This window comes from Arachis ipaensis, chromosome B4 (genome assembly GCF_059453495.1).
Source record: "Arachis ipaensis isolate K30076 ecotype BB chromosome B4, ASM5945349v1, whole genome shotgun sequence".
Lineage (NCBI taxonomy): Eukaryota > Viridiplantae > Streptophyta > Magnoliopsida > Fabales > Fabaceae > Arachis > Arachis ipaensis.
The window spans coordinates 75,058,220-75,130,308 of NC_142439.1; the positions used below are offsets into that span (position 1 = coordinate 75,058,220).

At 37.5% G+C, this 72,089-nt stretch overlaps 3 non-coding genes across 3 annotated transcripts; 1 reads left to right on the forward strand and 2 right to left on the reverse strand.

The window, feature by feature from the left end:
- Positions 1-14,867: 14,867 nt before the first annotated feature.
- Positions 14,868-14,975, reverse strand: LOC148567961 (small nucleolar RNA R71). Its single transcript, XR_015881558.1, has one exon. It is a non-coding gene; the product is annotated as a small nucleolar RNA R71 (small nucleolar RNA).
- Positions 14,976-19,256: 4,281 nt separating this feature from the next.
- Positions 19,257-19,364, reverse strand: LOC148567962 (small nucleolar RNA R71). The gene has a single exon (XR_015882625.1). It is a non-coding gene; the product is annotated as a small nucleolar RNA R71 (small nucleolar RNA).
- Positions 19,365-31,215: 11,851 nt separating this feature from the next.
- On the forward strand, positions 31,216-31,323 carry LOC148567963 (small nucleolar RNA R71). Its single transcript, XR_015881899.1, has one exon. It is a non-coding gene; the product is annotated as a small nucleolar RNA R71 (small nucleolar RNA).
- Positions 31,324-72,089: the final 40,766 nt, after the last annotated feature.

Below are 72,089 nucleotides of genomic sequence, written 5' to 3' on the forward strand. Positions count from 1 at the left end.
TATGTCTTTTCGAGCACTCACGAGTCCTCCTTCACTGCAGACATGGCTGTTTTACTCTGGTGTATCCTTACTGACCAGCACCTAAACTTACCAAGACACATCCGGAATGTAATGGGACACGTACAGATAGCGGGCAACTTACCTTTTTCTGCCTTGGTTTCAGATCTCGTCTCGACAGCCGGAGTCTCCTACAAAGCCGGGGACACCAAAGCCATACTCCCCTGGGATGATCAGTCCGTCCCTAACAGGAAATATATCAGACCACCAGCAGCCACTATAAGCCAACCTACAGAATCGGCTGAAGACATTCCTCCTTCAACACCACAAGCACCTACAACAAACTAACTGCTCCATCAAATACTTGAAAGGTTGGATCGGCAGGAACACAAAGCAAAGCTAAGAGAGCGCCGTAACAAGCGCCAATTCACATACCTCAAGGAGCTACTTTTGGGAAACTACAAAGACCCAGATACCTCGGAGTCCACTTCATTTACAAGCACAGGGAGCCATGACGATCCTGATGGTGGAGATGCTGCTACCAGCCCCCCTCTGTTCCTGACAGATGGCACCGAGGACGATGCAAAGCCTTAAGTGTGGGGAGGTCGGTCAGTACCTGACTTCCAGAGGTAATTTCTTTTCCTTAAACACCAGTAAAATAGGATATTTAGTTAATTTTTCTTTTGTAAAATAAGATAGATTGCATAGAAATAGGTTATTCACATGCATGTTCTACTTGATTGAAAATAATAAATTTCTTCTAAGACCCTACTTTTTGAAAAATTTCACTAATTTAAACCAAAACCTTTGTGTAAACTTGTTTGAAGTTATATTTGGAACATAGTTTAAAAAGCTAAGAACACACAACCTGTGAGATTTGAGCTTAATTACATGGTTACATTTTTTAACCATAAATATTTTATTCTTGTGTGTTTGCTTCTCTATGATTGTAATCTTATTTTGTTTCATCCTATATGTCCAATATTTAATATGTTATATGCATGCGTATGATTGAGGCCATTATTTGTTCAGCTCACTTATTCCAAATAAGCCTACCTTTTAAATTACCTTTGTCAGCCACTTTGAGCCTTTTTATCCCATTTGTTCTATATTTTACCACATTACTAGCCTTAAGCATAAAAACAAAATATAAACCCAAGTTGAATCTTTGGTTAGCTTAAAATAGGAATGGTGTGTTAATTGAGTATGGGAAAATTGTGGGAACAAGGGTTAATAAGGGGATGTGTCACGATAAAATAATGAGAATTTGGGTACCTACTCATGTGAGACTAGAAAAATTGAAATTCCATGTGCATTGATAATGTTATGTTTACTTTTACTTTTACAAAAAAAAATTATTTATATATATATATATATATATATTGAATAAATATTTAAATAAATAAGGGGAGAAAATCACCCCAATGCTAAGTTAAGTTTAATAAAGATCAATGCATATGTGATACCAATTAAAGAAAAATTGATACATGAGTATGTAATGCAAAAGTGAAGACTATGGGTAGCTAGGCATGATTCTAGAGTTATATAGAGTGTATGTATATTAGGTGGAAGCTTAGGTTAATTAAAAGATTCAATTTATAAAGCTCACTTAGCCATATACATATACCCTTACCCTTACCTTAGCCCCATTACAACCTTGAAAAGACCTCATGATGTTTGCATTGGTATGTTAAATATTGTTGATTGGTTAGGTGAAGAACAAATTTTAGAAAGCATGACTAGAGAAGAGTAGAGTGATTACCCTATACGCTTGAGAAAATAGAGTGCACATACACCATCAGTGAGAGTTCAGTGCTTAATTCTATGTTCCCTGCTTTCATGAGCTGTCTTCTTACAATGTTACCTGTATTTACTATATGAATTGAGTTAATGAAATCTAATTTATATTTGTCTTGAAGAGCTTACTTACTTTTAACTAAGTAGACAAGAAGCATATAGTTGCATATATATATATATATATATATATATATATATATATATATATATATATAGGTTGCATTGCATTTCATGAGTTTTACATGTCCCCACTCATTTACTTTATCTCCTTCAACTAAGCACGAGGACATGCTAATGCTTAAGTGTGGGGAGGTTGATAAACCGTTATTTTATGATTTATATTGTGTTTAATTGTGTGGTTTTATCAAATCTTTACCCACTTATTCATATGATTGGCATGTATTTACAATTCCTTCCCAAAATTGTTTATGGTTGAAAAATTGCTTCCTAGAGACTTTTAATTATGTATTTTAATTCTCATTTATCCCATTCGATGCCGTGATCCGTGTGTTAAGTGTTTCAGGCTTCATAGGGCATGAATGGCTTGGAAATTGGAGAGGAAGCTTGCAAAAATGGAAGGAACACAAGAAACTAAGGAGATGACCAGCGAGCAATGACGTGAGCGCATGGCCCATGCGAACGCGCGAAATAAAGAATTTGCAATAACGCGGACGCGTGCCTGACGTAAACGCGTGGCAAGGAAAAACGCTGAATGATGCGAACGCGTGGATGACGCATACGCGTGACCTGCGCGATCTGCAAAAAAATAGCAGAATACGCTGGGGGCAATTTTGGGCCGCTTTTTAACCCAGTTCTCGGCCCAGAAACACAGACTAAACCTAGGGAACATGCAGAAACTCAGGAGGCATCCACACACATTGAGATTCACACATTAGGATTGCTCTTTGTTTTAGATCTGAGTTTTTAGAGTTGCATTACATTGATAGTTTATGCTTTTGCTTGGATTTTTGGATGCTGAAAGTCATTACCTCCGTTGAAGACATCACTTTAGTTTGTTTCCTTATTCCTTTATTTTTAATTAGTTACTCATTGACTTTATTCAATTAAGTATGTTACATTTTGAATTTATTAATATATGAAGTTATTTTTATTTAATTAATTTAATTCTCTATTTTATTTTAATTAGTTATGTATTCTCATATTTTTATGATTATTAATTTCATGTCAATGGATTAGAATTTCTACTTGACATGGGGGTTGATTAAGAGGTGATACTTGAGTTGGAATGCTCAAGTGCTTGGTTAAACTGGACGTTGTTGGCTAATTCCATACCTACTAACACTAGACCTCCCCAAGGGAGAGGGCTAGGACCTGAGGGGGAGAGTTAGTTCAATCACCATACCTTTCCTTATTTAGTAAGGGAAAATCGAGTGAGAACAACAACCTTTTTACACCACACTTGAGAAGATCCCAATAAGGATAGAAGTTCTACTTAATTATTCCCCCAGTCAAGGCCTTTTATTCAGAATATCAATAATTATTTTCAGTTTATTTTTATTGCCTTAGTTCGCAATTATTTTAATTACTTATTATTAAACTCAACTTTCTGGAAATTTTATAATTAATAAATTAGCACTCTTTCCTACAACTCGTTGGGAGACGACCTGGGACTCATACTCCCAGTATTTTATTTCTAAAATTTGTGACAACCCTTTTTAAATTGGTGAGGTAGATCTTAGCTGGTTAAGAGCTATATGTGCAACGCTATTTCTTAATTGAATTCTCTAAATTGGTTAACTTCTGCCACGCACCATGGCTCCCTTCTTAGGGACAACTTGGACAGGGCTCACCCAGGGGCTGTCAGAAATGGGATAAATAATCCCAGCCTTCAGTAACTTAGTGACCTCTTTTTGCACTACCTCCTTCATGGCTGGATTTAGCCGCCTCTGTGGTTGAACCACTGGCTTAGCATCATCCTCCAATAGGATCTTGTGCATGCATCTTGCTGGGTTAATACCCTTAAGATCACTTATGGACCACCCAAGAGATGTCTTGTGTGTCCTTAGCACTTGAATTAGTGCTTTCTCTTCCTGTGGATTTAAAGCAGAGCTTATGATCACCGGAAAAGTGTCACATTCTCCCAGAAATTCATATTTCAGGGATGGTGGTAGTGGTTTGAGCTCGGGTTTAGGAGGCGTATCCTCTTCCTGAGGAGTTTTCAGAGGTTCTTCCGTTCTCTCTGGTTCCTCCAAATCAGGCTGAACATCCTTAAAAATGTCCTCTAGCTCTAAATCGAGACTCTCAGTCATGTTGACCTTTTCCACCAAGGAGTCAATAACATCTGCGCTCAGGCAGTCTTTTGGTGTGTCTGGATGCTGTATAGCTTTGACAGCATTCAACCTAAACTCATACTCATTGACTCTCAGGGTTATCTCTCCTCTTTGGACGTCAATGAGGGTTCGTCCTGTTGCTAGGAAGGGTCTTCCTAGAATGAGAATTGCACTCTTGTGCTCCTCTATTTCCAGTACTACAAAGTCAGTAGGAAAGGCAAATGGCCCAACCTTGACAATCATGTCCTCAATTATGCTTGATGGGATTTTAATGGAGCCATCAACAAGTTGGAGGCATATCCGGGTTGGTTTAACTTCATCAATCAAGCCAAGCTTTTTTATAGTGGATGCAGGTATTAGGTTGATACTTGCCCTAAGGTCACACAGAGCTGTCTTGGTATAAGCATCCTCTAATGTGCATGGTATCATAAAGCTTCCGGGATCTTTGATGAGCGGATATTTTATACGCTTTTTGGGGGTATTTTCATATAGTTTTTAGTATGATTTAGCTACTTTTTAGTATATTTTTATTAGTTTTATGCAAAAATCACATTTTTGGACTTTACTATGAGTTGGTGTGCTTTTTTGTGATTTCATGTACTTTCTGGCTGAAATTGAGGGACCTGAGCAAAAATCTGATTCAGAGGCTGAAAAAGGACTGCAGATGTTCTTGGATTCTGACCTCCCTGCACTCGAAATGGACTTTCTAGAGCTATAGAAACCCAATTGGCACGCTCTTAATTGCATTGGAAAGTAGACATCCATGGATTTCCAGAAATATATAATAGTCCATACTTTGCCCGAATTTCAATGACGCAAACTGGCGTTTAAATGCCAACTTCCTGCCCTATTCTGAAGTTAAACTCAAGAGAGGAGATCTCAAACCAATCGCTAGGGGCTAGCTGGACTTCATTGGGCATTCTATACTGCCCACTAGTAACCACTTTGAGATTACTCTCAAAAGAGCAATAATGATCCACTGTATTTTGCAGGGAAACGAAGTGGAGGTTCAAGATCTGATTTCGTGTGAGCTCTACACAATTGCAAACAAGAACTCCAAGGAGGCCAAATTGGCTTACCCAAGCTTAATATATCTGCTATGCAAGGATGCTGGGGTTAAGATGGGAGTGGATGAGTATATCTCAGTCGAGCACCCAATCACCAAAAAATCAATGGAAGGACAACAAGTGCAAGATAACTCCATCAAAAGGAGGGCACAGGAGTTCCTCCCAGAAATCCCTCAGATTGACTACTGGACCCGCCTAGAGGGTTCTGTCACCAAGCTACAAGAAGCTATGGATCAACTAAAGAAGAACAGCAAGTTCAAAATAGCATGCTCTGCAAACTGTTGAAGGAACATAAGAAGCAAGGGCATGAGCTACAGGTGCTGAAGCGCCAGAAGCTGTTTCTTGAAGGGCCAGACACCCCACAGATTAAAAGAGCATCCATCTCCCAAAATAAAGGTTGTTGAGTCCTAATATTAACTCTGTGATAACTTTTGCTATTAGAGATCTACATTAGGAGTCACATGAATAATAGTAATTAATATCTTTATCTTTATTTTTAGTTTTCATTTTATTATCTCCAAGTAAGCTATAATTTATTTTTCTCATCATCATTAAACATGAATAAAATAGCAGATTTTTAGAATAAGGAGGCAGTTTTATTTTCGAGTTCTTAATAAGAAAAATTCGCATTATTTATATGTGGTGCCAATACTTTTGGTCTTCTAAATGAATGCTTGAACAGTGCATATGTCTTTTGAATTTGTTGTTTTTGAATATTAAAATTGTTGGCTCTTGAAAGAATGATGAAAAAGGAGAAATGTTATTGATAATCTGAAAAATCATAAAATTGATTCTTGAAGCAAGAAAAAGCAGTGAAGAACAAGGCTTGCGAAAAAAAAAGAGAGAGAAGAGAAAGCAAGCAGAAAAAGCCAAAAGCTCTTTAAACCAAAAGGCAAGAGCTAAAAGCCAATGACCCTTTAAACCAAAAGGCAAGGGGTAAAAGGATCCAAGGCTTTGAGCATTAATGGATAGGAGGGCCTAAAGGAATAAAATCCGGGCCTAAGCGGCTAAACCAAGCTGTCCCTAACCATGTGCTTGTGGCGTGAAGGTGTCAAGTGAAAAACATGAGACTGAGCGGTTAAAGTCATGGTCCAAAGAAAAAAGAGTGTGCTTAAGAACTCTGAACACCTCTAACTGGGGACTTTAGCAAAGCTAAGTCACAATCTGAAAAGGTTCACCCAGTTATGTGTCTGTAGCATTTATGTATTCGGTGGTAATACTGGAAAACAAAGTGCTTAGGGCCACGGCCAAGACTCATAAAGTAGCTGTGTTCAAGAATCAAGATACTAAACTAGGAGAATCAATAACACTATCTGAATTCTGAGTTCCTATAGATGCCAATCATTCTGAACTTCAAAGGATGAAGTGAGATGCCAAAACTGTTCAGAGGCAAAAAGCTACTAGTCCCGCTCATCTAATGAGAATTTGAGTTTCATATAAAACTTTGAGATGTTATTGCCTCTTGATTTTCTTTCTATTCTGTTTTATTTGTCTAGTTTCTTGAGGACAAGCAACAGTTTAAGTTTGGTGTTGTGATGAGCGGATATTTTATACGCTTTTTGGGGGTATTTTCATATAGTTTTTATTAGGATTTAGCTACTTTTTAGTATATTTTTATTAGTTTTTATGCAAAAATCACATTTCTGGACTTTACTACGAGTTGGTGTGCTTTTCTGTGATTTTAGGTACTTTCTGGCTGAAATTGAGGGACCTGAGCAAAAATCTGATTCAGAGGCCGAAAAAGGACTGCAGATGCTGTTGGATTCTGACCTCCCTGCACTTGAAATGGACTTTCTGGAGCTACAGAAACCCAATTGGTGCACTCATTCTGGAGCTTTCCAGCAATATATAATAGTCCATACTTTTCTCAAGTTTCGACGATGCAAACTGGCGTTTAAACACCAACTTCCTGCCCTATTCTGAAGTTAAACGCCAGAAATAGGTTACAAACCAGAGTTAAACGCCACAAACAAGCTGCGACTTGGCGTTTAACTCCAAGAGAAGCCTCTACACGTGTAAAGCTCAATGCTCAGCCCAAGCACACACCAAGTGGGCCCCGAAAGTGGATTTCTGCACTATCTGCACTTAGTTACTTATTTTCTGTAACCCTAGCTACTAGTTTAGTATAAAAGCTACTTTTAGAGACTTACTATGTACCTCATGACATTTTTACACTTCACATTGTATTTCTGACGGCATGAGTCTCTAAACCCCATGATTGGGGGTGAGGAGCTCTGCTGTGTTTTGATGAATTAATGCAATTACTACTGTTTTTCATTCAATCACGCTTGTTTCTATTCTAAGATATTCACTCACACTTCACCCTGATGAATGTGATGATGCGTGACATTTATCATCATTTTCACCTATGAACGCGTGCCTGACAACCACTTCTGTTCTATCTGCACTAGCTTGAGTGTGTATCTCTTAGCCTCCTGGTTCATGATCAGAGTCTTCGTGGTATAGGCTAGAATTATTGGCGGTCATTCCTGAGATTTGGAAAGTCTAAACCTTGTCTGTGGTATTCCGAGTAGGATCTGAGAAGGGATGACTGTGACAAGCTTCAAACTCGCGTGTGTTGGGCGTAGTGACAGACGCAAAAGAATCAACGGATTCTATTCCAACATGAGTGAGAACCGATAGATGATTAGCCGTGCGATGACAGCGCATTTGGACCATTTTCACTGAGAGGATGGATGGTAGCCATAGACAACGGTGATCCACCAACATACAGCTTGCCATGGAAGGAAACCTGCGTGCGTAAAGAAGAAGACAGTAGGAAAGCAGAAATTCAGAAGACAGAGCATCTCCAAAACCTCAATCTGTTCTCCATTACTGTACAACAAGTATTATTTATTTTATGTTAATTACTCTTCATAAACCTAACCATTTTTATTATTAATTTCCTGACTAAGAATTTCAAAATAACCATAGCTTGCTTCAAGCCGACAATCTCCGTGGGATCGACCCTTACTCACGTAAGGTATTACTTGGACGACCCAGTGCACTTGCTGGTTAGTGGTATGAGTTATGAAAAGTGTGATTCACAATTCGTGCACCAATCTTTAAGCTTCTCTAGTAAGCTTTTCAGAATGACTGCACTGCATTCTTCAGTGAGAAAAACTTTTTCAGTTTCTCTCCAATCCTTCTTATGGCTCAAGATCTCTTTCATGAACTTAGCATAAGAGGGTATTTGCTCAAGTGCCTCTGCAAATGGAATCTTTATTTCAAGAGTCCTGAGATAGTTTGCAAAGCGGGAAAATTGTTTATCCTGTTCCGCTTGGCAGAGTTTCTGAGGATAAGGCATCTTGGCTTTGTATTCTTCAACTTTAGTTGCTACAGGCTTATTTCCTACAGAAGTGGTTGGAGAAGCCTGCTTAAGGGGGTTGTTATCAGCACTTGCAAGTGTCTGACCCCTTTGTGGCGTTTGAACGCCAGAATTGGGGACTGCATGGGCATTTAACGCCAGATTGCCACCCTTTTCTGGCATATGGACGCCAGAATTGGTTGTCCCTTGGGTGTTTAACGCCACTTTTTCACCCTTTTCTGGTGTTTGAATGCCAGAATCATTTCTCTCTGGGCTCTTACTGTCCTCAGAGGGTTTTGGGCAGTGGTTTGGTTATCCTTTTTCAGTTGTTCCTTTCTTGGCTTCCTGCTACCTTGGATTGATACGTTTAGTGTTTTCCCACTCCTTAATTGAACAGCTTGGCATTCTTCTGTTATCTGTTTAGATAGCTGCTGTCTTGTCTGATTCAATTGTGCTTCCATATTTTAGTTAGCATTTTTAGTGTCTTGGAGCATCTCTTTGAATTCTGCGAACTGTTTTGTTATAGTAAGCAATTGCTGATTGAGTTCAGCAACTTGTTCTTGAGGACTAAGTTCAGTAGATACTACTTTAGCCTCTTCTTTCAAGGAGAACTCACTACTCAAGTATAGATGCTGATTTCTAGCAACTGTATCAATGAGCTCTTGAGCCTCTTCAATTGTCTTTCTCATATGTATAGATCCACCAGTTGAGTGATCTAGAGATATTTGAGCATTTTCTGTAAGCCCATAGTAAAAGATGTCTAACTGCACCCACTCTGAAAACATTTCAGAGGGGCATTTCCTTAGCATCCCTCTGTACCTCTCCCAGGAATTATAAAGGGATTCATCATCCTCTTGTTTAAAGCCTTGGATGTCCAGCCTTAGCCGTGTCATCCTTTTTGGAAGGTAATATTGATTCAGGAATTTGTCTGATAACTGTTTCCATGTTCTTATGCTTGTTGTGGGTTGGTTATTTAACCACATCTTAGCTTGATCTTTTATAGCAAATGGAAACAGTAATAATCTGTAGACATCCTGATCCACTTCTTTATCACGTACTGTGTCAACAATTTGTAAAAACTGTGCCAGAAACTCAGTAGGTTCTTTCTGTGGAAGACCGGAATACTGGCAATTTTGCTGCATGATGATAATGAGCTGAGAATTTAGCTCAAAATTGCTTGCTCTGATGGGGGGTATACAGATACTACTCCCGTATGCAGCAGTAATGGGGTTAGAATATGACCCGGAGTCCTTCTGGACTGTTCATTTCCACTTAGGTCCATGATGGAGAAAAGGAAATTGATGTGAATTGCAAATAAAGTATATTTTTATTTTTTTATTTTATTTAATTAAAAACAATCTGAATGAATAAATAAAAAATAAGATAAAATAAAATAATTGGAAAATAAAACATAAATTTCGAAAATTAAAACAATTAATTAATTAAGAAGATTTGAAAAACTTTGGATATGATTTTTGAAAAAGATTTTGAATTTTGAAATTTTAAAACTAAGATAAGATAAAAAAAATTAAAATTAAAATCTGAATTTTTTAAAGTAAAAATAAGAAATTCAATTAAAATAAAGAGAAAAGATATTTTCAATTTAATGAGGAAAGAGAAAAATAATAAAATGACACCAAACTTAGAATTTTTATATCAAAATAGAGAAAACAAACAAGAAAACTTTGAATGTTAAGATGAACACCAAGAACACTTTGCAGATCAAGATGAACACCAAGAACAAATTTTAAAAAAAATTTAAGAAAATAGAAACACAAAGGACACCAAACTTAAAAATTTTTATATTTTGGACACTAATAATTCGAAAATGTATAAGATAAATAGCAACAGACACCAAACAAGAAATTTTAAAGATCAAATAAGGAAAATAAACAAGAACAACTTGAAGATCAATACAGAACTAAGAACATGTAATTCGAAAAATTGAAAGAAAAATAAAAACATGCAATTGACACCAAACTTAAAACATGAAACTAAACTCAAACAGAAGACTGAATTATGAAGTTATTGGTTTTAAAAATTTTTCGAAAATAATTTAGGAAAAAGAAAATAAGGATTCTAAAATTTTAATAAAAAATAATATAGAAGACTCAATTTTAGTGACTCTAAACCAAAAAGATAAACTTTTCCTAATTTAAGCAACAAAATAAACCGTCAGTTCTCCAAACTCGAACAATCCCCGACAACGGCGCCAAAAACTTTGTGCACGAAATTGTGATTACACTTTTCACAACTCCGCACAACTAACCAGCAAGTGCACTGGGTCGTCCAAGTAATACCTTACGTGAGTAAGGGTCGATCCCACCGAGATTGTCGGCTTGAAGCAAGCTATGGTTATTTTGTAAATCTTAGTCAGGAGATTAATGATAATAGTGGTTATATTTATGAAAATAAATAACATGAACTAAACAGTACTTGTGATTCAGTAATGGGGAACAGGCTGAGGTTCCGGAGATACTCTGTCATCTGAATCTCTGCTTTCCTATTGTCTTCTTCTCCAAACACGCATGGCCTCTTTCCATAGCAGGCTGTATGATCCTCTCGGATGAAAAATACCAAGCGATGTCACCGCACAGCTAATCATCTGTCGGTTCTCACTAACGTCGGAATAGGACCATTATCCTTTTGCACACTGTCACTGCGCCCAACATTCGTGAGTTTGAAGCTCGTCACAGTCATCCCCTTCCAGATCCTACTCGGAATACCACAGACAAGGTTTAGACTTTTTGGATCCCAAGAATGCTGCCATTGATTCTAGCCTATACCACGAAGGTTCTAACCTCCAGACTCGGTCCGTGGATTAGAAACCCAAGAAATACGCACTCAAGCTGTCGCTCAATGACTACCTTGAGCTCAGATAGAACGGAGTGGTTGTCAAGCACCCGTTCATAGGGTTGAGGATAATGATGAATGTAACGGATCATCATATTCTCCATATTGAAGTACGAGTGAGTATCTTAGAATAGAATCAAGCGTAATTGACTAGAAAACAGTAGTAATTGCATTAATCCATTGAAACACAGGAGAGCTCCTCACCCCCACCTATGGGGTCTAGAGACTCATGCCATCAAAGGTACAATATGAAATGTAAAAATGTCATAAGTTACAAAATAAATCTCTAAAAGTAGTTTTTATACTAAACTAGTAACTTAGGTTTACAGAAAATGAGTAACTAAGTGCAGATAGTGCAGAATTCCACTTCTGGGACCCACTTGGTGTGTGCCTGGGCTGAGCTTTTAAGCTTTCACGTTCATATGCCCAAAGTTGGCGTTAAACGCCACCCTAGGTGCCAGAATGGGCGTTTAACGCCAAAAAAGGTGTCAATTCTGGCGTTTTACGCCAGAAAGTTTTAGGCTAACTTTGGACGCTGGTTTTGGCCATCAAATCTCGGGAAAAATATGAACTATTATATATTGTTGGAAAGCCCAGGATGTCTACTTTCCAGCGTAATTGAGAGCGCGCCAATTGGGCTTCTGTAGCTCTAGAAAATCTATTTCGAGTGTAGGAGGGTCAGAATCCAACAGCATCTGCAGTCCTTTTTCAGCTTCTGAATCAGATTTTTGCTCAGATCCCTCAATTTCAGTCAGAAATTACCTGAAATTACAGAAAAACACACAAACTCATAGTAAAGCCTAGAAATGTGATTTTTGAATAAAAACTAATAAAAATATAATAAAAAGTAACTAAAATATACTAAGAACTACCTAAAAACAATGCCAAAAAGGGTATAAATTATCCGCTCATCAGTAGGCATTCATCATATGCATCTATGTGACATTGTTTGGGTATGCATATTATACTTGGTGTGCATATTCATCATATGCATCTATGTGATTGCTAATTGCTCTACTTGATGGAACTGCTTGATTGTCCCTACTTGTGTTTGTGACTGAAATTGGTTGGGTTACAGTGAATTGGATGTTGATTGAGCTGTTTAGGCCTGAAGCCATGTTTGGTTTGTGTTGTGGTTTAGTAAAGTATGAAATATCAAGCTGGTTCAGCATAGACTTAATGAACCCATCCTTGGAACAGGTTGGTCATTCATACTGTTAGAAAACTTTTAAGATCTTTTTATCTGAAAAGTGAGTTTCTAATTTTTGGATAATTAACTGATTTTATTTAAAATTATTTTGAATTTTTGGTGGTTAAACTATCGGTTTTCAAAGGATTCATAAGACAATGATAATCACTGAGTTCCAAAACAATTTTCTTATTAAATATCTTCTTATGACAATTCTGAAAACTCTGTGGTGAGACCGTGTTGTTAGGTTTTCACCCCCTACAGCTTTATCTTTTCAGGAGATGGATGACGAGGCTTATGAAGAGTTTTATTGCGTTTTGTTTATTCGATGTTATTATTTTAGTTATTAGTTACTTTTCCCTCGCCTTTATCTTTACGAGTTTTTATAAGAAGGATAGGGATTTGATTATGTAATGCTTGTAAAATTATTAATATGTTTATATATATGTTTCCTTTGTAAGTATTGATATTTGTATGGATGTATGTTATCTTTTAAAAAGTCTTTTGGGTGGTAATATGATTTAAGTTTTAAACAGGCTCATATTTTAGTATTAAATATTATAAGAGTGGTCGTAATACCCAAGCTATCAGAGTGGCACAGCCGGAAGCGTGACATTTTGATAGTTAGTGTGTTACATTATGGTATCAAAGAGGTTCTTCTTATAAAGCCTGAGGAATGGACCGACTATTCTTCAATTGCATACTCTAAGCGTCTGTCATGTAATAGGTCTCGTTCAGATAACGAGAATTAGAGCTTTATGCACATGACGGTCTATTGATTAATGCCATTAGTCTTGCATTGCATAATTCCTGGTATTATGTTTGGCAGGCTTAACACTAGTGAATTATGTACATGGAAGTACCAATGGGTTATCATAGACGATATGCGAGTCATAGATAATGCGAGTCGCAGGTTTTGGGAACGTTAGAAATTATTTCTCGAAGTTACTCGGTTAGGTATCTTGAACTCTGCGAATATCATGTATCTTGTTCCTGCTTGGTATGCTCTAAGGTTCTTGTTTGCGGTTCTTTTCTTGGAATGTGATTGGATTATCTTCCAATCCTGCCCTCTTGTTCACGTGTGCTCTTGTTTGATCCTAACTACGTATGTCTGCTTAAAACCCTTGGTGTATTTACCTTCTTTATTTAGGCACTTCCTCTTGAGTCATGTATTCTTTGATATACATTTGAACATGTTTTGATGCAGTATACCTTTTTAAGTTCTTATTCCGATTCCTTTGTAAACAAATTGTGATTTAGTTCTCCTCTTATTTGACGATAATTACAGCCATTCTTCGAATCTTAACAAAACCGCTTTTGATTTGATATACACTTCTCTATATAAACTTTGAAAGTTCCTGATACAGTTTAAAACTAATTGTTTTCAATACCTCGCCTGTTCCTTCACTGATTTATGGAAATATATTCACTTTAAATATAACTTGATTTTCTAATAATTTTATTACAATTTTTACGAATATCTTTATTTGATTATGTATTTAGGTATTCTTCAAAAGAAAGATTTTTGCATCTTTTCTGTTGATTTTCATTTGACAAACTTCACTTAATTTATTTTTCATTTGAATTTGGTTTAGCATACTACATTGTTTATGCAATTGTTGTTCTTTTAAAAAAAATGTTGGATTCATGTCTTTCTTCTTATGAATGGACTAATTTCTTTCTTAAGCTTTTCATTTCTGTGGAAAATTCGAACCCTCTCCCGCTTTCTGTGTTCGAATTCTTTTTCTTCTCTTCTACTCACATAAAGGAACCTCTCTACTGTGGCAAAGAGGATCCGTATTATTTTCTGTTTCCTTCTTTTTCATATGAGCAGGAGCAAGGACAAGAATATTCTTGTTGAAGCTGATCCGGAACCTGAAAGGACTCTAAAGAGGAAGCTAAGAGAAGCTAAAACACAACACTCTGAAGAGGACTTTACTGAAATTTTTGAAAAAGAAGTTGAGATGGCCGAAACATTTAACAATGGTGGAGGTGCAAGGAAGATGCTTGGTGACTTTACTGCACCAAATTCCAACTTACATGGAAGAAGCATCTCAATCCCTACAATTGAAGGAAACAATTTTGAGCTAAAGCCTCAATTAGTTTCTCTGATGCAATAGAACTGCAAGTTTCATGGACTTCCATCAGAAGATCCTTTTCAGTTCTTAACTGAATTCTTGCAGATCTGTGATACTGTTAAGACCAATGGGGTTGATCCCGAGGTCTACAGGCTTATGCTTTTTACGTTTGCTATAAGAGACAGAGCTAGAATATGGTTGGACTCTCAACCTAAAGATAGCCTGAACTCTTGGGATAAGCTGGTCACGGCTTTCTTAGCCAAGTTTTTTCCTCCTCAAAAGCTTAGCAAGCTTAGAGTAGATGTTCAAACCTTCATACAAAAAGAAGGTGAATCCCTCTATGAAGCTTGGGAGAGATACAAGCAACTGACCAAAAAGTGTCCTTCTGACATGCTTTCAGAATGGACCATCCTGGATATATTCTATGATGGTCTGTCTGAATTATCAAAGATGTCATTGGACCATTCTGCAGGTGGATCCATTCACCTAAAGAAAACGCCTGCAGAAGCTCAGGGACTCATTGACATGGTTGCAAATAACCAGTTCATGTACACTTCTGAACGGAATCCTGTGAGTTATGGGACGCTGATGAGCGGATAATTTATACGCTTTTTGACATTATTTTTAGTATGTTTTTAGTATGATCTAGTTACTTTTAGGGATGTTTTCATTAGTTTTTATGTTAAATTCACATTTCTGGACTTTACTATGAGTTTGTGTATTTTTCTGTGATTTCAGGTATTTTCTGACTGAAATTGAGGGACTTGAGCAAAAATCAAATTCAGAGGTTGAAGAAGGACTGTTGATGCTGTTGGATTCTGACCTCCCTGCACTCAAAGTGGATTTTCTGGAGCTACAGAACTCGAAATGGCGCGCTTCCAATTGCGTTGGAAAGTAGACATCCTGGGCTTTCCAGCATTGTATAATAGTCGATACTTTGGCCAAGTTTAGATGACGCAAACTGGCGTTCAACGCCAGATCTCTGCCCAAATCTGGCGTCCAGCGCCAGAAAAGGATCCAAAACCAGAGTTGAACGCCCAAACTGGCACAAAAACTGGCGTTCAACTCCAAGAAGGACCTCTACACGTGCAACACTCAAGCTCAGCCCAAGCACACACCAAGTGGTACCCGGAAGTGGATTTATGCATCAATTACTTACTTCTGTAAACCCTAGTAGCTAGTTTATTATAAATAGGACCTTTTACTATTGTATTAGGCGTCTTTTTGACCATCTTTGATCAGTTGTATGCTATCTTAGATCACGTTTTAGGGGGCTGGCCATTTGGCCATGCCTGGACCTTTCACTTATGTAATTTTAACGGTAGAGTTTCTACACTCCATAGATTAAGGTGTGGAGCTCTGCTGTTCCTCAAGAATTAATGCAAAGTACTACTGTTTTCTATTCAATACATCTTATTTCGCTTCTAAGATATTCATTCGCTCTTCAAACTGAATGTGATGAACGTGACAATCATCATCATTCCCTATAAACGCGTGCCTGACAACCACTTCTGTTCTACCTTCGACTGAATGAGTATCTCTTAGATCTCTTAATCGGAATCTTCGTGGTGTAAGCTAGAATGATGGCGGCATTCAAGAGAATCCGGAAGGTCTAAACCTTGTCTGTGGTATTCCGAGTAGGATTCAATGAATGAATGACTGTGACGAGCTCCAAACTCGCGATTGCTGGGCGTAGTGACAGACGCAAAAGGATAGTAAATCCTATTCCAGCATGATCGAGAACCGACAGATGAATAGCCGTGCCGTGACAGGGTGCGTTGACCATTTTCACTGAGAGGATAAGATGAAGCCATTGACAAGGGTGATGCCTCCAGACGATTAGCCGTGCCGTGACAGGGCATTGGATCATTTTCCCGAGAGATGACCGAAAGTAGCCATTGACAGTGGTGATGTATCACATAAAGCCAACCATGGAAAGGAGTAAGACTGATTGGGTGAAGATAGCAGGAAAGCAGAGGTTCAGAGGAACAAACGCATCTCTATACGCTTATCTGAAATTCTCACCAATGATTTACATAAGTATCTCTATCCCTCTTTTATTAATTATTTTCGAAAACCACATTACTGTTTGATATCCGCCTAACTGAGATTTACAAGGTGACCATAGCTTGCTTCATACCAACAATCTCCGTGGGATTCGACCCTTACTCACGTAAGGTATTACTTGGACGACCCAGTGCACTTGCTGGTTAGTTAGACGGAGTTGTGAACCATGGTCTTGGCATCATGTTTTTGGCGCCATTTCCAGGGAAAGAAAGAGCAATGAATTTTACATAATTAAAGTGTAATCACGATTCCGCGTACCAAGTTTTTGGCGCCGTTGCCGGGGATTGTTCGAGTTTGGACAACTAACGGTTCATCCTGTTGCTCAGATTAGGTAATTTTCTTCTTATTTTGTTTTCAAAAATCTTTCAAAAATTTTTCTTGTGTTTTCAAAAAAATTTTAAAAATAAAAATGTTTTCAAAAATATATTTTTCTTCAGAATTTTTAAGAATGAATTCTAGTGTTTCATGAAGCATGTGAAGCCTGGCTGGCTGTAAAGCCATGTCTAAATTCTTTTGGACTGAGGCTTCCACTCATAAGTATATGAAGTTGGATGAAATATCAGCTGTTGTATACATGAGAGGTATCTATGTTTGCTGAAGCTTGGCTGGCCGTTGGCCATGTCTATTGTTTTAGACCGGAGCTTTCATTGAAAGCTTGGCTGGCTAGTGAGCCATGTCTAATTCCTGGACTGAAGCTTTAGACTAAGAATGCAAGATTCCTGGAATTCATATTAAAAATTTTGGAATCCTTATTTTTATTTTTCACAAAAATTTTTGAAAAAAAAAATCCAAAAAAAATTAGAAAATCATAAAAATCAAAAATATTTTTTGTGTTTCTTGTTTGAGTCTTGAGTCATATCATAAGTTTGGTGTCACTTGCATATGCATCTTGCATTTTTCGAAAATTCATGCATTCATAGTGTTCATCATGATCTTCAAGTTGTTCTTGGTAAGTCTTCTTGTTTGATCTTGATGATTTCATGTTTTGTGTCTTTTCTTGTTTTTCAGCATTAAAAAATTCTAAGTTTGGTGTCTTGCATGTTTTCCTGCATTAAAAATTTTTCAAAATTATGTTCTTGATGTTCAACATGATCTTCATAGTGTTCTTGGTGTTCATCTTGACATTCATGTCATTCATGCATGCATTCATTGTTTTGATTCAAAATTTTCATGTATTGAGTCTTTTTGTTGTTTTTCTCTCTCATCATAAAAAAATTCAAAAATCAAAAAAAATATCTTTCCCTTTTTCTCTCATCAAATTCGAAAATTTGAGTTGACTTTTTCAAAAATTTTTAAAATCAAATTGTCTCTCATGAGTCAAATCAAATTTGAAAATTTGAAAATTTTATCTTTTTCAAAATCTTTTTCAAAAATCAAATCTTTTTCAAAATTCTTAAGTATTTTTGAAAATTCCAAAAATATTTTTCAAAAACTTTTTCTTATTTTTATATCAAATTTTCGAAAATAACAATAACAATTAATGTTTTGATTCAAAAATTTCAAGTTTGTTACTTACTTGTTAAGAAAGATTCAAACTTTAAGTTCTAGAATCATATCTTGTGATTTCTTGTGAATCAAGTCATTAATTGTGATTTTAAAAATCAAATCTTTTTCAAAACTAATTCCTATCATATCTTTTCAAAAATATCTTCTTATCTTACCTTTTTCAAAAATTTGATTTCAAAATATCTTCTCTAACTTCCTAACTTCTTATCTTTTCAAATTTGTTTCAACTAACTAACTAACTTTTTGTTTGTTTCTTATCCTTTTTAAAACTACCTAACTAACTCTCTCTCTCTCTAATTTTCGAAAATATCTCCCTCTTTTTCAAAATTTCTTTTTAATTAACTAATTATTTTAATTTTTAAATCTTAATTTTCGAAAATTACTAATTTTTTTTTTCAAAAACTATTTTCGAAAATCACTAACTCTTTTTTCAAAAATAATTTTCGAAAATTCTCTTCTCTCTCATCTCCTTCTATTTGTTTATTCATCTACTAACATCTCTCCCTCACTCACAAAAAAAAAAAGAGGATCTCTATTATTATTATTTTTCTGTGCCCTCTTCTTTGTCATATGAGCAGGAGCAAGGACAAGAATATTCTTGTTGAAGCAGATCCAGAACCTGAAAGGACTCTGACGAGGAAACTAAGAGAAGCTGAATTACAACAAACCAGCAAGCACCTGTCAGGAATTATCAAACAGGAAAAGAAGATAGCAGCTGAAAATAATAATAATGCAAGGAGAATGCTTGGTGACTTTACTGCACCTCATTCCAATTTACATGGAAGAAGCATCTCCATTCCTGCCATTGGAGCAAACAACTTTGAGCTAAAACCTCAGCTAGTTTCTCTGATGCAGCAGAACTGCAAGTTTCATGGACTTCCATCTGAAGATCCTTTTCAGTTCTTAACTGAATTCTTGTAGATATGTGATACTATTAAGACTAATGGAGTAGATCCTGAAGTCTACAGGCTTATGCTTTTCCCATTTGCTATAAGAGACAGAGCTAGAATATGGTTGGACTCTTAACCTAAAGATAGCCTGAACTCTTGGGATAAGCTGGTCACGGCATTCTTAGCCAAGTTCTTTCCTCCTCAAAAGCTGATCAAGCTTAGAGTGGATGTTCAAACCTTCAAATAGAAAGAAGGTGAATCCCTCTATGAAGCTTGGGAAAGATACAAACAGTTGACCAAAAAGTGTCCTTCTGACATGCTTTCAGAATGGACCATCCTGGATATATTCTATGATGGTCTGTCTGAGTTATCAAAGATGTCATTGGATACTTCTGCAGGTGGATCCATTCACCTAAAGAAAACGCCTGCAGAAGCTCAAGAACTCATTGACATGGTTGCTAATAACCAGTTCATGTACACTTCTGAGAGGAATGCTGTGAATAATGGGACGCCTATGAAGAAGGGAGTTCTTGAAATTGATACTCTGAATGCCATATTGGCTCAGAATAAAATATTGACTTAGCAAGTCAATATGATCTCTCAGAGTCTGAATGGAATGCAAGCTGCATCTAACAGTACTCAAGAGGCTTCTTATGAAGAAGAAGCTTATGATCCTGAGAAGCCTGAAATAGCAGAGGTGAATTACTTAGGTGAAGCTTATGGAAACACCTATAACTCATCATGGAGAAATCATCCAAATTTCTCATGGAAGGATCAAAAGCCTCAACAAGGCTTTAATAATGGTGGAAGAAATAGGTTTAACAATAATAAACCTTTTCCATCATCCACTCAGCAACAGACAGAGAACTCTGAACAAAGTACTTCTAATTTAGCAAACTTAGTCTCTGATCTATCCAAGGCCACTGTAAGTTTCATGAATGAAACAAGGTCTTCCATTAGAAATCTGGAAGCACAAGTAGGCCAGCTGAGTAAAAGGATCACTGAAATCCCTCCTAGTACTCTCCCAAGCAATACAGAAGAGAATCCAAAAGGAGAGTGCAAGGCCATTGACATAAGCACCATGGCCAAACCTGTAAGGGAAGGAGAGGACGTGAATCCCAAGGAGGAAGACCTCCTGGGACGTCCAGTGGTCAATAAGGAGCTTCCCTCTGAGGAACCAAAGGACTCTGAGGCTCATCTAGAGACCATAGAGATTCCATTGAACCTCCTTATGCCCTTCATGAGCTCTGATGAGTATTCCTCTTCTGAAGAGAATGAGGATGTTACTGAAGAGTAAACTGCCAAGTTTCTTGGTGCAATCATGAAGCTGAATGCCAAATTATTTGGCGTTGATACTTGGGAAGTTGAGCCTCCCTTGTTCATCAATGAACTAAGTGATATGGATCAACTGACATTGCCTCAGAAGAAACAGGATCCTGGAAAGTTCATAATACCTTGTACCATAGGCACCATGATCTTTAAGGCTCTGTGTGACCTTGGTTCAGGAATAAACCTCATGCCCCTCTCTGTAATAGAGAAACTGGGAATCTATGGGGTGCAAGCTGCTAAAATCTCATTAGAGATGGCAGACAGTTCAAGAAAACAGGCTTATGGACAAGTAGAGGACGTGTTAGTAAAGGTTGAAGGCCTTTACATCCCTGCTGATTTCATAGTCCTGGATACTGGAAAGGAAGAGGATGAATCCATCATCCTCGGAAGACCTTTCCTGGCCACAGCAAGAGCTGTGATTGATGTTGATAGAGGTGAACTAGTCCTTCAATGGAATGAGGACTCCCTTGTGTTTAAAACTCAAGGATCTCCCTCTGCAACCATGAAGAGGAAGCATGAAATGCTTCTCTCAAAGCAGAGTCAACCCAAGCCCCCACAGTCAAACTCTAAGTTTGGTGTTGGGAGGCCACAACCAAAGTCTAAGTTTGGTGTTGAACTCCCATATCCAAACTCTAAGTTTGGTGTTGGAGAGTCTCAACAATGCTCTGAACATCTGTGAGGCTCCATGAGAGCCCACTGTCAAGCTATTGACATTAAAGAAGCGCTTGTTGGGAGGCAACCCAATTTCTATTTATCTAACAATATTTTTCTTAGCTATATGTCTTTATAGGTTCATGATCATGTGGAGTCACAAAATAAACAAAAAAAATTAAAAACGGAATCAAAAACAGCAGAAGAAAAATCACACCCTGGAGGAGCATCTGCCTGGCGTTCAACGCTAGAACAGAGCATGGTTCTGGCGTTGAACGCCCAGAACAAGCATGGTTCTGGCGTTCAACGGCAGAAATGGCAACAAATGGGCGTTGAACGCCCAAAATGGGCACCAACCTAGCGCTGAACGCCCAGAGTTGTGTACAAGGGCATTTTACATGCCTAATGGGTGCAGGGATGTAAATCCTTGACACCTCAGGATCTGTGGACCCCACAGGATCCCTACCTACCTCCACTCACTTTCTTCTCTCTTCTCAATCATCCTCTATTCCCAATAAACACCCTTCCCTATTAACCCTTTACCACTCACATCCATACACCCACTTACCTTCAAAATTCAACATCTCTTTCCCACCCAATCCCACCCATATGGCCGAATACACACCTCCCTCCACCTCCTCCATATCTTCTTCTTCTTCTTCTATTCCTTCTTCTTTTGCTCGAGGGCGGGCAACATTCTAAGTTTGGTGTGGTAAAAGCATAGCTTTTTTTGTTTTTTCCATAACCATTGATGGCACCTAAGGCCAGAGAAACCTCTAGAAAGAGGAAAGGGAAGACAAAAGCTTCTATCAAGGGTCTATAGCTCAGTGGTAGAACATTTAACTGCAAATCAAGAGATCCCTGAGATACCTCAGGGGATACATTTTCTTCCACACAATTATTGGAAGCAACTAAGGGTGGAACATCAAGAGCACTCCATCATCCTTCATGAAATCAGAGAAGATCTAAAAGCAATGAAGGAGGAGCAACAAAGGCAAGGAAGAGACATAGAAGAGCTCAAGGACATCATTTGTTCCTCAAAAAGGAAACGCCACCATCACTAAGGTGGATTCATTCCTTGTTCTTATTTCTTCTGTTTTTCGTTTTCTATGTTAAGTGCTTATCTATGTTTGTGTCTTCATTACATGATCATTAGTAGTTAGTAACTCTGTCTTAAAGTTATGAATGTCCTATGAATCCATCACCTCTCTTAAATGAAAAATGTTTTAATTCAAAAGAACAAGAAGTACATGAGTTTCAAATTTATCCTTGAACTTAGCTTAATTATATTGATGTGGTGACAATGCTTCTTGTTTTCTGAATGTATGCTTGAACAGTGCATATGTCTTTTGAAGTTTTTGTTTAAGAATATTAAATATGTTGGCTCTTGAAAGAATGATGACTAGGAGACATGTTATTTGATAATCTAAAAAATCATAAAAATGATTCTTGAAGCAAGAAAAAGCAGCAAAGAACAAAGCTTGCAGAAAAAAAATATAGGCGAAAAAAAAAATAGAAGAAAAAGCAAGTAGAAAAAGCCAAAAGCTCTTAAAACCAAGAGGCAAGAGCAAAAAGCCAATAACCCTTAAAACCAAAAGGCAAGGGCAAATAAAAAGGATCCCAAGGCTTTGAGTATCAGTGGATAGGAGGGCCTAAAGGAATAAAATCCTGGCCTAAGCAGCTAAACCAAGCTGTCCCTAACCATGTGCTTGTGGCGTGTAGGTGTCAAGTGAAAACTTGAGACTGAGCGGTTAAAGTCAAGGTCCAAAGCAAAAAAAGAGTGTGCTTAAGAACCCTGGACACCTCTAATTGGGGACTTTAGCAAAGCTGAGTTACAATCTGAAAAGGTTCACCCAATTATGCGTCTGTGGCATTTATGTACCCGGTGGTAATACTGGAAAACAAAGTTCTTAGGGCCACGGCCAAGACTCATAAAATAGCTGTGTTCAAGAATCATCATACTGAACTAGGAGAATCAATAACACTATCTGAACTCTGAGTTCCTATAGATGCCAATCATTCTAAACTTCAATGGATAAAGTGAGATGCCAAAACTATTCAAGAGGCAAAAAGCTATAAGTCCCGCTCATATGATTGAAGCTATGTTTCATTGATAGTTTGGAATTTATATTATATTCTCTTCTTTTTATCCTATTTGATTTTCAGTTGCTTGGGGACAAGCAACAATTTAAGTTTGGTGTTGTGATGAGCGGATAATTTATACGCTTTTTGACATTGTTTTTAGTATATTTTTAGTAGGATCTAGTTACTTTTAGGGATGTTTTCATTAGTTTTTATGTTAAATTCACATTTCTGGACTTTACTATGAGTTTGTGTGTTTTTCTGTGATTTCAGGTATTTTCTGACTGAAATTGAGGGACTTGAGCAAAAATCAAATTCAGAGGTTGAAGAAGGACTGCCGATGCTGTTGGATTCTGACCTCCCTGCACTCAAAGTTGATTTTCTGGAGCTACAGAACTCGAAATGGCGCGCTTCCAATTGCGTTGGAAAGTAGACATCCATGGCTTTCCAACAATATATAATAGTCCATACTTTGGCTAAGTTTAGACGACGCAAACTGGCGTTCAACGCCAGCTCTCTGCCCAAATCTGGCGTCCAGCGCCAGAAAAGGATCCAAAACCAGAGTTGAACGCCCAAACTGGCACAAAAACTGGTGTTCAACTCCAAGAAGGACCTCTACACGTGCAACACTCAAGCTCAGCCCAAGCACACACCAAGTGGGCCCCGGAAGTGGATTTATGCATCAATTACTTACTTCTGTAAACCCTAGTAGCTAGTTTATTATAAATAGGACCTTTTACTATTGTATTAGGCGTCTTTTTGACCATCTTTGATCAGTTGTATGCTATCTTAGATCACGTTTTAGGGGGCTGGCCATTCGGCCATGCCTGGACCTTTCACTTATGTAATTTTAACGGTAGAGTTTCTACACTCCATAGATTAAGGTGTGGAGCTCTGCTGTTCCTCAAGAATTAATGCAAAGTACTACTGTTTTCTATTCAATTCATCTTATTTCGCTTCTAAGATATTCATTCGCTCTTCAACCTGAATGTGATGAACGTGACAATCATCATCATTCCCTATAAACGCGTGCCTGACAACCACTTCCATTTTACCTTCGACTGAATGAGTATCTCTTAGATCTCTTAATCGGAATCTTCGTGGTGTAAGCTAGAATGATGACGGCATTCAAGAGAATCCAGAAGGTCTAAACCTTGTCTGTGGTATTCCGAGTAGGATTCAATGAATGAATGACTGTGACGAGCTCCAAACTCGCGATTGCTGGGCGTAGTGACAGACGCAAAAGGATAGTAAATCCTATTCCAGCATGATCGAGATCTGACAGATGAATAGCCGTGCCGTGACAGGGTGCGTTGACCATTTTCACTAAGAGGATAAGATGAAGCCATTGACAAGGGTGATGCCTCCAGACGATTAGCCGTGCCATGGCAGGGCATTGGATCATTTTCTCGAGAGATGACCGAAAGTAGCCATTGACAGTGGTGATGTATCACATAAAGCCAGCCATGGAAAGGAGTAAGACTGATTGGGTGAAGATAGTAGGAAAGCAGAGGTTCAGAGGAACAAACGTATCTCTATACGCTTATCTGAAATTCTTACCAATGATTTACATAAGTATCTCTATCCCTCTTTTATTAATTATTTTTGAAAACCACATTACTGTTTGATATCCGCCTGACTGAGATTTACAAGGTGACCATAGCTTGCTTCATACCAACAATCTCCGTGGGATTCGACCCTTACTCACGTAAGGTATTACTTGGACGACCCAGTGCACTTGCTGGTTAGTTACACGGAGTTGTGAACCATGGTCTTGGCATCATGTTTTTGGCGCCATTTCCTGGGAAAGAAAGAGCAATGAATTTTACATAATTAAAGTGTAATCACGATTCCGCGTACCAGACGCCTAAGAGGAAGGGAGTTCTTGAAATTGATGCTCTGAATGACATATTGGCTCAGAACAAAATGTTGACTCAGCAAGTCAATATGATTTCTTAGAGTCTGAATGGATTGCAAGCTGCATCCAACAGTACTAAAGAGGCATCTTCTGAAGAAGAAGCTTATGATCCTGAGAACCCTGCAATAGCAGAGGTGAATTACATGGGTGAACCCTATGAAACACCTATAATCCCTCATGGAGAAATCATCCAAATTTCTCATGGAAGGATCAACAAAAGCCTCAACAAGGCTTTAATAATGATGGAAGAAACAGGTTTAGAAATAGCAAGCCTTTTCCATCATCCACTCAGCAACAGATAGAGAATTTTGAGCAGAATTCATCTAGCTTAGCAAATATAGTCTCTGATCTATCTAAAGCCACTCTAAGTTTCATGAATGAAACATGGTCCTCCATCAGAAATTTGGAGGCACAAGTGGGCCAGCTGAGTAAAAAAATCACTGAAACTCCTCCTAGTACTCTCCCAAGCAATACAGAAGAGAATCCAAAAAGAGAGTGCAAGGCCATAACCTTACTTGGTGTGGCCGAACCCAGAGAGGAAGAGGAGGACGTGAATCCTAATGAGGAAGACCTCATGGGACGTCCTCTGAACACTAAGGGATTCCTCAATGAGGACCTGAAGGAATGTGAGGCTCATACAAAGACCATAGAGATTCCATTCAACTTGCTTATGCCCTTCATAAGCTCTGATGAGTATTCTTCCTCTGAAGAGGATGAAGACATTACTGAAGAGCAAGTTGCTAAGTACATTGGTGCAATCATGAAGCTGAATACCAAATTATTTGGTAATGAGACTTGGGAAGATGAACCTCCCTTGCTCACCAATGAATTGAATGCATTGGTGGTATGCGAAATTGTTACTCTGAGGTTGTAAAATTTGTTGCTCGTTCTCTCCCTGGTAATGGCGCCAATAACTGGTGCACAATACCATTGTACAAACATAACTTCACAACTTCGCACAACTAACCAGCAAGTGCACTGGGTCGTCCAAGTAATAAAACCTTACGTGAGTAAGGGTCGATCCCACGGAGATTGTTGGTATGAAGCAAGCTATGGTCATCTTGTAAATCTCAGTCAGGCGGATATCAAATGGTTATGGAGTTTTTGAATAATAATAATAGATAAATAGAAAATAACAATAGAAACACTTAGGTATATCATTGGTGAGAATTTCAGATAAGCGTATAGAGATGCTTTCGTTCCTCTAACTCTCTGCTTTCCCGCTGTCTTCATCCAATCAGTCTTACTCCTTTCCATGGCAAGCTTTCTGTAAGGGCATCACCGTTGTCAATGGCTACATCCCATCCTCTCTATGAAAATGGTCCAAATGCTCTGTCATGGCATGGCTAATCATCTGGAGGTTCTCGATCATACTGGAATAGGATTTACTATCCTTTTGCGTCTGTCACTACGCCCAGCACTCGCGAGTTTGAAGTTCGTCACAGCCATCCCTTCCCAGATCCTACTCGGAATACCACAGACAAGGTTTAGACTTTCTGGATCTCAAGAATGGCCATCCATGGGTTCTAACTTATACCACGAAGATTCTGATTAAGGAATCCAAGAGATACTCATTCAATCTAAGGTAGAACGGAAGTGGTTGTCAGGCACGTGTTCATAGGGAATGATGATGACTGTCATGATCACCACATTCATGTTGAAGTGCGAATGGATATGTTAGAAGCGGAATAAGTTGAATTGAATAGAAAACAGTAGTACTTTGTATTAAATCATGAGGAACAGCAGAGCTCCACACTTTAATCTATGGAGTGCAGAAACTCTACCATTTGAAAATACATAAGTGATAATGGTCCAGGCATGGCCGAATGGCCAGCCCCCATGCATGATCAATATGATCCCAAGATGAACTAAAAAATCATAAGATGTCTAATACAATAGTAAAAATTCCTATTTATACTAAACTAGTTACTAGGGTTTACAGAAGTAAGTAATTGATGCATAAATCCACTTCTGGGGCCCACTTGGTGCGTGCTTGCACTGAGCTTGAAGTTTACACGTGGGGAGGTCATTCTTGGAGTTGAACGCCAGTCTGTAACGTGTTTCTGGCGTTCAACTCTGGTTTGTGACGTGTTTCTGGCGTTTAACTCCAGACTACAGTATAGAACTGGCGTTCAACGCCCTTTTGCGTTGTCTAAACTCGGCCAAAGTATAAACTATTATATATTGCTGGAAAGCCCTGGATGTCTACTTTCCAACGCAATTGGAAGCGTGCCATTGTGAGTTATGTAGCTCCAGAAAATCCATTTTGAGTGCAGGGAGGTCAGAATCCAACAACATCAGCAGTCCTTCTTCAACCTCTGAAACTGATTTTTGCTCAAGTCCCTCAATTTCAGCCAGAAAATACCTAAAATCACAGAAAAACACACAAACTCATAGTAAAGTCCAGAAATGTGAATTTAACATAAAAACTAATAAAAACATCCCTAAAAGTAACTAGATCCTACTAAAAATATACTAAAAATAATGCCAAAAAGTGTATAAATTATCCGCTCATCACAACACCAAACTTAAATTGTTGCTTGTCCCCAAGCAACTAAAAATCAAATAGGATAAAAAGCAGAGAATATACTATAAATTCCAAACTATCAATGAAACATAGCTCCAATCAGATGAGCGGGACTTGTAGCTTTTTGCCTCTTGAATAGTTTTGGCATCTCACTTTATCCATTGAGGTTCAGAATGATTGGCATCTATAGGAACTCAGAGTTCAGATAGTGTTATTGATTCTCCTAGTTCAGTATGTTGATTCTTGAACACAGCTACTTTATGAGTCTTGGTCGTGGCCCTAAGCACTTTGTTTTCCAGTATTACCACCGGATACATAAATGCCACAGACACATAACTACGTGAACCTTTTCAGATTGTGACTCAGCTTTGCTAAAGTCCCCAATTAGAGGTGTCCAGGGTTCTTAAGCACACTCTTCTTTTACTTTGGACCTTGACTTTAACCACTCAGTCTCAAGTTTTCACTTGACACCTTCACGCCACAAGCACATGGTTAGGGACAGCTTGGTTCAGCTGCTTAGGCCAGGATTTTATTCCTTTAGGCCCTCCTATCAACTGATGCTCAAAGCCTTGGGATCCTTTTTATTTACCCTTGCCTTTTGGTTTTAAGGGTTATTGGCTTTTTGCTCTTGCCTTTTGGTTTTAAGAGCTTTTGGCTTTTTCTGCTTGCTTTTTCTTTTTCTATTTTTTTTCGCCATTTTTTTTTCTTTTCTCTTTTTTTTTCTGCAAGCTTTTGTATTCACTGCTTTTTCTTTCTTCAAGAATCATTTTTATGATTTTTCAGATTATCAAATAACATGTCTCCTTGTCATCATTCTTTCAAGAGCTAACATATTTAACATTCATAAACAACAACTTCAAAAGACATATGCACTGTTCAAGCATTCATTCAGAAAACAAAAAGTATTGTCACCAAATCAATATAATTAAACTAAGTTCAAGGATAAATTCGAAACTCATGTACTTCTTGTTCTTTTGAATTAAAAATATTTTTCATTAAAGAGAGGTGGTGGATTCATATTCAATACTTTAAGGCATAGACACTTAGACACTAATGATCATATAGTGAAGACACAAACATAGATAAATATTTAACATAAAAAATGAAAAACAGAGAATTTAAGAACAAGGAATGAGTCCACCTTAGTGATGATGGCGTTTTCTTCTTGAAGAACCAATGATGTCCTTGAGCTCTCCTATGTCTCTTCCTTGTCTCTGTTGCTTGATCCCTAGTGATTTTGGTGCTCCTATCCTTAGTTGCTCCCAATAATTGTGTGGGGGAAAATGTATCCCCTGAGGTATCTCAGGGATCTCTTGATTTGCAGTCAAATGTTCTATCACTGAGCTATAGACCCTTGAGATGAATCTCTCCATCTCCTATGACTCGGAGATGGAAGCTTTTGTCTTCCCTTTCCTCTTTATAGAGGTTTCTCTGGCCTTAGGTGCCATCAATGGTTATGGAAAAACAAAAAAAAGCTATGCTTTTACCACACCAAACTTAGAATGTTGCTCGCCCTTGAGCAAAAGAAGAAAGAATAGATAAAGAAGAAGATGTGGAGGAATCTAGGATTATGAGGAAAGGTGGGGATCCTGTGGGGTCCACAGATCTTGAGGTGTCAAGGATTTACATCCCTGCATCAATTAGGCATGTAAAACACCGTTGCATGCAATTCTGGCATTTAAACGCCGAACTGATGCTTGTTCTGGTCGTTCAACGCCCAGATGTAGCATGTTTCTGGTGTTGAACGCCAGCTCCATGCTTGTTTCTGGCGTTCAGCGCCAGCTATAAGCTCTGTTCTGGCGTTGAACGCCAGCCAGATGCTCCTTACTGGCGTTTAAACGCCAGTAAGTCCTTCCTCCAGGGTGTGATTTTCCTTCTGCTGTTTTTTATTCTGTTTTTAATTTTTGTAATTATTTTGTGACTCCACATGATCATGAACCTAATAAAACATGAAAGAACAATAAAAAATAAAAATAAAATTAGATAAATAAAAATTGGGTTGCCTCCCAACAAGTGCTTCTTTAATGTCAATAGCTTGACAGTGGGCTCTCATGGAGCCTTACAGATGTTCAGAGCATTGTTGAGACTCCCCAACACCAAACTTAGAGTTTGACTGTGGGGGCTCTGGTTGACTCTGTTTTGAGAGAAGCTTACTGTGCCTCTTTTTCATATTTACAGAAGGATGTCCTTGAGTTTTAAACTCAAGGGAGTCCCCATTCAATTGAAGGACTAGTTCACCTCTGTTAACATCAATCACAGCTCTTGCTGTGGCTAGGAAGGGTCTTCCAAGGATGATGGATTCATCCTCATCCTTCCCAGTATCTAGGATTATGAAATTAGCAGGGATGTAAAGGCCTTCAACCTTTACTAATATGTCCTCTACTTGTCCATAAGCCTGTTTTCTGGAATTGTCTACCATCTCAAATGAGATTTTAGCAGCTTGTACCTCAATGATTCCCAGTTTCTCCATTACAGAGAGTTCCATGAGGTTTATTCCTGACCCAAGGTCACATAGAGCCTTCTCAAAGGTCATGGTGCCTATGGTGCAAGGTATTAGGAAATTTCCAGGATCCTGTTTCTTCTGAGGCAGTCTCAGTTGATCCAATGCATTTAGTTCATTGGTGAACAGGGGAGGTTCATCTCCCAAGTCTCTTTACCAAATAAATTGGCATTCAGCTTCATGATTGCACCAAGGAACTTGGCAACTTGCTCTTCAGTAACATCCTCATTCTTTTCTGAAGAGGAATACTCATCAGAGCTCATGAAGGGCGTAAGGAGGTTTAATGGAATCTCTATGGTCTCTAGATGAGCCTCAGATTCCTTTGGTTCCTCAGAGGGAAACTCCTTATTGATCACTGGACGTCCCAGGAGGTCTTCCTCACTGGAATTCACATCCTCAACCTCTCTTACAGGTTCGGCCATGGTAATTAATTCAATGGCCTTGCACTCTCCTTTTGGATTCTCTTCTGTATTGCTTGGGAGAGTACTAGGAGGGGTTTCAGTGATTCTTTTACTCAGCTGGCCCACTTGTGCTTCCAAATTTCTAATGGAGGACCTTATTTCATTCATGAAACTCACAGTGGCCTTAGATAGATCAGAGACTAGATTTGCTAAGCTAGATGGATTCTGCTCAGAATTCTCTGTCTGTTGCTGAGTGGATGATAGAAAAGGCTTGCTATTGCTAAACCTATTTCTTCCACCATTATTAAAGCCTTGTTAAGGCTTTTGTTGATCCTTCCATGAGAGATTTGGGTGATTTCTCCATGAGGGGTTATAGGTGTTTCCATAGGGTTCACCCATGTAATTCACCTCTGCTATTGCAGGGTTCTCAGGATCATAAGCCTCTTGAGTATTGTTGGATGCAGCTTGCATTCTATTCAGACTCTGAAAAATCATATTGACTTGCTGAGTCAATATTTTATTCTGAGCCAATATGGCATTCAGAGTGTCAATTTCAAGAACTCCCTTCTTCTGAGGCGTCCCATTACTCACAGGATTCCTCTCAGAAGTGTACATAAATTGGTTATTAGCAACCATGTCAATGAGTTCTTGAGCTTCTGCAGGCATTTTCTTTAGGTGAATGGATCCACCTGCAGAAGTATCCAATGACATCTTAGCTAATTCAGACAGACCATCATAGAATATATCCAGGATGGTCCATTCTGAAAGCATGTCAAAAGGACACTTTTTGGTCAGTTCCTTGTATCTCTCCCAAGCTTCATAGAGGGATTCACCTTCTTTCTGTCTGAAGGTTTGAACATCCACTCTAAGCTTACTAAGCTTTTGAAGAGGAAAGAACTTGGCTAAGAAAGCCTGACCAGCTTATCCCAAGAGTTCAGGCTATCTTTGGGTTGAGAGTCCAACCACACTCTAGCTCTGTCTCTTACAGCAAATGGGAAAAGCATGATCCTGTAGACTTCAGGATCTACTCCATTAGTCTTAACAGTATCACATATCTGCAAGAATTCAATTAAGAACTGAAAAGGATCTTCAGATGGAAGTCCATGAAACTTGCAGTTTTATTGCATCAGAGAAACTAGTTGAGGCTTAAGCTCAAAATTGTTTGCTCCAATGGTAGGGATGGAGATGCTTCTTCCATGTAAATTGGAATTTGGTGCAGTAAAGTCACCAAGCATCCTCCTTGCATTATTATTATTTTCGGCTTCCATCTCCTCTTCCTTTTCAAAAATTTCTGTAAGGTTGTCTCTGGATTGTTGTATTTTAGCTTCTCTTAGTTTCCTCTTCAGAGTCCTTTCAGGTTCAGGATCTGCTTTAACAAGAATGTTATTGTCCTTGCTCCTGCTCATATGACAAAGAAGGGAATAACAAAGAAAATATGGAATCCTCTATGTCACAATATAGAGATTCCTTTGTGTGAGTAGAAGAAGAAAAGAATGTAATGTAAAGAAGAATGGATAATCCAAACATAAGGGTGAGGATAGGAGCAGAGATATGAGATGAAGAGAAGTGTTAGTAAGTAATTAAATAAATAGAAGAAGATGAGAGAGAAGTTTTCGAAAATAATTTTTGAAAAGGAGTTGATGATTTTCGAAAATTAAAGGGAAAATAAAATTAAAATTAAAATTTAAAACAATTAGTTAATTAAAATGAAATTTTGAAAAAGAGGGAGGTATTTTCGAAAATTAGAGAGGGATAGTTAGTTAGGTAATTTTGAAAGAGATAAGAAACAAACAAAAAGTTAATTAGTTTGTTAAAACAAATTTTGAAAATCAATTTTTTAAAAGATAAGAAGATAAGAAGTTAGAAGAGATATTTTAAAATCAAATTTTTAAAAAAGATAAGATTTAAAAAGATATGATAGAAAGATATGATTAGAAATAGTTTTGAAAAAGATTTGATTTTTAAAATCACAATTAATGACTTGACTCACAAGTAATCACAAGATATGATTCTAGAACTTAAAGTTTGAATCTTTCTTAACAAGCAAGTAACAAACTTGAAATTTCTCAATCAATCATATTAAATGTTAGTAATATTTTCGAAAATTATGAGATAGAATTAAGAAAAAGATTTTTGAAAAATATTTTTATAATTTTCGAAAATAAATAAGAAAAAAAATGAAAAAGATTTGATTTTTGAAAAAGATTTTGAAAAAGATAAGATTTTTAAATTGAAAATTTGATTTGACTCATAAGAAACAACTAAATTTTGAAAAGTTTTGAAAAAGTCAACTCAAATTTTCGAAAATTTATGAGTGAAAAAGGGAAAGATATTTTTTTTATTTTTGAATTTTTAATGATGAAAGAGAAAAACACAAAATTGACTCAATGCATGAAAATTTTAGATCAAAACATGTGATGCATGCAAGAACACTATGAATGTCAAGATGAACACCAAGAACACTTTGAAGATCATGATGAACATCAAGAACATATTTTTGAAAAATTTTTTGATGCAAAGAAAACATGCAAGACACCAAACTTAGAAATTTGCAAACTTCAGACACTAACAAATTGAAAATGCATATGAAAAACAAGAAAAGACACAAAACAAGAAAATATGAAGATCAAACAAGAAGACTTACCAAGAACAACTTGAAGATCATGAAGAACACTATGAATGCATGAATTTTCGAAAAAAATTTTTAGAAAAAGAAAAATATGCAATTGACACCAAACTTAAAAATTGACTCAAGACTCAAACATAAAATATTTTTTTGATTTTTATGATTTTATGAATTTTTTTTTTGGATTTTTGTATATTTTTTTTAAAAAAACATATAGGAAAAAGAAAATAAGAAATTCAAAAATTTTTAATAAGAATTCTAGGAATCTTTCAATGTTAGCCTAAAGCTCCAATCCAAGGGTTAGACATGGCTTAATAGCCAGCCAGCTTTAGGATATAAATCAGGCATGCAACAGCTGATACTTCATCCAACTCCATATACATGCCTTTTATGCTGACAAGTGGAAGCCTCAATCCAAAAGAATTTGGATATGGCTTTACAGCCAGCCAAGCTTCAACATGTTACCATGAAACTCTAGAATTCATTCTTAAAAATTTTGAATAATTTACGAAAACAAAAGGAAATTTTTTTTTTGAAAGATTTTTGAAGAAAAATTTTTTTGAAAATAAAACAAAAAGAAAATTACCTAATCTGAGCAACATGATGAACCGTCAGTTGTCCAAACTCGAACAATCCCCGGCAACGGTGCCAAAAACTTGGTGTTGTTGCCGGACCAACTTGGCACTGATGTTACGGGACCAAAACTTGCCAAAAACTCGAACAATCCCCGGCAACGGCGCCAAAAACTTGGTATGCGAAATTGTTACTCTGAGGTTGTAAAATTTGTTGCTCGTTCTCTCCCTGGTAATGGCGCTAATAACTGGTGCACAATACCATGGTCCAAACATAACTTCACAACTTTGCACAACTAACCAGCAAGTGCACTGGGTCGTCCAAGTAATAAAACCTTACGTGAGTAAGGGTCGATCCCACGGAGATTGTTGGTATGAAGCAAGCTATGGTCATCTTATAAATCTCAGTCAAGCAGATATCAAATGGTTATGGAGTTTTCGAATAATAATAATAGATAAACAGAAAATAAAGATAGAAACACTTATGTATATCATTGGTGAGAATTTCAGATAAGCGTATAGAGATGCTTTCGTTCCTCTGACTCTCTACTTTCCCGCTGTCTTTATCCAATCAGTCTTACTCCTTTCCATGGCAAGCTTTCTGTAAGGGCATCACCGTTGTCAATGGCTACATCCCATCCTCTCTGTGAAAATGGTCCAAAAGCTCTGTCACGGCATGGCTAATCATCTGGAGGTTCTCGATCATACTGGAATAGGATTTACTATCCTTTTGCGTCTGTCACTACGCCCAGCACTCGCGAGTTTGAAGTTCGTCACAACCATCCCTTCCCAGATCCTACTCGGAATACCACAGACAAGGTTTAGACTTTCCGGATCTCAGGAATGGCCATCCATGGGTTCTAACTTATACCACGAAGATTCTAATTAAGGAATCCAAGAGATACTCATTCAATCTAAGGTAGAACGGAAGTGGTTGTCAGGCACGTGTTCATAGGGAATGATGATGACTGTCATGATCACCACATTCATGTTGAAGTGCGAATGGATATCTTAGAAGCGGAATAAGTTGAATTGATTAGAAAATAGTAGTACTTTGTATTAAATCATGAGGAACAGCAGAGCTCCACACTTTAATCTATGGAGTGCAGAAACTCTACCATTTGAAAATACATAAGTGATAATGGTCCAGGCATGGCCGAATGGCCAGCCCCCATGCGTGATCAATATGATCCCAAGATGAACTAAAAAATCATAAGATGTCTAATACAATAGTAAAAAGTCCTATTTATACTAAACTAGTTACTAGGATTTACAGAAGTAAGTAATTGATGCATAAATCCACTTCCGAGGCCCACTTGGTGCGTGCTTTGGCTGAGCTTGAAGTTTACACGTGGGGAGGTCATTCATGGAGTTGAACGCCAGTCTGTAACGTGTTTCTGGCGTTCAACTCTGGTTTGTGACGTGTTTCTGGCGTTTAACTCCAGACTGCAGTGTAGAACTGGCGTTCAACGGCCTTTTGCGTCGTCTAAACTCTGCCAAAGTATATATTGCTGGAAAGCCCTGGATGTCTACTTTCCAACGCAATTGGAAGCGCGCCATTTTGAGTTCTGTAGCTCCAGAAAATCCATTTTGAGTGCAGGGAGGTCAGAATCCAACAGCATCAGCAGTCCTTCTTCAACCTCTGAATCTGATTTTTGCTCAAGTCCCTCAATTTCAGCCAGAAAATACCTGAAATCACAGAAAAACACACAAACTCATAGTAAAGTCCAGAAATTTAAATTTAACATAAAAACTAATAAAAACATCCCTAAAAGTAACTAGATCCTACTAAAAACATACTAAAAACAATGCCAAAAAGCGTATAAATTATCCGCTCATCAATTGGATAGGCAGAAATTACCTCAAAAGAAACAAGATCCTGGTAAATTCCTAATTCCCTATAACATAGGCACCATGACCTTTGAGAAGGCTCTATGTGACCTAGGGTCAGGCATTAACCTTATGCCACTCTCTGTAATGGAGAAACTTGGGATCTTTGAGGTGTAAGCTGCCAGAATCTCATTAGAGATGGCAGACAACTCAAGAAAATAGGCTTATGGACTAGTAGAAGACGTGTTAGTAAAGGTTGAAGGCCTTTACATCCCTGTTGATTTCATAATCCTATACACTGGGAAGGATGAGGATGAATCCATCATCCTTGGAAGACCCTTCCTAGCCACAGCAAAAGCTGTGATTGATGTGAACAGAGGAGAGTTGGTCCTTCAACTGAATGAGGACAACCTTATGTTTAAAACTCAAGGATCTCCTTCTGTAAACATGGAGAGGAAGCATGAAAAGCTTCTCTCACTGCAGAGTCAACCAAAGCCCCCACAGTCAAACTCTAAGTTTGGTGTTGGGAGGCCGCAACCAAACTCTAAGTTTGGTGTTGAACCCCCGCATTCAAACTCTAAGTTTGGTGTTAGGAGATTCCAACAATGCTCTGAACATCTGTGAGGCTCCATGAGAGCTCACTGTCAAGCTATTGACATTAAAGAAGCGCTTGTTGGGAGGCAACCCAATGTTATTTAATTATATCTATTTTATTTTTATTGTTATTTCGTGTTTTATTAGGTTGATGATCATGTGAAGTCACAAGAACAACTAAAAATTAAAAACAGAATCAAAAACAGCAGAAAAAATAGCACACCCTGGAGGAAGAGCACTCTGGCATTTAAACACCAGAAACAAGCATCTGTCTGGCGTTTAACGCCAGAAACAAGCATCAACCTGGCGTTAAACGCCAAAAATAGGATACATTTGGGCGTTTAACGCCAAAAACAGGCAGCAGTCTAGCGTTAAACGCCAGTATTGCATGCTAAGGGCGTTTTACACACCTAATTGGAGCCGGGATGTTAAGTCCTTGACCCCACTAGATCTGTGGATCTCACAGGATCCCCACCTACCCCACCTCTTCTTCTCTCCTCTTCACCACTCACATCCATCCTCTCTTCCCCAAAAACCCCACCTACCTACAAATTCAAATTCATTTCCCTCCCAAACCCAACCCTAAACCTCCCCCCCACTCCTATATAAACCCCTCATTCCTTCTTCATTTTCACACAACACAACCCTTTCTTCTTCCCCTTGGCTGAATACACACCTCTCTCCCTCTCCTCCATTTTTCTTCTTCTTCTCCTTCTTTCTTTCTTCTTTTGCTCCGGGACGAGCAAACATTTTAAGTTTGGTGTGGTAAAAGTATTGCTTTTTGTTTTTCCATAACCATTAATGGCACCTAAGGCTAGAGTAACCTCAAGAAAGAGGAAAGGGAAGGCAATTGCTTCCACCTCTGAGTCATAGGAGATGGAGAGATTCATCTCAAAGGTCCATCAAGACCACTTCTATGAAGTTGTGGCCAAGAAGAAAGTGATCCCTGAGGTTCCTTTCAAGCTCAAAAAGAATGAGTATCCTGAGATCCGACATGAGATCCGAAGAAGAGGTTGGGAAGTTCTCAACAACCCCATTCAACAAGTCGGGATCTTAATGGTTCAAGAGTTCTATGCAAACGCATGGATCACTAGGAACCATGATCAAAGTGTGAACCCGAATCCAAAGAATTGGCTTACCATGGTTCGGGTGAAATACTTAGATTTCAGTCCAGAAGGTTGGACCAAGTCCTCATGGACCTATGTGTAGAAGGAGCTCAATGGAGAGTTGACTCAAGAGGCAAGCCGGTTCAATTGAGAAGACCAGACCTTAAGCCTGTAGCTAGAGGATGGTTGGAGTTTATTCAACGCTCAATTATTCCTACTAGCAACCGGTTTGACGTTACTGTAGACCGGGCCATCATAATCCATAGTATCATGAATGGGGAGGAAGTAGAAGTTCATGAAATTATACCTCAAGAACTCTACAAGGTGGCTGACAAGTCCTCCACTTTGGCAAGGTTAGCCTTTCCTTATCTCATTTGCCGCCTATGCAATTCGGCTGGGATTGACATAGAGGGAGACATCCTCATTGAAGAGGACAAGCCCATCACTAAGAAAAGGATGGAGCAAACAAGAGATCATGGACCTCAATAAGAGCATGAGGAAATTCCTTACCATGAAATCCCTGAGATGCCTCAAGGGATGCACTTCCCTCCACAGAACTATTGGGAGCAAATCAACACCTCCATAGGAGAATTAAGTTCCAACATGGGACAACTAAGGATGGAACACCAAGAGCACTCCATCATTTTCCATGAGATTAGAGAAGATCAAAGAGCTATGAGGGAGGAGCAACAAAGACAAGGAAGAGACATAGAGGAGCTCAAGAGCACCATTGGTTCTTCAAGAAGAGGAAGACGCCACCATCACTAAGGTGGACCCATTCCTTAATCTCTTTGTCTATTTATTTTTCTCTGTTTTTCGTTTACTATGATTTATGTTTATGTTTGTGTCTTATTACATGATCATTAGTATTTAAGTGTCTATGTCTTAAAGCTATGAATGTCCTATGAATCCATCACCTTTCTTAAATGAAAAATGCTTTAATTACAAAAGAACAAGAAGTACATGAATTTCGAATTCATCCTTGAAATTAGTTTAATTATTTTGATGTGGTGACAATACTTTTTGTTTTCTGAATGAATGTTTGAACAGTGCATATGTCTTTTGATATTGTTGTTTATGAATGTTAAATATGTTGGCTCTTGAAAGAATGATGAAAAAGAGAAATGTTATTGATAATCTAAAAAATCACAAAATTGATTCTTGAAGCAAGAAAAAGCAGTGAATAGAAAAGCTTGCGAAAAAAAAGAAAAGAAAATTGGCGTAAAAAAATAAAAGAAAGAAAAAGAAAAAGCAAGCAGAAAAAGCCAAGAGCTCTTTAAACCAAAAGACAAGAGCAAAAAGCCAGTAACCCTTTAAACCAAACGGAAAGGGTAATAAAAAGGATCTAAGGCTTTGAGCATTAGTGGATAGGAGGGCCCAAAGGAATAAAATGCTGGCCTAAGCGGCTAAACCAAGCTGTCCCTAACCATGTGCTTGTGGCGTGAAGGTGTCAAGCCAAAAGCTTGAGACTGAGCGGTTAAAGTCAAGGACCAAAGCAAAAAAAGAGTGTGCTTAAGAACCCTGGACACCTCTAATTGGGGACTCTAGCAAAGCTTAGTTACAATCTGAAAAGGTTCACCCAATTATGTGTCTGTGGCATTTATGTATCCGGTGGTAATACTGGAAAACAAAGTGCTTAGGGCCACGGCCAAGGCTCATAAAGTAGTTGTGTTCAAGAATCAACATACTGAACTAGGAGAATCAATAACACTATCTGAATTCTGAGTTCCTATAGCTGCCAATCATTCTGAACTTCAAAGGATAAAGTGAGATGCTAAAACTATTCAAGAGGCAAAAGCTACTAGTCCCGCTCATCTAATTGGAGCTAAGTTTCATTGATATTTTGGAATTTATAGTATATTCTCTTCTTTTTATCCTATTTGATTTTCAGTTGCTTAGGGACAAGCAACAATTTAAGTTTGGTGTTGTGATGAGCGGATAATTTATACGCTTTTTGGCATTGTTTTTACATAGTTTTAAGTATGATTTAGTTATTTTTTAGTATATTTTTATTAGTTTTTAAATAAAAATTACATTTATGGACTTTACTATGAGTTTGTGTGTTTTTCTGTGATTTCAGGTAATTTCTGACTGAAATTGAGGGACTTGAGCAAAAATCAGATTTAGAGGCTGAAGAAGGACTACAGATGCTGTTGGATTCTGACCTCCCTGCACTCAAAGTGGATTTTCTGGAGCTACAGGAGTCCAAATGGCACGCTCTTAATTGCGTTGGAAAGTAGACATCCAGGGATTTCCAGCAATATATAATAGTTTATACTTTGCCCGAGTTTAGATGACGCAACCTGGCGTTCAACGCCAGCTTTCTGCCCTATTCTGGAGTTAAATGCCAGAAACAGGTTACAAAGCAGAGTTAAATGCCAGAAACAGGTTACAAACTGGAATTTAACTCCAAGGAAGACCTCTACACGTGAAAGCTTCAATGCTCAGCCCAAGCACACACCAAGGGGGCCCGGGAGTGGATTTCTACATTATTTACTTATTTCTGTAACCCTAGTAACTAGTTTAGTATAAATAGAACTTTTTACTATTGTTTTTATATCTTTGGGATCATCTTTTGATCATTTTAGATCTCTAGACCTCCATGGGAGGCTGGCCACTCGGCCATGTCTACCCTATTTTCACTTATGTATTTTCAACGGTGGAGTTTCTACATCCCATAGATTAAGGTGTGGAGCTCTGATGTTCCTCATGAATTAATGCAAAGTACTATTATTTTTCTATTCAACTCAACCCTATTTCTTCTCTAAGATATTCATTCGCACACAAGAACATGATGAATGTGATGATTATGTGACGCTCATTACCATTCTCACTTATGAACGCGTGCTTGACAACCACTTCCGTTCTACATGAAAGCAAGCTTGAACGCATATCTCTTAGCCTCCTGATCGTGAGATCAGAGTCTTCGTGGTATACGCTAGAATTATTGGTGGCCATTCTTGAGATCTGGAAAGTCTAAACCTTGTCTGTGGTATTCCGAGTAGGATCTGGAAAGGGATGGCTGTGACAAGCTTCAAACTCGTGAGTGTTGGGCGTAGTGACGGACACAAAAGGATTACTGAATCCTATTCCAGTATGATCGAAAACCGACAGATGATTAGCCGTGTGGTGACAGCGCATTTTGGACCATTTTCACTGAGAGGACGGGATGTAGCCATTGACAACGGTAATGCCCAACATACAGCTTGCCATAGAAAGGAGTAGGAAGGATTGGATGAAAGCAGTAGGAAAACAGAGATTCAGAAGGAACTAAGCATCTCCATACGCTTATCTGAAATTCTCACCAATGAATTACACAAGTATCTCTATCTTTATCTTACGTTTTATTTATCTTTTAATTATTAAAACTCTATAACCATTTGAATCCGCCTGACTGAGATTTACAAGGTGACCATAGCTTGCTTCAAGTCGACAATCTCCGTGGGATCGACCCTTACTCAGATAAGGTTTATTACTTGGACGACCTAGTGCACTTGCTGGTTAGTTGTGCGAAGTTGTGACAAAGAACTAGTATTATGAACGTGTGTATTAAGTTTTTAACGCCGTTACTGATGAGCGGATAATTTATACGCTTTTTGGCATTGTTTTTAGTATGTTTTCAGTATAATTTAGTTAGTTTTTATTATATTTCTATTATTTTTTAAATAAAAATCACAATTCTGGACTTTACTATGAGTTTGTGGGTTTTTCTGTAATTTCAGGTATTTTCTGGCTGAAATTGAGGGAGCTGAGCAAAAATCTGATTCATGCTGAAAAAGGACTGCTGATGCTGTTGGATTCTGACCTCCAATTGGCGCGCTCTCAATTGCGTTAGAAAGTAGACATCCAGGGCTTTCCAGCAATATATAATAGTTCATACTTTGCTCAAGGATAGACGACGTAAACTGGCGTTCAACGCCAGTTCCATGTTGCAGTCTGGCGTCAAACGCCAGAAACAGGTTACAAATGGGAGTTGAACGCCAGAAACAGGTTACAACCTGGCGTTTAACTCCAGAAACAGCCTAGGCACGTGAGAAGCTTAAGTCTCAGCCCCAGCACACACCAAGTGGGCCCCAAAAGTGGATTTCTGCACCATCTATCATAGTTTATTCATTTTCTGTAAACCTAGGTTACTAGTTTAGTATTTAAACAACTTTTAGAGGTCTATTTCGAACCTCATGACATTTTAGATCTGAACTTTGTACTCTTTAAAGGCATGAGTCTCTGAACTCCATTGTTGGGGTGAGGAGCTCTGTTGTGTTTCGATGAATTAATGCAACTATTTCTGTTTTCTATTTAAACACGCTTGTTTCTTTCTAAGATGTTTATTCGCACTTCAATATGATGGATGTGATGATCCGTGACACTCATCATCATCCTCAACCTATGAACGCGTGCCTGACAACCACCTCCGTTCTACCTTCGATTGAATGAATATCTCTTGGATTCCTTAATCAGAATCTTTGTGGTATAAGCTAGAATCCATTGGCAGCATTCTTGAGAATTCGGAAAGTCTAAACCTTGTCTGTGGTATTCCGAGTAGGATTTAGGGATTGAATGACTGTGACGAGCTTCAAACTCACAAGGGCTGGGCGTAGTGACAGACGTAAAAGGATCAATGGATCCCATTCCAGCATGAGTGGGAACCGACAGATGATTAGCCGTGCGGTGACAGCGCACCTGGACCTTTTTCACTGAGAGGACGGATGGTAGCCATTGACAACGGTGATCCACCAACACACAGCTTGCCATAGGAGGAACCTTGCGTGCGTGAAGAAGAAGACAGGGAGAAAGCAGAGATTCAGAAGACAAAGCATCTCCAAAACTCCAACATATTCTCCATTACTGCAGAACAAGTATTTAACCCATGCTCTTTTATTCTTCGCAATTCATCTATAACAATATATAATGGGAAAACTTATTTTTGGTGTCCAATTTATTTTTCCATTTTTATCATTTTGAATAACTTACTTTCAGTTACAGCATTCTACTACTTCATTTCTATTCACGTTCACGTCAATATAACTTCTCCCGTTAATTTCTCTCACATCACGTTATTGCATCAGTTACAGAATTCTACTACTTAATTCCCACAACTGCATCAGTTAATTTCTCTGACATCAGTTACTGCATCAATTATATTATTCCCAATTTTTTCTCTTAATCTCTCTCACTTCACTGGTTACTCCATATCTTCTCTCCATAATAGAAAAAATTTCCTTCATTTCTCCTCCATCTTCTCCTGCATTCTTCTTACTTCGCCTAAATATAATGTAAAATCTATTGTAATTTATTTTTCGTCATTAAATAAAAGTGTAGAACTGTTTTTATATGTTTCTTTGGTTAATTATAGTTGACAACATACCAATGGAAGATTCACGTGGAAGTGGTCGACGAACTCGGCAAGACTATGCCAGACAACGAAGACAAAATATGAGTGAAGTGCAGAGGCAGCAACACCTTGCCAGAAGGCGTGCCAGTTACCGAGAGAGTATTAGACGAGAAAAATAAATCAATACATCAAGTGGACCATTACAAGATATCACAAATATAGCTCATCAACAATACTCTATATCAGGTACTCTAAGTTATACTTCTCATTAATACATTTAATATGAATTATTTTTTACGATATATCTATGTTGCTGGACTCTTAGTACGTACCAATTATGTATAATTTATTTCTTGAGTGTACCCTTAAATTATCAAATTACATTATTTTCATCTTAATAATGAATTTTTTACATATACAGATACTCACAATAACACCGGAGCTGGTTCAAGCAATATAGCATACGGTCCAAATATGGGTAGGAATCCTATATATTTATATTTATTTAATTAATAATAATTTATTTTTTCTTAAATTTTGATTCAATAAATCTTTTATTATTGGCCTAAATATTATTATCATAGATATTATTATATTGTCTTAAATGTACTTTACATCATTATAATCTCAATTATTAAATAGTTTAATAATTTTTTAATATAATATCATACAAAAATAAAATTTTTATGAGTGTATCTATAATTTATAACAATATATAATGCCAAAACATGGGAGTTTGGTGTCCAATTTTTTATTTCCTATTTTAACCCTACTAACATAATTCAAAAATATTTTACAGTTACTTATTTCATTAACAAATTTCACTAACAGTTACAAAAACTCACGCATAACTTCTATTCAATTCTGTACTCCCACAATTTCTCTTTTTTTTGCTTTTTATTTTTTATTTTTTTCTGATTCTCCTTTATCTTATGAACTCTTCTCTGTATGGAATAATTATTTAAATAAGTTTTTGTGACATCTTAAACTAAGTAAAGATGATGTCAAAAAGTATATTTTCGTGACCATATATGAAATGAGAAAAAGAATAATTAGAAGCCAACAAGTGTTTAACCAGTGGTGATAAATAGTTTTTTGTATAGATCTTATTATATTGAGGTATTCATTTAAATTATGTTTTGTTTAATTTTATGTTAGTCTTTGTTTGTATAGTGTTGTTTTGAGTATATTTGTGAGTATTGTATTTTGATGGTCTGACCACCAGTTTAGCCTCATTCTAATTATTCTATTAGAATTTTTTTTGTAATCATAAAAAATATATCTTTTTTATTTTTTTTATAGTTTCATCCATTCTACTGCTTTTTTTTTTACTTCTCAATACACTTTGTTATATGTCTCTTGCTGCCATTATTTTTTTACCTTCAATACCATCGATTTTAATTTTCATCACATTCATCGTTACAAATTTCATTTAGTTTTATTGCAGTTACTACATTCACATATAACTTCCACTTAAATTTTTTTTCTCTTTAATTTATTTACCTAATTAATATTTTCATCATTCTTTTACCTTTTTAATTTGTCCCCAATATTTTACGTACAAAGATAGTGTTCTATCTTTTTCTATTACTAAAGAAGAACTAATTTTTTTCATCTTATATGTATTCTTTATTTTTTTAAATATGTTTGTACTTATCAATGATGAATTGAAAAAGTCTAATATTTTGTTAAATTCATTTTTTTTCTTTTTTAAATTACTTCATATGGGATAATATTATTTTTTAATTTTTAATTGATTAATTATACAGAGTATTATATTTAAAATTTGAGTACATAAATTTTTATTTTTAAATTAAACTAAAATAAATGGATTATATTATAAAAATATAATTTATTTTGACTTCTATAATATCATTTATTTGGCATATGGCACTGGTTATTTGATTAACATATAAAAAATGTATCATCTAAATACTTAGTGATAATTAATTACGGTGGCATGAAGAGAAGAAAAAAATGAGAAAGAACAAAATAATATAATAATGGCGATTAGACAATGACAAGTTTGTGTATAGAGAATAATAATAAGAGAAAGAATAGTGTTTGATATAGTAAGGGGATATAATAAAAATTATAAATTAATAATTTTGAAAAATAATGAAATTAAAAAAATTTTAAAAATTAAATAAAAAATTAAAAAAAGAAAAATAAAATATTTTTTATCAATTAGAATTATGCATGAAGATAAAGAGTCCTTTGAATATAAATTTTATATCGACTTCAAATTAAATACTATTGAAAATAAATAATTAAACTTAATAACATTTATAAATAGTTAATTTGTAAATAATGTTTCTAAATTTTTATTTTGATTTGGTTATCCATAATAACAGCATAATAAATTTGTTTAATATCTTATTTAATTTAAATTTATAAATTTTATACATTCTAAAAGTTAATTTGATAATTTGGGTAAAAATTTTAAATGCTTTGTGTCTTACTTTTTTTAGCGAAACTTCAACAACTCATAAAAGTTAACCGAATAATCTTGAAGGGTTTATATATTTATTTTTATGGTTAATAATTCTGACAGTTTTCAAGCCTAAAGAAGTTATTGATAAGAAGATGTTTGATGAATTATGAAGAATTTTTTTCAGATACACAATTTTTATACTCTCCTATTTTTTTATTAATTATTCTTATATTTTGATATTTAAAAACGAAAAAAATAAGCATTCTCATTTATTCTATTTTTCACTATTTATAAAAAAATGAAGACCTCTTCGTATTTAGATTCATATTTTGGCCTACTACTTAAAAAAGATGAAGACAAATATGAATATCCATGATATTTAAGTAAAAATTATCTTTTGTAAATAACTAACATGTATTTTGATTTTTTTTTGGGTGACTAACATGTATTTTGGTTTATATATACTCTTTTTGAATCAGAATAATGTTATTATCATTATTTTTTGAATTATATTTTGGTTTGTAGTAATTTTAATTTTAATAAAATATGATATAAATAAAGTCACATCAACATTCAAATAAAAAATATTTATCTAATAAATTTAAAGAGTGAATGATATATTAAGAAAAAAATAAAATTAATTTCTTAAAAATAATAGAAAAGCGGCTGAACAGGCACGTTAGTGCCTGTTGAGCCGCTAGTACTGATAATTATAATTGATTTCCTGACTATGATTTACAAGATAACCATAGATTGCTTCAGACCAACAATCTCCGTGGGATCGACCCTTACTCACGTAAGGTATTACTGCTGGTTAGTGGTACGAGTTGTGAAAAGTGTGATTCACAATTCGTGCACCAAGTTTTTGGCGCCGTTGCTGGGGATTGTTCGAGTTTGAACAACTGACGGTTCATCCTGTTGCTTAGATTAGGAAGATTTTGTCTTTTGGGTCAGAGTCTTTTACTTTCTTTTCAAAAATCTTTCAAAAGATTTTTATTTTTCTTTATTAATCTGTGATTTATCTTTGAGTCTTTTATTATTGTTCTTGTTAAAATTTTAGAATCCTTATTTTCTTTTTCAAAAATAATATTTCAAAATTTTATTTTTTTTACTAATAATTGAATTTCTCTGTTTGAGTTTAGTTTTATATTTTAAGTTTGGTGTCAATTGAATGTCTTTATTTTCCTTCAAAATTTTCGAATTAGTGTTCATTGTTCTTTCTTGATCTTCAAGTTGTTTTTGTTTATTTTTCTTGTTTGATCTTTAGTTTTTCTTGTCCTGTGTCTTTTCTTGTTTTTCTTGTGCTTTTTTTAAAATATCAGTTTCCAAGGAAAATTTTATTTTTTTATACAATATTAAAATACATTAAATTTATAGCTCAATTGGCTAGAGCGTTGTGCTTATGTTCTTGGTAATTGGCTATCTTCTTTTTAAACTTTTTTCTAAATAATTTTTCTTTGATTAAATCTTGTGCCAAACTTTAGGTTTGGTGTTTTCTTGTTAGCTTTTCTTTTGTTTTCGAAAATTTTATGTAAGTTTTCTAAAAATTTTAAGTTTGGTGTTCTTTCTTCATGTTCTTGTTGTTCTTGTGAGTTTTCAAGGTGTTCTTGAGTTTTCCTTGTGTCTTGATCTTAAAATTTTCAAGTTTAGTGTTCCTTGGTGTTTTTCCTCCAAAATTTTCGAAAACAAGGAGCATTAGATCTAAAAATTTTAAATCTTGTGCTATTTTATTATCTTTCTCTTTTCTCATTAAATTCAAAAATATCTTTTCTCTTTATTTTAAAGCAAACTTTCGAAATTTACTTTTAAAATTCAGATTTTTATTTCAAAATTTAAAATCTTTTTCAAAAAAAAATCATATCTAAAGTTTTTCAAATCTTCTTAATTAAGTAATTATTTTAGTTTTAAATTTTTGTTCTTAATTTTCGAAATTTATATTTAATTTCTAATTATTTTATTTTATTTTATTTCTTTTTTTATTTATTTATTCAATTTTTTTTAAATAAAAAAATTTTTAAAATATATTCTATTTGCAATTCACATCAATTCCTTTTTCTCCATCATGGACCTAAGTGGAAGTGAACAGTCCAGAAGGACTCTGGGGTCGTATGCTAACCCCACTACTGCTTCATATGGGAGCAATATCTGTATACCCTCCATTGGAGTCAGTAGCTTTGAGTTGAATCCTCAGCTCATTATCATGGTGCAACAAAGTTGCCAGTATTCCGGTCTTCCACAGGAAGAACCTACAGAGTTTCTGGCACAGTTTTTACAAATTGCTGACACAGTACATGATAAAGAAGTAGATCAGGATGTCTATAGATTATTACTGTTTCCATTTGCTGTAAAAGATCAAGCTAAGAGGTGGTTAAATAACCAACCTAAAGCTAGCATAAGGACATGGAAACAGCTGTCAAAAAAATTTCTGAATCAATACTTCCCTCCAAAACGGATGACACAGCTAAGGCTGGACATCCAAGGCTTTAAACAAGGAGATAATGAATCTCTTTATGATTCCTGGGAGAGATACAGAGAGATGCTAAGAAAATGCCCCTCTGAAATGTTTTCAGAATGGGTGCAGTTAGACATCTTCTATTATGGGCTTATAGAGAAAGCTCAGATTTCTCTAGACCACTCAGCTGGTGGATCTATACACATGAGAAAGACAATTGAAGAAGCTCAAGAGCTCATTGATACAGTTGCCAGAAATCAGCATCTGTACCTAAGTAGTGAATCTTCCATGAAAGAAGAGGCTAAAACAGTAACTGCTGAACTCAGTCCTGCAGAACAAATTACTGAATTCAATCAGCAATTAAATTTTCTAACAAAACAGCTGGCCGAATTCAAAGAGATATTACAAGATACAAGAATGGCTAATATAAATATGGAAGTACAGTTGAAGCAAACAGAACAGCAATTATCAAAACAAATAACAGAAGAGTGCCAAGCAGTTCAATTAAGAAGTGGAAAAACATTAAATACCTCACTTCAGGGCAGCAGGAAGCCAAGAAATGAACAAACTGCTATTCAAAATCCCTCTGAGGATAGTAAGAGCCCAGAGAGGAATAACTCTAGCGTTCAAACGCCAGAGACAGGCAAGGATTTGGCGTCAAACGCCCAATGGAAGCTCAGTTCTGGCATTCAAATGCCAGGAACAAGTAAGGAGTTGGCGTCCAATGCCACTCCAGCTTCTAACTATGGCATTCAAATGCCAGTGAGGGATTAGACACACACACGTGCTGATAACAACCCCTCTAAAAAGGCTCCCCCAACCACCTCTGTAGGAAATAAACCTGCAGCAACTAAGGTTGAGGAATACAAAGCCAAGATGCCTTATCCTCAAAAACTCCGCCAAGAGGAGCAGGATAAGCAATTTGCTCGCTTTGCAAACTATCTCAGGACTCTTGAAATAAAGATTCTGTTTGCAGAGGCACTTGAGCAAATACCTTCTTATGCCAAGTTCATGAAAGAGATCTTGAGTCATAAGAAGGATTGGAGAAAAACCAAAAGAGTTCTCCTCACTGAAGAATGCAGTGCATTCATTCTGAAAAGCTTTCCAGAAAAGCTTAAAGATCCCGGGAGCTTTCTGATACCATGCATATTAGAGGGTAATTGCACCAAGACAGCTTTATGTGATCTTGAGGCAAGCATGAACCTAATACCTGCATCCACTATCAGGTGAGTGAGGGTCGATCCCACGACGATTGATGGATTAAGCAACAACGGTTAAGTGATTTATTTAGTTAGACAAACAGAAAAGAGTGTTTGAGTGTTCAAAAGCATTAACATTAAATTTAGAATATTAGAAAGCAAGCAGTAAACAAGTTGTGAATAATATATAGAGAAACAGTTAAGGCTTCAGAGTTATCTATTTTCCGGATTGACTTTTCTTATTAAATTATCTTAATCATGCAAGATTTAATTCATGACAAACTATATGTGACTAGACCCTAATTCCTTAGACCTTTCTAATCTCCTCTAACTTTCATCAATCACCAATTCCTTGGTCAATTAATTCTAATTAGGGGGTGAAGTTTAATTCTAGTTATTATGCCACAAAAATCCTAATTATCCAAATATAAGAGGATTATATGTCACGTATCCCATTAAGTCCAGATAATTAGAATTTAGGAGAAATTGTTTTCAAGCTGTTGTTCAAGTAAAGAGCTTTTCCAAGTTATACAAGAACTCAATTAGAAAGAGGGTCATACGTCCGTTCCACCCAAATTCATAAGATAAAGAACGAAAACAATTCTTGAAATAGAAATCAATATATGAATTAAAATAGAAAAATAATAGTATTAATCCATACAATAGACAGAGCTCCTAACCTTAACAGTGGAGGTTTAGTTGCTCATGGTTCAGAGAGAAAATCAGGATTCAGGTAAAATTGTAAATTAGGCTGAGGTGGAATGAAAAGTGCTATAATCTTCCTTTAAGAGAAGTTTCTTTTTTTTCTTTTATATCTAATCATAATAAATTTAAAATCTATTTTCTAAAGCTAATATAATATCTTTTCCTATTTTCTAAAAATTAAAGTTTAAATTAGAATTAAAATTAGCGTTTTTTGCGTTTTCTACATGTGGCGCATGTCACGCGTACGCGGTGATGGTCTTCTTCGTGTGTCACGGGTACGCGTTAGGTACGCGCACGCGTCGCTGAGCAAATCTCCCAATCACGCACACGCGTCAGGTATGCGCACGCATTGCTCCTTGCTGGTCATATCCTTTAATTCTTGTGCTGATTCCATTTGTGCAAGCTTCCTCTCCATCCTCTAAGCCATTCCTGCCCTATATAGCCTTCTTCTCTTTTTCTGCGGAAGCTCCATCAAATCCAACCAAATGCTACCTAAAATAAATAGAATTGCACAAGACTCAAACTAGCATCCATAGTGGCTAAAAGATAATTAATTCTTGATTAAACTCAACAAATTAAATGCAAATTCACTAGGAAAAGATAGGAAAGATGCTTACGCATCACAACACCAAACTTGAATTGTTGCTTGTCCTCAAGAAACTAAATCTAAATACAAGGTTAAGATGTGAATTTGCATGAGAAGTGAGAGTTCAATTATGCTCATGTCTCTTCTTAAAGTTGGATTTATCTATTGCAATTCTGAACAGGTTTGGCATCTCACTTTCCTTTGAGTAAGAGGAATGTCGATGTTATTCGGAATTAGAATCCGGATCATATTATGAGTTCTCTGATATTTATACGCCAGTTTAATCCTTGAACACAGCAAAATTTACTTTAATTCTCTTTTCTTTGGTGCTTTGCACCTTGAGGCTAGCCATGACTTTAAATGTTTTGTCTCAAGCTTTACTTGACACAGAAACACCACAAACACTTAACTGGGGAACTCTTTTGAAGTTCTGATATTTCTTTTAGCTACTCCCAGACAGTGGTGCTCAAAGCCTTTGGCATACTCTGCTAATTGCAATTGATCTCGGCTCTAAATGTTTTGTCTCAAGGATTACTTAACACAAGAACACCACAAGCATATGACTAGGGAAACAACTCTTTGAGTTTTTAATCATGTCTGACCTCCCTAGTCATTGATGCTCAGAGCCTTGGACCTTGCTTTTATATCCCTTTTTTTTTGTTGTTTCTTTTGCTTCAAGGATAAACTTTTACAAATTTCAGAAAATTCATAATAGTTCTCTAAATTTCTTTTCCTTATATATCAACAATCTTTGATTCAAATTCAACATGCACGGTTTATGTCATGCATTCAGAATCACAAAGAATACCACCACATTTGATTAAATGAGACTACTCTAAAAAAATAAACTCAATTTCTCATGCATTACATCTTTTTCTTTTTTTTTTTTTTTTGGATTCAAGCTCAGTGAGCAATACATGAGACACTTTTCAGAATTAAACGAATAACAGAATAAAAATAACTAATTTACTAGAACCTAGGAATTGAAATAACAAATGATCATACAGAAACCAAGTAAAATAGCAGAAAACAGGAATATAACATAATAAGAACGGGAGGAAATATTGAATGAAAGGAACTCAACCACCTCAGTTATCCTAGTGGCCATTAAAATAAATAGAAAAGCCACAAGTGAAGTGACAACACCAAAATTAAAGGTTTGCTTGTCCTCAAGCAAAGAAGAACTGAAAACAAAAACAAATAGTATGATGAAAGAAGAATAAAAGGATAAAAGAACAAGAGAGAATTGGGATTGGGGGTGGATGATTTGAAATCAGGCATTGAGGTTGTTTAATTGGGCGTCGTATGCAACGCGTACGCGTCTAGGACGCGTACGTGTGATGTTGGTTGTGCGAATGGCGCGAGGGCAGCCCCGCGCACGCACAACTCTCTGTTCGTGTAGCCGGGGAACCAAAAGTCTCATATGACGCGTACGCGTGGATGGCCATTGTGGAAAAGCAATGCGCACGCGTCAGGGACGCGTACACGTGGTGGGGATTGTGCTCCTAGCACAGTTCCACCCCTACACCATCATAACTCTCTGGCCATACACCCATTTACGCTGATTTGCAGGGTCACGCGTACGCGTGGAGGACGCGTACGCGTGGACTGGTGCGTACGCAAGCGACGCGTACGCGTGAGGGACGCGTACGCATGGACTTGCTTGTGCGCAAGGCATGCCACCAGCACCACTCCTGCCCAACTCTCTATTCAATTTTTATTTTTCACGCACACACATATGACGCGTACGCGTCAGCGACGCTTGCGCGTCGTGTGGTGTTTTTTTTTTTTGAAATAAAGTGTTCGGTTCCTGTTCTAAAATAGCTACATGATCAGAACACACATAAAACGAAAGAAAAACAGTAAAAACTCAGTAAAAATCAAATAAGTAAGAAAATCACTACTACAAAAAATAACTAAGGATACGTAATTTATCGGGTTGCCTCCCGACAAACGCTTTTTTAACGTCACTAGCTTGACGATCAGTTCTGCTAATTCAGCAGATGAGCGGACCTCTGGCGATCGATCTCGCCTCCAAGATAGTGCTTCAACCTCTGGCCATTCATTGTAAATTTTCTGTCAGAATTCTCTTCCTGTATTTTCACATGACCATATGGTGAAGCTCTGGTAACCACAAACGGTCCTGACCACCGGGATTTCAGCTTCCTGGGAAAGAGTTTGAGCCTTGAATTATACAGAAGCACTCTCTGTCCTAGCTCAAAGACTCTGATGGTAATCTTCTTGTCGTACAATAACTTGGTTTTCTCCTTATAGAGCTTGGCATTCTCATAGGCTAAATATCTGAATTCATCAAGCTCATTCAACTGAAGCATTCGCTTAATTCCTGCAGCTTCTGAATCAAGATTCAGATACTTGATTGCCCAGTAGGCTTTATGCTCCAGCTCAACTGGCAAGTGACAGGCTTTGCCATAGACCAACTGATACAGGGACATGCCAATAGGAGTCTTGTAAGCTGTCCGGTATGCCCAGAGAGCATCATCAAGCTTCCTAGACCAATCCTTTCTTGAAACACTGACGGTCTTCTCTAGAATCCTCTTAAGTTCCCTGTTGGAAACTTCAACCTGTCCATTTGTCTGAGGGTGATAGGGGGTTGCCACTTTATGACGGACTTCATATCTCTACAGAAGATAGTCCAACTGTCTGTTACAGAAGTGACTTCCTCCATCACTAATGAGTGTCCTTAGGACACCAAACTGGCTAAAGATATATCTCTGAAGAAAGCTCATTACCACCTTGGCATCATTGGTGGGTAGAGCCACAGCCTCCACCCACTTGGACACATAATCAACTGCCACTAGGATATAGTTGTTTGAATGTGAAGGTGGGAAGGGTCCCATGAAATCAATGCCCCATACATTAAACAGCTCAACCTCAAGAATCCCCTACTGTGGTATTTCATGGTTGGCAGGGAGATTCGTGGCTTTTTCACATCTGTCACAGTGCTTCACAAATTCTCTTGAGTCCTTGAACATAGTCGGCCAGTAAAACCCGCTCTGAAGGACCTTTGTAGCTGTCTTTTCACCACCAAAGTGGTCGCCATAATCAGAACAATGACAGTGCTAAAGAATCTACTATTTTTCTTCATCCGGGACACATCTCCGGATTATACCATCTGAACACTGGTGCACAAAATTGTGATCTCTGGTAACGGTGCCACAAACCTAATACACACGTTCATAATTTCAATTCTTTTTCACAACTCGTACCACTAACCAGCAAGTGCACTGGGTCGTCCAAGTAATACCTTACGTGAGTAAGGGTCGATCCCACAGAGATTGTCAGCTTGAAGCAAGCTATGGTTATTTTACAATTTTTAGTCAGGAAATTAATAATAAAAATGGTTGGGTTTATGAAGAGTAATTAACATAAAATAAATAATACTTGTTGTGCAGTAATGGAGAACAGATTGAGGTTTTGGAGATGCTCTGTCTTCTGAATTTTTGCTTTCCTACTGTTTTCTTCTTCACGCACGCAGGTCTCCTTCCATGGCAAGCTGTATGTTGGTGGATCACCGTTGTCTATGGCTACCATCCATCCTCTAAGTGAAAATGGTCCAAATGTGCTATCACCGCATGGCTAATCATCTGTCGGTTCTCACTCATGTTGGAATAGAATCCGTTGATTCTTTTACGTCTGTCACTACGCCCAACACTCGCGAGTTTGAAGCTCGTCACAGTCATCCCTTCCCAGATCCTACTCGGAATACCACAGACAAGGTTTAGACTTTCCGGATCTCAGGAATGACCGCCAATAGTTCTAGCCTATCCCACGAAGACTCTGATCATGAATCAGGAGGCTAAGAGATACACACTCAAGCTAGTGCAGATAGAACAGAGGTGGTTGTCAGGCACGCGTTCATAGGTGAGAATTATGATGAGTGTCACGGATCATCACATTCATCAGGGTGAAGTGCGAGTGAATATCTTAGAATAGAAACAAGCGTAATTGAATGAAAAACAGTAGTAATTGCATTAATTCATCAAAACACAGCAGAGCTCCTCACCCCCAATCATGGGGTTTAGAGACTCATGCCGTCAGAAATATAATGTGAAGTGTAAAAATGTCATGAGGTACATAGTAAGTCTCTTAAAGTAGCTTTTATACTAAACTAGTAGCTAGGGTTACAGAAAATAAGTAACCAAGTGCAGATAGTGCAGAAATCCACTTCCAGGACCCACTTGGTGTGTGCTTGGGCTGAGCATTGAGATTTACACGTGTAGAGGCTTCTCTTGGAGTTAAACACCAGGTCACAGCCTGTTTGTGGCGTTTAACTCTGGTTTGTAACCTGTTTCTGGTGTTTAACTTCAGAATAGGGTAGGAAGTTGGCGTTTAAATGCCAGTTTGCGTCATCGAAATTCGAGCAAAATATAGACTATTATATATTGCTGGAAAACTCTAGATGTCTACTTTCCAACGCAATTGAGAGCGTGCCAATTGGGTTTCTGTAGCTCTAGAAAGTCCATTTCGAGTGCAGGGAGGTCAGAATCCAACAGCATCTGCAGTCCTTTTTCAGCCTTTGAATTAGATTTTTGCTCAGGTCCCTCAATTTCAGCCAGAAAGTACCTGAAATCATAGAAAAGCACACCAACTCATAGTAAAGTCCAGAAATGTGATTTTTGAATAAAAACTAATAAAAATATACTAAAAAGTAGCTAAATCCTACTAAAAACTATATGAAAATATCCCCAAAAAGCGTATAAAATATCCGCTCATTACAACACCAAACTTAAACTGTTGCTTGTCCTCAAGAAACTAGACAAATAAAATATTATAGAAAGAAAATCAAGAGGTAATAACATCTCAGAGTTTTATATGAAGCTCAAATTCTCATTAGATGAGCGGGACTAGTAGCTTTTTGCCTCTGAACAGTTTTGGCATCTCACTTCATCCTTTGAAGTTCAGAATGATTGGCATCTATAGGAACTCAGAACTCAGATAGTGTTATTGATTCTCCTAGTTTAGTATGTTGATTCTTGAACACAGCTACTTTATGAGTCTTGGTCGTGGCCTTAAGCACTTTGTTTTCCAGTATTACCACCGGATACATAAATGCCACAGACACATAGCTGGGTGAACCTTTTCAGATTGTGACTTAGCTTTGCTAAAGTCCCCAGTTAGAGGTGTCCAGAGTTCTTAAGCACACTCTTTTTGCTTTGGACCACGACTTTAACCGCTCAGTCTCAAGTTTTTCACTTGACACCTTCACGCCACAAGCACATAGTTAGGGACATCTTGGTTTAGCCGCTTAGGCCAGGATTTTATTCCTTTAGGCCCTCCTATCCATTAATGCTCAAAGCCTTGGATCCTTTTACCCCTTGCATTTTGGTTTAAAGGATTATTGGCTTTTAGCTCTTGTCTATTGGTTTAAAGAGCTTTTGGCTTTTTCTGCTTGCTTTCTCTTCTCTTTTTTTTTCGCAAGCCTTGTTCTTCACTGCTTTTTCTTGCTTCAAGAATCAATTTTATGATTTTTCAGATTATCAATAATATTTCTCCTTTTTCATCATTCTTTCAAGAGCCAACAATTTTAACATTCAAAAACAACAAATTCAAAAGACATATGCACTGTTCAAGCATTCATTCAGAAGACAAAAAGTATTGCCACCACATATAAATAATGCAAATTTTTCTTATTAAGAACTTGAAAATAAAACTGCCTCCTTATTCTAAAAATCTACTATTTTATTCATGTTTAATGATGATGAAAAAAATAAATTATAGCTTACTTGGAGATAATAAAATAAAAACTAAAAATAAAGATAAAGATATTAATTACTATTATTCATGTGATTCCTAAGGTAGATCTCTAATAGCAAAAGTTATCACAGAGTTAAGATTAGGACTTAACAACCTTTATTTTGGGAGATGGATGCTCTTTTAATCTGTGGGGTGTCTGGCCCTTCAAGAAACAGCTTCTGGCGCTTCAGCTCCTATAGCTCATGCCCTTGCTTCTTATGTTCCTTCAGTAGTTTGCAGAGCATGCTATTTTCAACTTGCTGTTCTTCTTTCAGTTGATTCATAGCTTCTTGCAGCTTGGTGACAGAGGCCTCTAGGAGGGTCCAATAGTCAATCTGAGGTATTTCTGAGAGGAACTCCTGTGCCCTCCTTTTGATGGAGTTATCTTGTACTTGTTGTCCTTCCATTGATTTTTTGGTGATTGGGTGCTCGACTGAGATATACTCATCCACTCCCATCTTTACCCCAGCATCCTTGCATAGCAGAGATATTAAGCTTGGGTAAGCCAATTTGGCCTCCTTGGAGTTCTTGTTTGCAATTGTGTAGAGCTCACACGAAATCAGATCTTGAACCTCCACTTCGTTTCCCTGCATAATACAGTGGATCATTATTGCTCTTTTGAGAGTAACCTCAGAGTGGTTACTGGTGGGCAGTATGGAACGCCCAATGAAGTCCAGCCAGCCCCTAGCGACTGGTTTGAGATCTCCTCTCTTGAGTTTATTTGGGACACCCTTTGTGTTGGTTGTCCACTTAGTTCCAGGGATGCATATGTCCTTCAGAACTTGGTCCAAGTGCTTATCTGATCTCATCATTCTCTTACTGAAGGAGTTCGGGTCATCTTGTAGTTGCTGCAGCTTGAAGATCTCTCTTATTTTTTCAAGGTGGAAGTAAATAGCTTTTCCTCTGACCATGGTTCGAAAGGTGTAAAAGGTGGTTCCAGTCCTTCTCTGCCTATCTGTTTGCCACACATTTGAGTAGAATTTCTGAACCATGTTTCTTCCCACCTTTTGTCTCAAGATTAGCTAGGATTTCCCAGCCCCTTTTTCGAATTTGCTCTTGGATCTCCGGATATTCGTCTTCTTTCAGATCGAATTTAACTTCCGGGATCACTGATCTTAGACCTATTATTTTGTAGTAATGGTCTGCATGTTCTTTTGTTAAGAACTTCTCTTGATTCCAAAGTGGTTTTGGATTATTCTCTTTCTTCCCTCTTGAAGTGGTTTGTTTTCCCTTGAGGGCCATGATCTTAGTGAGTCTTGGCTTGGTGATCACGGAAAAATACACCAAACTTAGATGTTTGCTTATCCTCAAGCAAAAGAAAGGAAAGGAGAGGAATAGAAGGTGAGCCAAATTCGAATGGTGGAGGAGAGTGGGAGGCCGAGTTTGATTTTATAAGTGAGGGGGTGGGTTTGAAAAATTTGAAAAAGATATGATGGATTTGAAAAAAGATAAATCTGAATTTAAAAAGATAATAGGATATTTTGAAAAGATATGAGAAGAACTAAAAAAAAGGATAGATGAGTTTAAAAAAGATTTGAAAAGGAATTGAAGAAGATTTGAAAATGATTTTTAGGATTAGAAAAAGTTAAAATATATATTTTTTTTGAAATTGAAATTGAAAGATGATAATTTGTAACATGTTTAACCAAGAAATTATGGATGAAATAATGAAAATTTGAAAAAAAAAATTGAGTTAGAAACAAAACTTCCTCTCCTCCACAATCCTGGCGTTAAACGCCCAATTGTTGCTTGTTTTGGACGTTTAACGCCCAGTTGATGCTGCTTTTGGGCGTTTAACGCCCAGATGTTGCTTCTGGATGGCGTTAAACGCCAGAAATCCTTTATCATTGGGAATTTTTCTAAACGCCCAGGATGCTGCAATTCTGGCGTTAAACGCCCAGAATGGTACCCATTCTGGCGTTTAACACCCAGAGAGGTATCCTTACTGGCGTTAAACGCCCCCAATGCCCCTTACTGGCGTTTTTGTGCTAGTGAGCTCCTCTTCTCTACTTTATGCTCTCAATTCTTCTGTAACTCTGTGAACTCCTGCAATTGTTAATTAATCTTAAAGATAATTTATATCAAACTTATATAATTATTATTTGCATAATAAAAATAAATAAAAAATATTGCTAATGGCTGGGTTGCCTCCCAGCAAGCGCTTCTTTATTGTTTTTAGCTGGACCTTGCTGAGCTTTTAATCTAGTCTCAGCTTTGAGCACTCTTGCTCAAAATTGCCTTCAAGATAATGCTTTACTCTCTGTCCATTAACAATAAACTTCTTATTAGAATCAATGTCTTGAAGCTCCACATAGCCATATGGTGACACACTAGTAATCACATATGGTCCTTTCCACCAGGATTTCAGTTTCCCGGAGAATAATCTGAGCCTAGAGTTAAACAGCAGAACCTTTTGTCTTGGTTCAAAGACTCTGGATGACAGTTTCTTATCATGCCACCTTTTTGCTTTCTCTTTGTAAATCTTAGCATTTTCGAAAGCATTGAGTCTGAATTCCTCTAGCTCATTCAGCTGGAGCAATCTTTTCTCTCCAGCTAATTTGGCATAAAAGTTTAGGAATCTGGTTGCCCAGTAGGCCTTATGCTCCAGTTCCACGGGCAAATGACAGGCCTTACCATACACAAGCTAGTATGGAAAGGTTCCTATAAGAGTCTTGAATGCTGTTCTGTATGCCCACAGAGCCTCATCCAAGCTTCTTGCCCAATCCCTTCTACGAATACTTACAGTCCATTCCAGGATTCTTTTTAATTCTCTATTAGAGACTTCAGTCTGCCTATTTGTCTGTGGATGATATGGAATTGCTACTTTGTGGCTAATTCTATATCAGACCATAGCAGAGTAAAGCTGTTTATTGCAGAAGTGAGTGTCTCCATCACTAATTAGTGCTCTAGGGACACCAAACCTGCTGAAGATATATTTCTGGAGGAACTTTAGCACTGTCTTAGTATCATTCGTGGGTGTTCCAATGGCCTCTACCCATTTGGATACATAGTCGACTGCCACCAGAATATAAGTGTTTGAGTATGATGGCAGGAAAGGCCCTAGGAAGTCAATACCCCATACGTCAAACAACTCAATCTCTAAGATCCCTTGCTGAGGTATGGCGTAACCATGAGGCAGATTACCAGCTCTCTGGTAGCTGTCACAGTTACGCACAAACTCTCGGGAGTCTTTATAGAGAGTAGGCCAGTAGAAGCCACATTGGAGGACTTTTGTGGCTGTTCGCTCACCTCTGAAATATCCTCCATACTGTGATCCATGACAATGCCATAGGATCTTCTGTGCTTCTTCTTTAGGCACACACCTACGGATTATTCCATCTGCACATCTCTTAAAGAGATATGGTTCATCCCACAAGTAGTACTTTGCATCAGTAATTAACTTTTTTGTTTGTTGCCTGCTGTACTCCTTGGGTATGAATCTTGCAGCTTTATAGTTTGCAATATCTGCAAACCATGGTGTTTCCTGACAAACAATTGCTCATCCGGAAAGGTTTCAGAGATCTCAATAGAAGGAAAGGACGCCTCTTCTACTGGTTCTATCCGAGACAGATGATCAGTTACTTGGTTCTCTGTCCCTTTTCTGTCTCTTATTTCTATATCAAACTCTTGCAGAAGTAACACCCATCTTATGAGCCTGGGTTTTGAATCCTGCTTTGTGAGTAGATATTTAAGAGCAGCATGGTCAGTGTACACAATCACTTTTGATCCTACTAAGTATGATCTAAACTTGTCAATGGCATAAACCATTGTAAGCAATTCTTTTTCTGTGGTTGTGTAATTTTTTTGGGCATCATTTAAAACACGACTAGCATAATAAATGACATGCAGAAGCTTGTTATGCCTCTGTCCCAATACTGCACCAATGGCATGGTCACTAGAATCACACATTAGTTCGAATGGTAATGTCCAGTCTGGTACAGAAATAACTGGTGTTGTGACTAGCTTAGCTTTCAGAGTTTCAAACGCCTGTAAACACTCTCTGTCAAACACAAATGGCGTGTCAGCAGCTAGCAGATTGCTCAGAGATTTTGCAATTTTTGAAAAATCTTTTATAAACCTCCTATAGAATCCTGCATGCCCCAGAAAGCATCTGATTGCCTTAATATTGGCAGGTGGTGGTAATTTTTCAATTACTTCCACTTTAGCTTGATCCACCTCTATTCCCTTGTTTGAAATTTTATGCCCAAGGACAATTCCTTCAGTCACCAAAAAGTGACATTTTTCCCAGTTTAAAACTAGGTTGGTCTCTTGGCATCTTTTCAGAACAAGTGCTAAATGATCAAGGCAGGAGCTGAATGAGTCTCTAAATACTAAAAAGTCATCCATGAAGACTTCCATAAATTTCTCTACCATATCAGAGAAGATAGAGAGCATCCACCTTTGAAAGGTTGCAGGTGCATTGCACAGACAAAAAGGAATCCTTCTGTAGGCAAACACTCCAGAAGGACATGTGAATGTTGTTTTTCTCTTGGTCCTGAGGATCTACTGCAATTTGGTTGTAACCTGAATAGCCATCCAAAAAGTAGTAGTATTCATGACCTGCTAGTCTTTCTAGCATCTGGTCTATGAATGGTAAAGGAAAGTGATCCTTCCTGGTGGCTGTATTGAGCCTTCTGTAATCAATACACATACGCCACCTTGTAACTGTTCTTGTAGGAACCAGTTCATTCTTTTCATTATGAACCACTGTCATGCCTCCCTTCTTGGGGACAACTTGGACAGGGCTCACCCAGGAGCTATCAGAAATAGGATAAATAATCCCAGCCTCTAGTAACTTGGTGATCTCTTTCTGCACCACCTCCTTCATGGCTGGATTTAGCCCGCCTCTGTGGTTGAACCACTGGCTCAGCATCGTCCTCCAATAGGATCTTGTGCATGTATCTTGCTGGGATGATGCCCTTAAGATCACTTATGGACCACCCAAGAGCTGCCTTGTGTGTCCTTAGCACTTGAAGTAGTGCTTTCTCTTCCTGTGGATTTAAAGCAGAGCTTATGATCACCGGAAAAGTGTCACCTTCTCCCAGAAATGCATATTTCAGGGATGGTGGTAGTGGTCTGAGCTCAGGTTTAGGAGATTTCTCCTCTTCCTGAGGAATTTTCAGAGGCTCTTTTATTTCCTCTGATTCCTCCAGATCAGGCTGAACATCTTTAAAGATGTCTTCTAGCTCTGATTTGAGACTCTCAGCTATGTTGATCTCCTCTACCAGGGAGTCAATAATGTCAACACGCATGCAGTCTTTTGATGTGTCTGGATGCTTCATTGCCTCAACAGCATTCAGCCTGAACTCATCCTCATTGACTCTCAAGGTCACTTCCCCTTTTTGGACATCAATGAGGGTTTGTCCAGTTGCTAGGAAGGGTCTTCCTAGAATGAGAGTTGCACTCTTGTGCTCCTCCATTTCCAGCACTACAAAGTCAGTGGGAAAGGCAAATGGCCCAACCTTGACAATCATGTCCTCAATTATGCCTGATGGATATTTAATGGAGCCATCAGCAAGTTGAAAACATATCCAGGTTGGTTTGACCTCTTCAGTCAAGCCAAGCTTTTTGATAGTGGATGCAGAGATTAGATTGATATTTGCCCCAAAGTCACATAAAGCTGTCTTGGTACAAGTACCCTCTAAGGTGCATGGTATCATAAAGCTTTCGGGATCCTTAAGCTTTTCTGGTAAGCTTGTTAGGATGACTGCACTGCATTCTTTAGTGGGAAAAACTTTTTCTGTTTCTCTCCAATCATTCTTATGACTTAAGATCTCTTTCATGAACTTAGCATAAGAGGGTATTTGCTCAAGTGCCTCTGCAAACAGAATCTTTATTTCAAGAGTCCTGAGATAGTCTGTGAAGCATGCAAATTGTTTATCCTGTTCCGCTTGGCGGAGTTTCTGAGGATAAGGCATTTTGGCTTTATATTCTTCAACCTTAGTTGCTGCAGGTTTATTTCCTACAGAGGCAGGTTGAGAAGCCTTCTTGAGGGAGTTATTATCAGCACTTGCAGGTGTCTGATCCCTCATTGGCGTTTGAATGCCAGGATTGGATGTGGATTGGGTGTTTAACACCAGATTCCTACACTTTTCTGGCGTTTGAACGCTAGAACTGGACATGGATTGGGAGTTTAACGCCAATTTTCACCCGTTTTTGGCGTTTGATCGCGAGACTTATTCCTCTCTGGGCTCTTACTATCCTCAGAGGGATTTTGGGTAGCAGGTTGCTCATCCTCTGTCAGTTGTTCCTTTCTTGGCTTTCTGCTGCTTTCAGTTGAGATATTTAATGTTTTTCCACTCCTTAATTGAACTGCTTGGCACTCCTCTGTTATCTGTTTTTATAACTGCTGTTTTGTCTGATTTAATTGTGATTCCATATCCTTGTTAGCAATTTTGGTTTCTTGTAGCATCTCCTTAAATTTTGCTAACTGCCTTGTTATAGAAGATAGTTGTTGATTGAGTTCAGCAACTTGTTCCTGAGGACTAAAGTCAGTTGATACTTCCTTAGCTTCTTCTTTCATGGAGGACTCATCACTTATGTACAGATGCTGATTTCTGGCAACTATATCAATGAGCTCTTGAGCCTCTTCAATGGTCTTTCTCATGTGTATAGATCCACCAGCTGAGTGGTCTAAAGACGTCTGAGCTTTTTCTGTAAGTCCATAGTAGAAGATGTCTAATTGTACCCACTTTGAAAATATTTCAGAGGGGCATTTCCTTAGCATCCCTCTGTACCTCTCCCAGGTGTTATAAAGGGATTCATCATCCTCTTGTTTAAAGCCTTGGATGTCCAGCCTTAGCTGTGTCATCCTTTTTGGAGGGAAATATTGATTCAGGAATTTGTCTGATAACTATTTCCATGTTCTTATGCTTGTTGCGGGTTGGTTATTTAACCACCTCTTAGCTTGATCTTTTACAGCAAATGGAAATAGTAACAGCCTGTATACATCTTGATCTACCTCTTTGTCACGTACTGTGTCAGCAATTTGCAAGAACTGCGCCAGAAACTCAGTAGGTTCTTCCTGTGGAAGACCAGAATACTGATAATTTTGCTGCACCATGACAATGAGCTGAGGATTTAGCTCAAAACTGCTTGCTCTGATGGGAGGTATATAGATACTACTCCCGTATGCAGCAGTAATGGGGTTAGCATATGACCCCAGAGTCCTTCTGGACTGTTCATTTCCACTTAAGTCCATGATGGAGAAAAGGGAATTGATATGAATTGCAAATAAAATATATTTTTAATTTTTTATTTTATAAAAAAATGAATAAATAAATAAAAAATAAAATAAAATAAAGTAATTAGAAATTAAATATAGATTTCGAAAAGTAAGAGAAAAATAAAATTGAAAACTAAAATAATTACTTAATTAAGAAGATTTGAAAAACTTTGGGTATGATTTTTGAAAAAGATTTTGAATTTTGAAATTTCAAAACTAAGATAAGATATAATAAAAAGTTTTAAAATAAAAATATGAATTTTTAAAGGAGAATTCGAAAATTGATTAAAACAAAGAGAAAAAATATTTTTGAATTTAATGAAGAAAGAGAAAAACAGTAAAAATGACACCAAACTTAAATTTTTAGATCAAAACAAAGGTCACCAAACTTAACAATTTTTATATTCTGAGCACTAATAATTTAAAAAAAATTGAAAGAAAAATAAAATCATGCAATTGACAGCAAACTTAAAATATGAAACTAAACTCGAATAGAAAAACTCAATTATTAGTTTATAAAAAAATTTAGAAAAATTTAAAAAGAGAAAATAAGGATTTAAAAAAAAGTTTCAACCAAAAACAATAATAGAAAACGCAATTTTAGTGACTCTAAACTAAAAAGATAAATTTTTCCTAATCTAAGCAACAAAATAAACCGTCAGTTGTCCAAACTCGAACAATCCCCGGCAACGGCGGCAAAAACTTGGTGCACGAAATTGTGATCTCTGGTAACGGCGCCACAAACCTAATACGCACGTTCATAATCTCAATTCTTTTTCACAACTCGTACCATTAACCAGCAAGTGCACTGGGTCGTCCAAGTAATACCTTACGTGAGTAAGGGTCGATCCCACGGAGATTGTCGGCTTGAAGCAAGCTATGGTTATTTTGCAATTCTTAGTCAGGAAATTAATAATAAAAATGGTTGGGTTTATGAAGAGTATTTAACATAAAATAAATAATACTTGTTATGCAGTAATGGAAAACAGATTGAGGTTTTGGAGATGCTCTGTCTTCTGAATTTCTGTTTTCCTATTGTCTTCTTCTTCACGTACGCAGGTCTCCTTCCATGGCAAGCTGTATGTTGGTGGATCACCGTTGTCTATGGCTACCATCCATCCTCTCAGTGAAAATGGTCCAAATGCACTGTCACCGCATGGCTAATCATCTGTCGGTTCTCACTCATGTTGGAATAGAATCCGTTGATTCTTTTGCGTCTGTCACTACGCCCAACACTCGCAAGTTTGAAGCTCGTCACAGTCATCCCTTCCCAGATCCTACTCGGAATACCACAGACAAGGTTTAGACTTTCCAGATCTCAGGAATGACCGCCAATAATTCTAGCCTATACCACGAAGACTTTAATCATGAATCAAGAGGCTAAGAGGGACACACTCAAGCTAGTACAGATAGAACGGAGGTGGTTGTCAGGCACGCATTCATAGGTGAGAATGATGATGAGTGTCACGAATCATCACATTCATCAGGGTGAAGTGCGAGTGAATATCTTAAAATAGAAACAAGCGTGATTGAATGAAAAACAGTAGTAATTGCATTAATTCATCAAAACACAGCAGAGCTCCTCACCCCCAATCATGGGGTTTAGAGACTCATGCCGTCAGAAATATAATGTAAAGTGTAAAAATGTCATGAGGTACATAGTAAGTCTCTAAAAGTAGCTTTTATACTAAACTAGTAGCTAGGGTTACAGAAAATAAGTAACTAAGTGCAGATAGTGCAGAAATCCACTTTCGGGGCCCACTTGGTGTGTGCTTGGGCTGAGCATTGAGCTTTACATGTGTAGAGGCTTCTCTTGGAGTTAAACACTAGGTCGCAGCCTGTTTGTGGCGTTTAACTCTGGTTTGTAACTTGTTTCTGGCGTTTAACTTCAGAATAGGGCAGGAAGTTAGCGTTTAAACGCCAGTTTGCATCATCGAAACTCGGGCAAAGTATGGACTATTATATATTGCTGGAAAGCTCTGGATGTCTACTTTCCAACACAATTGAGAGCGCGCCAATTGGGTTTTTGTAGCTCCAGAAAGTCTATTTCGAGTTCAGGGAGGTCAGAATCCAACAGCATCTGTAGTCCTTTTTCAGCCTCTGAATCAGATTTTTGCTCAGGTCCCTCAATTTCAGCCAGAAAGTACCTGAAATCCCAAAAAAGCACACCAACTCATAGTAAAGTCCAGAAATGTGATTTTTGCATAAAAACTAATAAAAATATACTAAAAAGTAGCTAAATCCTATTAAAAACTATATGAAAATATTCCCAAAAGCGTATAAAATATCCGCTCATCAAACTCCTGTTAAAAAAGTATTGTTCGTCCCAAATGTAGTACTTGGCATCAGTCAATAGCTTCTTTACTTGTTGCCTACTGTACTCCTTTTGAATGAAATTCATGGCCTTATAATTTGCAATGTCTGCAAACCATGGAGCATGCTGAATGAGGAACAATTGCTCATCCGGAAACGTCTCAGTCACAACTTTAGGTGGTTGTACTCCTGCTTCAGGCTCAATTCTGGAGAGATGGTCAGCTACTTGATTTTCTGACCTTTTCCTGTCTTTTATCTCAATATCAAACTTCTGAAGGAGTAACACCCATCTGATTAATTTTGATTTAGAATCCTATTTGGTTAGAAGGTACTTCAAAGCAGCATGATCAGTATAAACAATAACCTTAGAACCAATTAAATAAGACCTAAACTTATCAACAGCATACACAATAGCTAATAATTCTTTTTCTGTAGTTGTGTAATTCTTTTGGGCATCATTTAACACACGGCTAGCATAGTAAATGATATGTATAAGCTTGCCATGCCTCTGTCCTAGAACAGCTCCTATAGCAAAATCACTAGCATCACACATCACCTCAAATGGTAAATCCCAGTCAGGGGGAGCTATAATGGGAGCAGAGGTAAGGTTTGCTTTCAGAGTTTCAAAATCATGCAGGCAATCAGAATCAATGATAAAAGGAACATCAGCAACCAACAGGTTGCTTAATGGTTTGGCAATTTTAGAAAAATCCTTTATAAATCTTCTATAAAATCCTGCATGACCCAAGAAACTCCTGACTGCCTTAACATTAGCTCGTGGTGGTAATTTTTCAATTACTTACACCTTTGCTCTATCAACCTCAATCCCCTTACTTGAAATCCGATGTCCAAGAACAATACCTTCTGTAACCATAAAATGGCATTTTCCCCAATTTAAAACAAGGTTTGATTCTTGACACCGTTTCAAGACAAGAGATAAATGCTTAAGGCAGGATTCAAAATTCAACCATATCAGAAAAAATTGAAAGCATACACCTCTGAAAAGTTGCTGGAGCATTACAAAGTCCAAAAAGCATTCTTCTGTAGGAAAATACTCCAAAGGGGCATGTGAATGTTGTCTTCTCTTGATCTTGAGGGTCCACTACAATTTGATTATATCCAGAATATCCATCTAGAAAACAATAAAAAGTATGACCAGCTAACCTCTCAAGCATCTAATCAATGAAAGGTAGGGGAAGTGATCATTCCTTGTAGCAGTGTTGAGCCTCTTGTAGTCTATACACATTCTCCAACCTGTGACTGTTCTTGTAGGAATAAGCTCATTCTTTTCATTCTTGATCACTATCATCCCTCCTTTCTTGGGAACTACCTGCACAGGACTTACCCAAGGACTGTCAGAAATAGGGTAAATAATACCTGCTTCCCATAATTTCATTACCTCTTTTTGGACCACCACTTTCATGGTTGGATTGAGTCTCCTTTGTGGTTGCACAACTGGTTTAGCATCATCTTCAAGGAGGATCTTGTGCATACACTTGGTTGGACTAATCCCCTTCAAGTCACTAATGGTCCACCCAAGAGCTGTTTTATGGCTCCTGAGCACTGAAATAAGTACCTCTTCCTCTTCAGGCTTCAGGGAAGAATAATAATCACTGGATATGAATCATTTTCACCTAAGAATTCATATTTCAGAGAAGGAGGTAAAGGTTTGAGCTCAAGCTTGGGGGCTTCCTCCTTTGCTTTAGGCGTGTGAACCATAGCCTTCTGGGGTAGTGAATCATCAACTTCAACTAATTCATACTCAGAAATTGGATCCAGAATGTCATCAAGTACCTCAGCTTTCAGTACCTCTTGAACAAGTGGTTCAATAACATCTATTTTCATACACCCTTCAGAATCATTAGGGTGCTTGAGAGCTTCAAAAACATTAAGGACCACCTGTTCTTCATTGATCCTCAGGGTTAATTCACCCTTTTGCACATCAATCAGAGCTCTACTTGTAGCTAAAAAGGGTCTACCAAGTATAATAGAGGATTTTACCTCCTCTTCCATGTCTAATATAACAAAATCAACAGGAAAAATAAATGGTCCTACTTTTACAAGTAAATCCTCAACAACACCCACAGGTAATTTAATAGAAAGATCAGCAAGTTGAAGAGAAATACGAGTGGGTTTTACCTCCTCAATTTAAAGCTTTTTCATTACTGAAAGTGGCATGAGATTGATGCTAGCTCCAAGATCACATAAAGCCCTCTGAATGGTGACATCTCCAATGGTGCAAGGAATTACAAAGATCCCTGGATCTGGCATCTTCTTAGGAAGGTTGTGTTGGATAATGGCACTACATTCCTTGGTTAACACCACTGTTTCTTGTTCCTTCCAATTCCTCTTGTGGGTCAACAATTCTTTCATAAATTTTGCATAGAGAGGCATTTGCTCAAGAGCCTCTGCAAAAGGAATATTGATCTGTAGCTTCTTGAAGACATCTAAAAATTTAGAGAATTACTTTTCTTTGGAAGCCTTCTGAAGCCTCTGAGGATATGGAATTTTCGGCTTGTATTCAGGAGCCTTTTGCAATGTAGGATAAGTGTCAAGAGAGTTAGAGAACGGGTTGTCTGCACGCTTTGGAGGGGCGTGCTCCACTTCTTTCTTCTTTTCCTTTGGAGCTTCCCTTTCAATTAGCTCTTCATTGGCCTTTGTCTCAAGGCCAGCTGTTTTACCACTCAATTGAATAACCTTGCAATCTTCTCTTGGGTTCACTACTGTATCACCTGGAAATGTACTTGCAGACCTCTCAGGTATTTGCTTGCTCAGTTGGCCCATTTGCACCTCCAAATTTCTAATGGAGGCTCTGGTTTCCTGCATGAAACTCCTCATCATCTCCCAATTAGAATCTTCTTAGGATTTAGAATTTCCTTGCTGAGGTGGTTGTTGTTGATGAGACTGAAATTGGCGGTTATTGTGATTGTTCTGTTGGAAGCCGCCCTGAGAATTATTGTTGAAATTCTGAGATCTCTGAGGTTGGTCCCTCCACCCAAAATTTGGGTGATTTCTCCACCTCTGATTGTATGTTTTAGAATATGGATCATTGTTGGGATTTCTAGGACCACTCCCCATGTAGTTGACCTGTTCAAAAGAGGATTGAGCATACTCATAATTATCATTTTGCACTAAACTACCTGTCATGTCATAATAGACCTCTTGAGGTGGATTTTGGGTGTTGATAGCTGAGACTTGCATGTCACCCATCTGCTAAGTAAGTAGATTTATTTGCTGAGACATAAACTTGTTCTGTGCAAGAATAGCATTAAGAGCTTCTACTTCCATAACACCCTTCTTCTGAGGACCCTCAGAGTTCACAGGATTCCTGTTAAATGAGTATAAATATTGGTTGCTAGCAACCAATTCAATAAGCTCAATAGTCTCCTCTGGTGTCTTCTTCTTATGTAATGAACCACCTGCAGAATTATCTAAGTACATCTTGGACATTTTACCCAAACCTTCATAAAAGATATCTAGTTGGGTCCATTTGGAGAACATGTCCGAAGGACATTGCCTAATCAGTAGCTTGTACCTCTCCCAAGCTTCGTAAAGAGTTTCACCATCATTCTGCCTGAAGGTCTGAACCTCTACCCTAAGCTTAGTCAGCTTCTTTGGTGGGAAAAATTTAGTAAGAAACTCAGTAACAACCTTGTCCCAAGTATCCAAACTCTCCTTGAGTTGGGAATCTAGCCATAGCTTTGCTCCATCCCTCAGAGCAAACGGGAAGAGCATAAGTTTGTACACCTCTGGGTTCACTCCATTTGTCTTCACAGTATCACAAATCTACAAAAAATTAGAGATAAATTGATTTGGGTCTCCGTGGGGAAGACCATGATACTGGCAGTTTTGTTGCACCAGGGTGACCAATTAGGGCTTCAACTCAAAGTTGTTCACAGCTATAGGAGGCACCACAATGTTTTTTCCATAAAGATCTGCAGTAGGAGCAGAGTAAGAGCCAAGCACTCTCCTTTGTTGCTCATTCCCATTCGGATTTGCCACATTGACATTAACAGCATTATTAGGATCCATAGTGGATTCTACAGCCTTGCAAAGTCTTGCTTGTTGCAAACATCGCCTGAAAGTCTTTTCAGGTTCAGGATCAAAGTCTAAGAGGGGTTCCTTGTCTCTGTTCCTACGCATAAACAGACAGAAGACAAGAAAAGATGGAACTTTCTACGTCAGAGTGCAGAGAATTCCCAGTGAGGTAACCTTTGTAAACAATTAAAATAAAAATACTAAATAGAATAAATAAATAAATTTCAAAATTTGTAGGCAAAATTAGGACAGAAAAATTCGAAACTAACAAGAAAAATAAACAGGAAAAATTGAAATAAAATTAACTAGGGGACACCAAACTTAATTTCAGAAATTAAGGAAAAATATTAGTGCAATTTATTTATTAATTTTTCTTCTTTTTTTTTCAAAAATACTAAAGAAAAATTTAAATAAAATTAAAACTAAAATGCCTAATCTAAGCAATCAAACAACTAATAGTTGTTAATCACTATCAATCCCCGGCAACGGCGCCAAAAACTTGGTGCGGATTTTACAACCACAAACTGACCAGCAAGTACACCGGGTCGTACCAAGTAATACCTCAGGTGAGTGAGGGTCGATCCCACGAGGATTGATGGATTAAGCAACAATGGTTAAGTGATTTACTTAGTTAGACAAACAGAAAAGAGTGTTTGAGTGTTCAAAAGCATTAACATTAAATTTAGAATAATAGAAAGCAAGCAGTAAGCAAGTTGTGAATAATATATAGAGAAACAGTTAAGGCTTCAGAGTTATCTATTTTCTGGATTGACTTTTCTTATTAAATTATCTTAATCATGCAAGATTTAATTCATGGCAAACTATATGTGACTAGACCCTAATTCCTTAGACCTTTCTAGTCTCCTCTAACTTTCATCAATCGCCAATTCTTTGGTCAATTAATTCCAATTAGGGGGTGAAGTTTAATTCTAGTTATTATGCCATAAAAATCCTAATTATCCAAATATAAGAGGATTATATGTCACGTATCCCGTTAAGTCCAGATAATTAGAATTTAGGAGAAATTATTTTCAAGCTGTTGTTCAAGTAAAGAGCTTTTCCAAGTTATACAAGAACTCAATTAGAAAGAGGGTCATACTTCTATTCTACCCAAATTCATAAGATAAAGAACGAAAATAATTCTTGAAATAGAAATCAATACATGAATTAAAATAGAAAAATAATAGTATCAATCCATACAATAGACAGAGCTCCTAACCTTAACAGTGGAGGTTTAGTTGCTCATGGTTCAGAGAGAAAATAAGGATTCAGGTAAAATTGTAAATTGGGCTGAGGTGGAATGAAAAGTGCTATAATCTTCCTTTAAGAGAATTTTCTTTTTTTCTTTTATATATAATCCTAATTAATTTAAAATCTATTTTTTAAAACTAATATAATATCTTTTCCTATTTTCTAAAATTTAAAGTTTAAATCAGAATTAAAATCAGCTTTTTCTGCATTTTCTGCATATGGCGCATGTCACGCGTACGCGTCAGGTATGCGCACGCATCGCTCCTCGCTGGTCATCTCCTTTAATTCTTGTGCTGATTCCATTTGTGCAAGCTTCCTCTCCATCCTCTAAGCCATTCCTGCCATATATAGCCTTCTTCTCTTTTTCTGCGGAAGCTCCATCAAATCCAACCGAATGCTACCTAAAATAAATAGAATTGCACAAGATTCAAAGTAACATCCATAGTGGCTAAAAGATAATTAATTCTTGATTAAACTCAAAAAATTAAATGCAAATTCACTAGGAAAAGATAGGAAAGATGCTCACGCATCAGTGACGGCGGCCGAGGAGACGATGAGGGCCCAGGCTCAGGCTTAGGTGCTCGCTTCAGGTGCTGATGTGTCCGTCATGGGGGCATTCAGGGTTGTTTAGGATGGTCGTATTGTGGATCTTTAAGTAGGTTTTTTCTTTTGTTCTGCTGATTTTATAACTGGTAAATTTTTTTAGATTTGGCTGGCCGTGTGGCCGTGTTGTGTTGCTGGATTGCTGACTTTTTTGGATGACTGGGCCAGTCTGGCTGTTTTATTTTTATTGAACCGTGTTTGTTTATCTCTTAGATATTTGTGGATAGTTGCTTTTCGGGTCATTCGGGCCTTTTAAGTTTGTTAGCCATTTGTCTTGGCTTTTCGCTAGCCGTTCGATGTCGGTAGGCCGTTTAGTCATGTGTGGATATCCGTTTTTAGGCCTCGAGGGTGATCGGTCCTCGATGTTGGCCGTGCGTTCTTTTGCCATTACGAAAATGTGGGGAGAAGCGGGGCAGGTGTATTAAGGAAATTTTATTAAGTTGGGCCTCGTTAAAACACTTCGACGTGGGGGGAAAGAGTACCTGAAAATAACACTTATGAAAAATAATAAGTAAAATAGAAAAAGCAAAAGAATAAGTAGAAGAATAAGTAAAAGAGGAACATGGAGGTAGGGGATGAGCCTACGCATAATAACATCGTAAGTTCGCGGCGTTCCAGGTCCTCGGGATCTCGGCACCGTTGAGTCTTTCGAGCTTGTATGCTCCCTTTCCTACTGCTGCCTTGATTCTGTATGGGCCTTCCCAGTTGGGGGTGAGCTTCCCTTCTCCGGGGGTGGGGGTGCCGATGTCGTTTCATCGTAAAACGAGGTCATCGGGTGCGAACTCCCATCGGATTATGCTACGGTTATATCTTAAGCCGATTCTTTGCTTTAAGGCTAATTCTCGCATGTGGGCTATGCTTCTTACTACCTCTGTGAGGTCACGTTCTGCCTCTTCGTCGTTACTTCCGATTGTTTTCTGGGGGCTTGGGTCTCCAATCTCTACTGGGACAACGGCTTCTATGTCGTATGTCAGGCGAAACGGGGTTTCCCATGTGAAGGTTTGGAGTGTGGTTTAGTA